Source organism: Malus domestica, chromosome 07, assembly GCF_042453785.1.
Source record: "Malus domestica chromosome 07, GDT2T_hap1".
Taxonomy (NCBI): domain Eukaryota; kingdom Viridiplantae; phylum Streptophyta; class Magnoliopsida; order Rosales; family Rosaceae; genus Malus; species Malus domestica.
This window is the reverse complement of record NC_091667.1, coordinates 148,985-221,073: the sequence shown is the minus strand read 5'-3', so window position 1 is coordinate 221,073 and position 72,089 is coordinate 148,985. Positions and strand designations below refer to the sequence as shown.

Below are 72,089 nucleotides of genomic sequence, written 5' to 3'. Positions count from 1 at the left end.
TAGTACCGCTTCAAGAACTTGACGTTTATAGGGCCAATCCTCAAACGATCTTTTTCCACGATCTTGTAAGCACCGTTTGTGTAGACTTCTTGTACTACGTAAGGTCCATTCCACTTTGAGGTGAATTTGCTTCCTGTCTTATGTGTTGTGATGATAGGCCTACACAATGCAAGGACAAGATCTCCCACTTGAAAAAAACGAGGGCAAACTTTCTTGTTGAAGGCATTGGAGAGTCGTGCTTGATAACACTCCAAGTGCTACTAAGCTTCGAGCCTTCTCTCGTCCAGTGCTTCCAACTCTTGAAGACTCAACTTTTCATTCTCTTCATCAATTAAGCCTTTTTGTATAGCCATCCTTAGTGAGGGAATTTGGCTTTTTAGTGGCAAAATAGCCTCTACGCCATACACGAGCGAATATGGCGTAACTTGAGTAGGCATACAATGCGTCGTCCTGTATGCCCAAAGCTCTTCACTTATTCTTTTGTGCCAATCTCTCTTTGTTGAGCCGATCACCTTTTTTAGTAGGTTGCACATCGTTTTGTTGAATGCTTCCACAAGACCGTTGGTCGGAGAATGATACATGAAATACTTATGCTGCTTGAACTTGTATTTTTTGCAGAGCTCGTCCACAAGTCGGTTGGAGAACTGTTTTTCGTTGTCAGTGATGACGTAGCGAGGCACACCATATTGATGTATGATATGTTATTTGATGAAACAGACGACAGTTTCCTTCTTGACTTACCTTAGGGGTACAGCTTCAACCTACTTCGAAAAGTAATCCGTTACGGCTAAGATGTAGGCTTATCTTGTAGATGACTTTGGTGTGATTTTTCCTACGACGTCCAATCTTCATGCATCAAATGGCCATTAAGCAACTGTAGGTTGTAATGGTTCATGCGGTTGATGTATGAAGTTGGCATGGAATTGGAAGGCTCGGTACCTTTTGGTGTATTCCATATAATCCTTCACCATGCTTGGCCAGTAGTAACCCATTCTTTTAAGCTGGAAATGTAGTTTTGGTCCAGACTGATGTGCTTCGCATGCATCTGAATGTCTTTCTTCCATGGCTTGATTGGCTACTTTCTCACCTAGGTATCTTAGAAGTACTCATTCAAAAGAGCGTCAGTAGAGTGTTCCCTTGTACTAGAGGAAGTGAGGTGCTCGTCGACATATTTCAGAGTGTGTCTAGGATCGTCTGAAAGCTTTTTATGCTCTAAGTAGTCGATCAGCGGCTGTCTCCATCCTTCGGTGTCGACTGGAAGTACTGAGACGATGTTTGTGTCATCTAGTAGCATTTTAGTAACGAGTGGGATCACCCATATTTGGCAAATTGGCACGTCCGTAGCTTCATCTTCTTTTAGTGCAATACTTGAGGCTAGGTTAGCGAGAGCATCCACCATTTGATTTTCTTTTCTTGGCACAAGTTCTAGCGTCACGGCCTCAAACTTTTGTAGTAGTTGAGTTGCTAGTCGAAGGTATAGGATGAAATCATCTTTCCTTACTTCATATTTAGTTTAGAGTTGATTAATTATGAGTTTGGAGTCACCATACACTTCTAGTGTTATGATTTCCATGTTGATCGCCATTTGGAGTCCAATGATCAGCGCTTCGTACTCAGCGACATTGTTGGAGCACAACTCACTTAGTTGGAAAGAATAGGGTATGAATGCTACTTCTACCCCCGCTCCGTTCGTTCATTTGGATATGTCGAAGAACATTGTCCATGTAGGGAATATATCGATTTAGAACACCTCCTTATCAGGAAAGTCGTATGAGATTTTCCAATTGGCTGGGATTGGATGATCAGCAAGGAAATCTTCCAGTGCTTGTCCCTTGACGGCTTTAGCTAGGACCTAGATGATTTTGTATTGATTGAGAAGCAACGCCCATTTAGCTAGTCGTCCTGTCAAAATGGGTTTGGACATAACGTACTTGACTGGGTCGGCTTTAGCAACCAAGTGGATGGTGTAAGCATGCATGTAGTGTCTTAGCTTTTGGACGGTAAAGACTAGGGCAAGGCACATCTTCTCGATCGGTGAGTAGTTAAGTTTGGCACCAGTGAGAATTCTACTTAGGTAGTAGAGTGCTCTTTCCTTTTGGTCTTCATTTTCTTATGCCAAGAGTGCTCCAATGGAACTCTTTTGTGCGGCAATATATAGGAAAAACGGTTTTCCAAGCACGAGAGTTCCTAAGACATGTGGGCTTGCATGTACCTTTTTATGCTCTTAAAGGCATTGTAACATGCGTCATCCTATATGAACAGAGTGTCATTCTTCATGAGTCGACTGAAGGGTTGACAACATCCAACGAGGTTGGAGATGAAACGTCTGATGAAGGCTAGTCACCCTTGTAGATTTTTCAGCTTGTGCAAGTTCCTTGGCTCGGGCATGCTTTGAATGACCTTGATCTTTGATTGGTCCACTTCAATGCCAGGGTGCTTGACAATGAAACTGAGGAACTTTCCAAAAGTGACGCCAAATGCATACTTCAATGGGTTCATTTTGAGGTTGTAGTGTCATAGTTTATCGAACACCATTCGTAAATCCTTCAAGTGATCGGATCACTTCTTGGTCTTGACAACCATGTCGTCTATATAACACTCTACGTTTTTATGTAGCATGTCATTGAAGATCTTATGCATGACATTTTGATAGGTAGCTCTAGCGTTCTTTAAGCCAAAGGGTATTGCCTTGTAGTAGTAGATACCTTTTGGAGTGCGGAAGGTTATTAGTTTCTCATCTTCGGGAGCCATTCGGATTTGATTCTACCCAGATGAGCCATCCATGAATGATAATGCCTCGTGGCCAGTAGTCGCATCCACCATGATTTCGATGATTGGCAAGGGAAAGTCATCATTCGGGAAAACATTGTTGAGGTTTCGGAAGTCTACGCAAACATGTATTTGTCCAGATTTCTTAAGGGCAATAATGATGTTGGAGAACCATTTAAGGTATTACACCTCTCGAATGAAGCCTGCTTCGATTAACTTATCAATCTCAGCCTCAATTTGTGGGATTAGCTCGAATCAATAGCGTTTTTTAATTTTCTTTATTGGTCGTGTTTCGAGTTTGTCTGCAAGAAAGTGCATGACAATGGTAGGGTCAAGGCTGAGCATTTCTGGGTAGGTTCAAGCAAAGACGTCTTTGCACTCTATTAGCAATTGGTAGTACTCATTGATCTCGTTCGCACTTAGTAGCGCATTTACGTAGATAGGCTTTGGCTCCTCACTTGTGCCTAAGTTGAGCTCATTGAGATCATCCACCATGGCTTACCCTTATCATTGAGTTGTGGTGGTGCAGCAGTGACGTCTTTATTGGGGATTTCATTTTTTTTGTCTTTTTGGATCTTGATGTGGAAGACATCTTGGACCTCATCTTCAGTGCCTTCCTCTTGGGTTTGTTGGTGTGAAGATTTGCCAGTGTGGATGATGGTGCACCTCATTACCTTTAGTGGTCCTTTTATGTCAACTTCCAAGGTTGCTTGGCGCTTCATCCTTGAAGGAATCAAGCTTCGAACATCATCTTTTTCTGCTAGACCATCGAGCTTTTCTTCATCTGGCATTGTCTTCCTCTTTCTAGAAGGCTTCTTGGTTTCTTCAAGTCTTTCCAAAGCCGACCATCACAAATGAGAGCTAGCCATGTTGCTTTGTTTCTTAGGTTTTGACAACCTTTCGAAAACAGAGTTTTGGGGTGTTGGCGTGTTAAGCCGGTTGAAGACAGAAGTTTGGTCTTGATCACCAATACGATCAAGTGTCAAAATTCTGGGTTTTGAACGATTCAGCCTATCAAAGATTGACGTTCCAGGGGTGGGTTTAGGCTCCTCTTGATTTTGTTCAACGCTCACACTGATGTGTTGAGCGTTAACGTTTTTCGTTTTGCTTGAAATCTTCATAGGTGTATTTGGTGTGAAGCCAAGTCTAGCTTTATTGTTGTCAACTCCGTAACCATGCTCATTCAACTTCTTTTAAGTCTTAGTGAGGTCACGTTCTTTGTCGTTGACGGTGTTTGCATTATTCTTTCCAAGATTTGAAGAAGAGGCGAAATCTTACCCAGCCTTTAACATGAGTTTGTAGGCCTTTGAATCTAAACCTTCTTCAATCATCTTGGTTGAAAGAGAGCTCAGTTCTGCCCCATTTGGCAGAGGTTTTATGAAACTTTATGATGGTTTTGAAATTTTAGCATCACCTAGCTGTGTAAGAGGTAAAACCGCATTTATCTTGAGCAGCTTCACATCATCCTTGTGTAGTTGTGTGTCGGCTTTGCTTGTTTCAAATTTGAATGGGGGTGTGTTTGATCCTTTTGAGGGCGTCACACTCCCTTTGGTTATTGCGGGCTTATCAGGTTTGTCGTCTGTTGTTGCACAAAATCAGTGAGGACTTTGGTACAACAAAAAGTGTTAAGTTTGTGACCTTCGCTAGATTGCTCCGGTCACTAGTGTGGGTAAGTATGTAAATGGATAGAGACAAGGAAGCAAACACAAGATGTACGTGGTTCACCCAGATTGGCTACGTCCACGGAGTAGAAGAGTTCTCATTAATTGTGAAGGGTTTACATAAATCATAGGTTCAAGCTCTCTTTTAGTGAGTACTATTGAATGATTTAGTACAAATGACATTAGGAAATATTGTGAGAGAATGATCTCTATTTATAGAAGAGAGTTTCTATTTTCATTTTGACATTGACATGTGTCGTGTTGTGATTGGCTTCTGATGTTGACACGTGTCGCACTATGATTGGCTTCTGATATCGACACGTGTCATGCTATGATTGGCCTCCTGGTTTGAGGGAAACTCTTTTGGGTCCTTGACAGTATAACGTTGACCGGTGCTCAGTAGTTTAGGGATTGGTCAAATATGGTAGAAACAGTGCTTCCCTAAGTTCCCGAGTAAGGGAAGCTCCTCGGTTGGGGACTTGCAAGATCCAAGCCATTGAGTAATCATGAAACTTCTAAGTACCGAAGTGTGGCATCATTTTCACTTGCCTTATCTGTCTCATATGTAGATGTGGCATCTTCTCTGAAAGTACTTTTCCTCCATCCATGGGTGGTATCTTTAACCAATGAAGATGCACAAGGTAATGTATGAATTTCACTTGAAGCTTACTTGTAGTTTCGGGCTTGGTCAAGTGCGATACAAACCCTATAGTAGGAGTCCCTCAAGTTGCCGAGCTAGGAGATTTACCGAAGGATGTAATAGACAAGGTAAGCAATCAGACTTCCAAACAAGCAACCTGGATCGGAGGTTCGACTTCGGCTTTCGGTTGATTATTCTCCTTCTCCTTATGTCGTAAACAGTAACAAGGATAATGAGAAGCAAATGGAGAAGAGATGATATAAGATACTTTTGCTTTTGAAGAAGTAACTTTCCACAGGCTTATTCTTGAACTGAGCTGGATGATTTTCTGGTTTCCTCCAGAGTATAAGGCCGACTCAAGAATTTGAAAGTCAAAACAAGTCCATCAAATCTAGAGTACGTTTGACCCTAATGATATGGGATACTTTTGTTGTTGACAAGGTAGTGGATGTATCGGCACGTCTTCTGTTACACTTGTCTCCATATGCTTCTTTGTATCCTTCTCACTTGCCATATCTATTCCTTATGCAGATGTGGTATCTTCTATGGAAATATAAGATGTTGAAGATGAGTACTAGAGAGAAATGCCAGGTAAGTAATCAGGCAAGAGGTTCTAGGCAGTCAGTTCCTGACTGGAAGCTTGATTCTAAGTGCTGACTGATTACTCTCTTTCTCCTTGTCTTGCAAGTAAGAACAAGGCCAAAGGAAAAGACAGGGAAAAAGCATGATATGGGATACTCTTACTTTTAACCCTGATGATATGAGATACTCTTGCTCTGGTGTGGCTTGTTTGTAGAGGTATTATTGGGAGGACAAGAAGCTGAATATTTCGAGAAACTCTGCTAAGAGTGCCCTCTCGGATGTGAAGAAAAGCTGAGCATTTTTTTTATTTGTAGGTCTGCCTGGCTGTGGAGGATGGAGGTCGACATATATAGGAGTCTCCCTAACAACAAGTAGTAGTGATATTCCTTTACCCTTCTTGGTCATAGCAATGTAGTGGGAGCTGCAAGCTTGACGTGTTTTAAATTTGTCAGAGCATTTTAAACAAGTGGTATATGGTATCTGGAAAGCTGAAGTTGCGTGTGAAGATTGCAGACAAGCTTTTATGGGTCAAGCTTTTGTGGGTGAAGTTTTTGTGTTGAAGCTTTTGTGGGTGAAGCTTTTATGTTGAAGCTTTTGTAGGTGAAGCTTTGAAGTTGAAGCTTTGTAGGTGAAGCTTTGAGGTTGAAGCTTTGTTGGGCACCATGAATTGATTTTGCTTCACACTATCCTGATCAAGATAGTGTGAAGCTTTTGTGTTGAAGCTTTGTAGGTGAAGCTTTTGTGGGTCAAGCTTTGGAGTTGAAGCTTTTGTTGGGTACCATGAATTGATTTTGCTTCACACTATCTTGATCAAGATAGTGTGAAGCTTTTGAGAATTTGTAGTTGTCCTCCATTGATGAAGCTTTTGTTGGTAAAGCTTTTGTGTTGAAGCTTTGCAGGTAAAGCTTTGGAGTTGAAGCTTTTGTTGGGTACCATGAATTGAAGATAGTGTGAAGCTTTTGAGAATTTGTAGTAGTTCTCCATTGATGAAGCTTTTGTTGGTGAAGCTTTGGAGTTGAAGCTTTTGTTGAATTTCCTTTTTTTTTTCTAGAAATTTGAAAATGTGGGAGAGATAACATATACAAATTTTGCTTCCATATTGTTGAGCAAGAGATTGTGATGCAAGCCACACCTTGTAGTAGTCGAAGGTTTGGATGAACCATATAAATTGAATTTGCTTCGAACAGTCTTGAATTTGCTTCAAAGGTTTGAGAATTGTAGTTGCCCTCCATTGATGAAGCTTTTGTTGGCACCATAAATTGGTTTTGCTTCACACTGTCTAGATCAAGAGTGTGTGAAGCTTTTGAGAATTGTGGTTGCCCTCCATTGATGAAGCTCTTGTTGGCACCATAAATTGGTTTTGCTTCACACTATCTTGATTAAGAGTGTGTGAAGCTTTTGAGAATTGTGGTTGTCCTCCATTAATGAAGCTCTTGTTGGCACCATAAATTGATTTTGCTTCACACTATCTTGATCAAGAGTGTGTGAAGCTTTTTACGAGTTGTAGTGTTGGCATTGTTACGGAGGTGAAATGTTTGAAGCAGATGCACTAAAGTTGTTGTTGGCTTGCAATAAGACTTTGTTGGTGACTATAACTCTTGTTGGGCATAAGTGCTCCCCTAGTTGAGTTATCAAGCTTGAGGGTTTTTGATTATTTGTGAATGCTAGGAGTTCACATGTACAAGTTGTACCACTCGTCTTCTGGTAGGTGGAATGAATGGTGAGTTGTTTTCATCACTTGGTTGGTGGTACGAATGTGAGTTCCTTCATCACCTTTCATCACATTTCATCACCTGGTTGGTGGCACGAGGATGAGTTCCTTCTTCCCCTGGTTGGTGGCATGAATGACAAGTTGCCAAATGATATTAGAGTACGGGTTGTACATTTCATCACCTGATTAGTGGCATGAGGGAGAGTACATGTTGTACATTTCCTCACCTGGTTGGTGGTATGAAGATGAGTTCCTTCTTCACCTGGTTGGTGGCATGAGTGGCATGTTGCCAAATGATATTAGAGTACGGGTTGTACATTTCATCACCTGGTTGGTGGCATGATGATGAGTTCCTTCTTCACCTGGTTGGTGGCATGAGTGGCAAGTTGCCAAATGATATTAGAGTACGGGTTATACATTTCATCACCTGATTGGTGGCATGAAGGAGAGTACAGGTTGTACATTTCATCACCTGGTTGATGGCATGAATGGCACGTTGCCAAATGATATTAGAGTATAGGCTGTACATTTCATCACCTAGTTGGCGGCATGAAGATAAGTTCCTTCTTCACCTGGTTGGTGGCATGAGTGGTAAGTTGCCAAATGATATTATAATACTTGTTGTACATTTCATCACCTAGTTGGTGGCATAAAAGAGAGTATGGGTTGTACGTTTCATCACCTAGTTGGTGGCATGAAGATGAGTTCCTTTTTCACCTGGTTGGTGGCATGAAATAGAGTACGGGTTGTACATTTTCATCACCTGGTTGGTGGCATGAAGATGAACTGGTTTGACCCTGGAGTCATTGTAGTTGAAGATGCGCTGCTTGTAGGCGACATTCCTCAAGTGAGCCTGGTTTCTGTGTTCCTCGACTAGATCTAAGTTGAGGGTAAGCTGTTTGTCATTTTCGCTTTGCACGTAGTTCTGGACTCGGAACGTTGCTTACTCAATCTCAACTGGGACAACTGCCTCTGTACCAAAGGCAAGTGAGAATAGGGTTTCTCCTGTTGATGTCCGATACGAAGTACTGTATGACCAAAGAACTTGGGGTACAAATTCTGGCCAACAACCTTTAACCTTGTCCAAGCTGGTTTTCAAAGTTCGCTTGATTATTTTGTTGATTGCTTCAACTTGTCCATTAGATTGGAGATGAGCTGGAGAGGCAAAATATAAGCTGATGTTGAACTTAGAGTAGAACATCCTGAACTTATTGTTGTCGAACTGTCGCTCGTTGTTAGTGACTATCGCATTGGGAATGCCAAATCTACAAAGGATGTTCTTCCATACAAAGTCTTCTATTTTTGCCTCAGTAATGGTTGCCAAGGTTCTACTTCGGCCCACTTTGTGAAGTAGTCAACTGCAATGATTGCACAAACACCACTCAATGCACTCATTACTGCAACACCACTCCATTTTACCCCCTATGTTTTGCATCATTACTTCATTTTCACCCTTGAATCATTACACACACCACCAATTCCCCTACATTGCCGTGCACTTCCTCTATAAAAGGAAGTGTGTGTGGCAGCCATATAGCTTAGTTTTTACTTGATCATTCATCCCCATTTCAATACAACCTTCATCCAAACACATCCATTCATCTTAACATCCATTCCTCCATACAACCAAACCATCAAACACTCACCAACACCTTGTGTCGTAGCAAAGGAAGGGAGGAAAAGTGCTTGGACGTGCTTACTGTCCAACTTGGATCGTTGGAGCGTTTAAGTGTTTTCTTTCTTTTGTTTTCAATGTCTAAATTTGTTTATCTTTGCTTTGTGAGTATGAGGAACTAAACCCTCTTAACTATGGGGGAATTCGAAACCATGTTCATGCTTGCTATGATTTGATTACTTTCTGTTGTGATTCATAAGTTGTGAATTCAATTTACTTATCCATTTGAATTAAAACTGATTTGTGTATGTTGGTTGAGAGTGCACGCTTAATTTTCATGCATAAATCTGATGCTAGAATATAAGGGAGTTTCACCTAATCGTTATGAACTTATATTCACAAGTAGTGAAGGTTGCTCGTCACAACCGTGTTAAGTAAATTCTTGGCATAAGTTTCATGCAATTCATAGTTACAAGTGTTTCGTCAATGCTTATGATTTTCATAGAACTTAATGATTCTTGCTTGCACCTCTATTATGCAATTCATGTAGGGAACTTGTGGGGAATGCTTTGGGTTGTTGTATGCAATCATCCAATTCAATGAAATTAGGAAAATCTGAGGGTTAATTAGTGCAATTCACAGTTAATCTGGGGCTTTGAGAATTTGTAGTTTATTAAAAAGCAATTGGAAATCGTTTTGTTTGCAAGTGTGTCATGTGTGGAGAAGAACCTCCTAGCTAGCCTTCCATCCATTCAATTTACTCAAATTCGTACAGATTTCATTAATTCTTTAATTTATTTGTTTTGTTTCCAAATTCGTCAAAACCAAAACCCCATTTACCTTGTTGAGTCATAGTAGTTAGAAACTGATTTTGTTTGTGTTTTTAAGTGTTTCGAACCAAGTTAAAACCAAAATTCGTCCAAAAGTGTGTTTAGAGTCCAAATCTGCCCAGTTTGTGTTTTTAGGCAGATTTGAGCGTTTTTAGCTTGTTTTGAGTCTTTTGAGTTTGGTTTGAGTTCTTTGAGTCTAGTTTAGTGTTTTTAACTTTGTTTTTATGTTTTTAAGTCAGTTTAGAGGTTATTAGCAAGCCCTCATAATCCCCGGTCTAGAACGATCCCTACTGATAGGAGCATATTTATGCGACTTAGTTAACATGTTTTCTTGCACTTAGTTAGTTATTGCTTATAAGAGTGTTTTAAGCCATTTTCGTATGTTTATAGGTCCTAATAACAAAGTTGGCAAGAAAAGTGCATTTTGGTGCATTTTGGAGTAATTTTGGGCTGAAATGGATTGCATGCACATGGAGACATGAGGATGGACGTTTTTGGAAGATTGGAATTCAGCATGTGTGTGTGCAAGTGTGTTAACCTACAACTAACAAACAGCATAGCTGCCATGTGATGGAGAAAATGTGTTGATTGTGGCTGATATGATGAAGATGTGTGTGTGCAAATGCAAAGGTAAACATGGACAACACACACACATGCAAACCCACGGCAAGGTGAGGGTCTTTTTGTGCCAATGTGACAGCACAAACACATGCAAAGGGATGAGACATCAAATAGCTCACACACATGCAAGGATAACATACACACACATGCAAACTGCATGTACAGGTTGGAGGGCAGAAAATGTGTTTGTTTTGTGGTTGAAATGATGAAGAACATGTGTGTGCAAGTGTAACAGCTAGTACAATGTGGAAATGATGATTACATGGCAGCACATACACATGGGAAAGCAAAGAATACACATTACATGGAAACACACGACACATGGGCAGAAAATAGGTGGATTTGTGGCTGAAATGATGAAGAACATGTGTGTAAATGTAAAGGAGAAACATGGCAGAAAATGTGTTTGTTTTGTGATTGAAATGATGGAGGTCATGTGTGTGCAAATGTAAAGGGAAACATGGACAACACACACCTATACAAACTGCACATGCAAGGAATTGAAGTGGTCCTCTCCTTAGCCTATAAATACATCCACCATTCCCCTTCCTAAAGGACCATCTTGATCCATCAAAAGAGCTTCATTCACAAACACAAGACCCTTGCCGTGAGCTCCATTCCATTTAATCCATACATTCAAACATATCTCCATACACTTCCATTTTCCATGCCGTGAGATCCATTCCATCCATACATCCATAAATCCCACATTTCACAAACACAAATACATTTTCCTTCCCTTGGCCAAGACATTCACCAATCCTAAATACATTCCTAACCTTTCCATATATCCATACACATCCTAGACACTTGTGTTGCAACAAGGTGGTGAAAACAAAGGTCCTTAGCGTTTCAAGCTTGGAACTTTGGAGCGTTTTAGGTGTACTTCGTTCTTGCTTTCAATGTCTACTTTGCTATTTTCTAATTTTGTTGCAATTATGAGTGGCTAAACCCCTATTTAGTTAGGGGGAAGTTTGTAGCCATGAACATGCTTGAGATATGAATTGATTTCTTCCAATTGTGATTTGATAAGTTGTGATTGCAATTCAATTATCTATTTTATTCATAACTGATTCTTGTATGTTTATTAAAGATGCATACTTAGTTTTCATGCATGAATTAGATGCTAGAATATAAATGAGTTTCACCTAATCGTTACAAGTTTATATTCATGAGTAGTGAAGGTTGTTTATCATAATCACGTTAATTGAATTCTTGGCAATTGTATCATGCATTCATAGTTATAATTGCCTCATCAACATTTATGATTTTCATTGAACGTAATGATCTCTGATTGTATCTCTATTATGCATTCATATAGGGGACTTTTAGAGAATGATTTGGGTTGTTGCATGCATTCATCCAACTCAATGAGTAAAGGAAAATCTGAGGGTTAATTTGTGCATCACGGTTAATCTGGGGTGTTGAGCATCATAGTTTATTGAAAAGTAATTGGAAATCAATTCATGTACAAGTGTGTCATGTGCGAAGAACGGACCTCTAACTAATCCATCCATCATCTCATTTCTTAAAGTCGCTTTACAATCTGTCTAATTTTATAAGTTGTTTGTTTGTTTCAAATTCGTCAAAACCAAAATCCCCCCTTTACTTTGTTGTTTCAAAGTGTTAAATTTCTATTTCGTTAGTGTTTTTGAGTGTTTTGATTCAAACCAAAACACTAAATTCATCCAAAGTTGTGTTAGAGTCAAATCTGCCCAGTAAGTGTTTTTAGGCAATTTTGAGTGTTTTTAAGTTGTTTTGCTTCTTTAGAATCTGTTTTGAGTCCTTTGAGTCTATTCAAACGTTTTTAACTTTGTTTTTATGTTTTAGAGTTAGTTTAGAGGTTTTAGCAAACCCTCATAATCCCCGGTTTAGAACGATCCCTACTTGCATTTTTACTACAATTTGACAACAAGAGGGTTTAATTTAAGTGCTTAACTTTCATCGCATCACCTACTTACAGTCTTTACTACAATTGATACAAGAGGGTTTAATTTGTGTGTTAAGTTAATTTTCGCATCAGGCACCATGTCTTCATCCATGTAGAACTTGGCGTCCACGAAGTGTGATTCGGCTTCGGTGAAAGGATTGTTGTCGCCTTGTATCACATTTACTCATTCTCAAATTTAAGCATTGATGAATGGTGGACGGCACTACTCCATTCTTGTGGATCCAAGGTTTTTCTAAAAGCACGCTGTAGGAAGTTCTTGCATCAATCACGTGGAATAACATGCTTGATTTGAGTTTGCCAATGGTTATCTCCACTCGGATCATGCCAATCGCTCTTTGTCCTCCTTGGTTAAAACCTTGGATTAGAAGGCTGTTTCGGGATAATTCATCCACCTTGATGCCAATTATGGTCATTGTTGACTTTGACATGATGTTTATGGCCGACCCATCATTCACAAGCATGCAGTTGATTTTGTTATCTCTCACGTACCTAGAGACGAAGAGATGATGGTTATGAGGCTTTGATTTTAGCAACAAGTCTTCGTCAGTGGAGTTGATTGTGTCATGGGCGACACAACATGTGGCATATTCATGTGGCCGAAGCTTCAAGCCTTCGTCCTTGCTTTCTTGCACCTCGTGGTCGTCTGGACTTGCCAAGATCGCTTTCGCATCTCTTTGGGCAATCGTAGTGTTTCCTCAATGCTAAAGTGTGCCAGTAGGCTTTCTTTAGGCGTAAGGGTATTCTCTTCATCGATGGCGATAACTTTACCTTTTAAGGGCTTTTCTATCTCTACTTCAACCATGTGACATGCCTTTTTCATTGTTGGTAGGTGCATTTTGGGTACTTGCCCCTAGTGATGGTTGTGCAGAAGGTATGGTGTAGCTTGAGCATGGACGGGAGTGTCAGGCATCACTTGGAGAGGCACGAGATTGAAGGATCCAAACGTAATCATAGTAGTATGTGCTGCAGCTGTGTCTTCAATGTTAAGCTTAATCTGCCTTTAAGCTCGATCTGCCTTTCTTGTGCTAGCTTCATGATGAGCTCTTTGAGGACGAAGCATTTACCGACATGATGACTTAAGATACGATGGTATTTACAGTTCTTACGATCGTTAACGCGATTCATCTATTCAGGACACTTGCATTCAGGTAACTCAATCACCTTTTTTTCCAACAAGTCGTCTAGCATTGCAGCCAGGTCAGAGTCAGGAAAAGGGTACTTCTTTTGCTTTAGTTCCCTCAAGGTGTTTTTGTACCTGTCTTGGGTACGATAAGGCTCACCTTTCTTCATCTCATTCGTTTTATTTTTTGAGAAGATATTGACGAATGTAGCTGAGGTTTAATGGGTGCGGATGAGGTCTTGATGGGGGGTAATATGAATGTCAAAAGCTTCCTTGGCGGTTTTTTTCCCAATCTTGTCTATTTTTAGGACGAACACCTTATAATTTTTTAAGTCGGTGATCGGCTTCCTTTTCCCATGATTGGCAATACTCACCTCCATATCATGGGATCAAGTTGCCAATTCTTCAAATGTTCTCGGTTTTATGCCTTGGAGGATGTAATGTAACACCCATTGCATGCCTTAAACACACATCTCAATGGCGAAGGTTTCAGAAAGCCGATCTTTGCAATCCAGACTTAATGAACGGCACTTATTGGTGCAGTCGACGATAGGTTCATCCTTCCATTGTTTTATACTCGTTAGCTCCAACATACTTACGGTAAGGTGAATATTGTAGAAGCGGTTGAGAAATTCCCTTTCAAGCTGGTCCCAGCTATTGATAGACTCGGGCTCGAGATCGGTGTACCAGTAAAAAACATTACCTTTTAGTGAGCGCACGAACTACTTATTGAGGTAGTCTCCCTCTGTTCTAGCATTGTTGCAGGTTTCAATGAAATGGGAAATATGTTGTTTAGGATTGCCCTTTCCATCGAATTACATGAATTTGGGTGGCTGATAACCCCTTGCATCATTAAGGCATCAATCCTTTTAGAGTATGGCTTTGAGTACAACACAGAATCATGAGAGCTTCCTTCATATTGCACCTAGATCGTGTTTATGATCATCTCTTGCAGTTGTTGGATAGAGAGAGATCCCATGAATGTCGCAGCTCGGTCCACCTTTAGCTTCTCCTCAGCTTTATTCATCAAAGGCTCCTCATTTTCATCAGTTTCCTTCTTTGGTAGATCAACCTTTGGGTCAACTTTTTCATCTTGCCGCGCCTCCAGATGGTTGACGGGTGTAGCAATCTGCAAGTCCTTTTCCTCCATAGTGCTTGTTAGCCTTGTGATTGCTTCGCTCTGCCAGTTAATCTTTGATTGAAGTCGCACCAGTAGTCATGACTTGCATGGCTACGGGATACGAGTTGCTGCTTGAGTCAACATCGGAAGTCAATGACTCGGAGTACCTTATCGGGCTTTCTTCCCTTGGTGCCCTTAGTGAGGCCAGGGTGATCACAGACTTATGCCTTGGGTGCTCTTGCTTCTCCGGCAGAGTTGATGTAGGGGTGGAAGGCACAACAAAGAGAGCTATTGCATTGCTTCTGGTTGTGACGGCCAAAGTTCCACCACTTGCTGTAAGGATACTCTTGTTCTTTGCATTCGTTGCGGGAATAGCTTGATCATTTCTTGATGCCATGTGTGTTTCTTGTGGATTTGAAGACAGAGATGAAAGGCAGAGTAGTCCCACTGGGCGTGCCAAATTTGTAAATACGAAGATTTTGAGACAAATGACACAAGAACAAGTCTACAAAGAATATGTTGTACAAATGAATTTGTAGGGTTACAATCTTTTTACAACTTGATCCTATGATTCGATCTCCGAGGCATGTAATTGTGTAGTGTTGTGGATCCAAAGGTCACGGTGACTTGATCTTGGACGAACGAGGGCCGCAAGGTTTTGGCTCTTGGCAATGGAGGAATCGACACGTGTATGGGTGATTGGTGGTTCTTATGATCTAGGGGTTGTTAATCCAAGGGTCACAATGACTTGATCTTGGATGAACGAGGGCTGCAAGGTTTTTTGGCTTTTGGTAATGAAGGAAACTAGAGAAGCCAAAAATGATTTGCTTCTTTCTTGTTGCTTTGCTTTGAATGTGTAATTTTGGGATGTTTGATACCTTGATGGAGAAGCATGTTTATAGGCTTTGAGAATGAATAACCACCACAATTTTTTTTCTTCCCACCCATTTGTGGCCTAACGTATAGCCTAATTTTCCCACTTAATACAATTTTAAACTTGAAGTGGCCTAACTTATGGCCTAATTTTCCCACTTAATACAATTTTAAACTTGAAGTGTTCTTGCCTTGTCATTGCCCAAATGAGAAAAACTTGTTTTGATCCATAATGGATGGAAGTGTGTTTGCCTTGTCACTGCCCAAATGAGAAAAACTTGTTTTGATCCGTAATGGATTGAAGTGTGCTTGCCTTGTCATTGCCCAAAATGAGAAAAAAAACTTGTTTTGATCCATAAAGGATTGAAGAGTACTTGCCTTGTCATTGCCCAAAATGAGAGAAAAACTTGTTTAATCCTCCAAGGGTATTTCTTATGATACCCTTCATGCACCCCTTTTCAATATGAGGTGATTCGTCCAATTTGGTTGAGTTACACGCCATGTGTACAATTTGTACGACATATGGCATATACCATGGATGCCCTGGGACGTCGAAACTTTAATGCATTGGTGAACATTTATTTCACCGAAATTTTGATATCTACAAATGCATGGCTTTTATAGCTAATACAATACATCATAATTTATTTAGCTAATTAAGAACAACTTTGTAACTGAAACATGTAGAGAAATAACTGACTCTAGTAATCTCAATCATCACTACTCTAGGACTTTTATCTTTTATTAATCCATATTCGTGACTCTTGACGCAATAGCTGAAATTCGATTTAGTTCTCCAACACTAGTAAGGCCTCTTTGTCCATTACGGGGTGCGTTTGTTTGGCTTCACTAACCTTCACTGGACTAGACGGGACTACTCATCAGTTCAGTCATGTGTTTGTTACACAGTAGGACTACGTTTAATGGGAATGAAGGGGACTCGCGTTCACTAACTCTCTCACTAAAGGTTCATAGCGAGACCCCCTAAATACCATGGGGACTGCGAAGACCCTCGCCGCGTTATTCTTTGTGTCGCGTCCTTCCCTGCTTTCTTCTTCTCGTCGCGTCCTACACTCACCAAACTCCAGCAAGATCACACTACCGGTCCAAACCACCACCAATCTCCCTCTCCCTCTCCCTCTCCTTGTTTTTTCTTTTTTTTACTTTACTTGTTCTGTTCTTTGAAGTCTCAGAACATTTGATGGATTATGTGAATTTGTTGCGTTTGGTTTTTGAAGGGAGGCTGGATTTGTGAGTTTTCTAGGATGCCAATAGTTCTAATCAAATTGAACGATTTCAGATTTCTTTGGAATTTGGGTTAAGCATTTGTTATTGGAAGTTCTGCAATTTCCAAGGTGTAGAGGAGCAACAACAATTTGCGAAGAAGATGCCATTTTTTTTTTCCATATTGAGATTTTTAATAGAAAAGAAATTAAAATACAATAATAATAATTATTATTATTGTTAGTCCAGCTTCTTAGTTCGACATTGCACCAAAAGTTTCACTAAGTTAGTCCAACTTAGTCTAGTCTAAGCCAGCTCAGCTTAGTCCCTAAAACTAGTCCAATCCGAAATAGTCCGGTGCAACAAATACACTCTACAAGTAAATGGGAACTATGTAACCTAGTACAACACAAACCATAATATTGAACCTATAAATTGGGACGTGCAAAACTAATTATGTAACCTAAAAACCAAACCAAACTGTAGAGATATCCATTTCGATTCTAGTATGAGTGATAAACAGGACTTATTGATGCATAAAATCGGATGCACTTTTGGAACATAAAATGTTAAGTTTGTGACCTTTGCAAGGTTGTTCCGTTCACCTAGTGAGGATAATATGTAAAGAGATAGAGATATGGAAGCAAACAAAAAATGTACGTGGTTCACCCTAAGTTGGGCTACGTACACGGGGTAGAAGAATTCTCATTAATAGTGAAGAGTTTACATAGTGCATAGGTTCAAGCGTTATCATCATTAGCGAGTTCTAATGACGAGTTTAAATACAATAATGACATTAAGGATTAATTGTAGGATAATGGTTTTTTTTTTTTTAAGTTGAAGAGGGTCGCTCACTTCCGTTTGCAGTCGATGTGAGACTATAAGAGTTTTATTCTAATGTTGACACATGTCTTGTTATGATTAGTCTCTTGATTGGAAAGGAACTCTTGTACCTCAGCAAGGGTGCTCCAGCATGAATCCTTCAGTGGGTTCTTGAAGATACGAAGTTAACCGGTGCTTAGTAGTTTTGAGATTGATGAAGTATGGTACAAACGAGATCAAATTCGAACTGTAAACATTAGGAGTGGAAGAATTGCTCTAATCTGCAGACTTGCAATGGCTTTTGAATAAAGCTAAGAAACAAGGTCTTATTGGGATGCTGGGCAGCATCAACTGCAAACATTAGGAGTGGAAGAATTGTTCTACTGCATAGGCCAGGGCTTTTAGTGGTTATAAAAAGACTCCCACTATTGTTCTAGACGTTGTAGCCTTGTTTGGATCTCCTACAGTCGCACAACGACATCATCGTCCTCGAGCATCTTCAATGGTGGCTTTATATATACTTTGTGCGGCTACTATATATATACATATACAGGCCCTTTATGAGAAGGGATCCCAATTTTTTGAAAAAAAAATTGAGGATTAATTATGGGGCCCACTCTACATAGAATTTCAACGATCCGAACAGTCTATTTTGTAAGTCACGATTCATAGATTATTCTTGCAAAAATTCAATTCAATTCGAAACCATTTACCTATTTAATTATTAAGATCAAATTTGATTGTTTCTTTATATACCAAAGTATTCGTTCATTTCTTTAAACCCAATTCGATGTGTTAAATATTTTTGATTTGGCTAATATTTGTAAGGATGATTTATGAGATACAACTTGAAAAATAGATGGTTCGGATCGTTAAAGTTTGATATGGTGTGGACCCCACAAGTAATCTTCATTTGAAGAAAAAAAAAAATGGGGATCATTTCCCTTAAAGGCTTCCTATACATATATATATGAAGCCCTAGTGAAAAATTTCATCGCCAATACCGGAAAATGTGTGAAATCTCGTTCCTAGATTTCACTATTATAATCTACGTATTTGTGTTATTGAGATTTTATATTATTTTTCGAGAAATTATATTAATTTTTTTGGATTTAGATTTTAATTAAATTAGTTACGAAGTTTGAAGTTTGGAAATCAATTATCTAAAATTCGTTGACCTCTGGAGGTCACAAGTAACGTTTTCGAATAGATCTTGAAATTATGAACGCATAGGCGAAAACCGTTTCCGAGTCCAGACTATAACGGTATAGATATGGACATTTGAAGTTGTGTTACTAAACTATAGATTTTAAATTTATTTTAAACTCCCACCTTGTGGGAAGGAGGCCAATCAAAATTTATGTTAGTTAAGGTAACCAATTAGAAAGTGGAACAAGGAGGGAAAGGAGAGAGGTGAGGAAACATCCAGACAACCTTGACCTGATTTCAAATCCCAACCCGGTACTATCTCTTCCGTTCAACGTCGGATTAAGGTGATATTGGTGTCTATGGAAAGCTCTCGGCGAACCCAACATCTTTGTAGTATTATAGTTCTCAATTTCTAACCTAATTTTACAAACCGAAGCCACAAAGTCCACGGTTTTCCGGCGATTTTCTCATTTTTCCATTGAATCCGACAATAATTACCGTCGATCACCACCACCAATAGACTCCCCTCAACCCTTGGAGCAAGGCCCAAGCATTGGATGAGGCATTAGAGTTCGTTTTTGGCGATGAATTGAGGAACACCCATTTCTAGGTTTTCAGCAGGTTCGAGGGTAATTGGAGCTTTTGCCGGCCAAATTGGACTTGGCCACAAGTATGAAACTTGCTCCACTCACTGAGATCTATTTGCCCTGAATTCATAATTGATAAATGTATGAAGTGGTTTGATTGTTTGAACTTAGTTTCATTATGATACATCACTTGATCAAAATTTGAATCGACGATCTGACCGTTGGATCGTCACCAAAATTTAATGCGTTATAGAACATCATATTTGAGGATAATTGGAACTGACAGATCAGGAATCCGACATACAGATCTTCCCAAATTAGATTTCTAAGTTAGTAAAATTAATTATTAACCGCCATCTAATTCTATAAATTGGCGAAGATCCAACTGTCAGATCACGATGAGATTTTAGTATGTTGTTCTTTGAGCATAATGTGGACCTTAAGAAGTTACGGATCTAGATTATGATGAGCAAATCTTTTGGATTAAATTACTAGGGTGTGGACCCCACCGTTGATTTTTGGTCAACAGGTCTTGAACCATTTGAATTACTAAAATTAGTATTACTAAAAAATCAATGAAGCTTTGCGGACTTGTCTCAGTGAGTGACTTTAATATATGTGATATGGTGATTACCCGATTCTTTATATTAATATCCTTTGTGGATATGACATGGTTTTGTAAATGTGTTTTCTGTTAAAATGTGATTCTTTTATAATTTGTCATCGATCTGTTTTTATTAAATGTGATTTGATTCATGGATTGGTAATATTTGTGAAAAAAATGATTCGAATTGCATATTGAAATGTTTTGTAAATTCAAGGCTAGTAGGGGACTATGACCTGCTTGGTAAATCCACATTTGAGGGTCACTAATGGTTCTGCTTGGTTAATCCACATTGGAGGACCATATTATATATGGTTCGTGTTTGGTTAATCAACGTTGGATTATCCTTGCCTAATAGTTTTGTAGGTCTGACCCTGCTTGGTTAATCTGCGTTGAGGGGTCACTACCTACTTGGTTATCTTGACCCTGCTTAGTTAATCCGCATCGAGGGACCATACTATATATGGATCGTGTTTGGTTAATCCGCGTTGGGCGATCCTTATGGCCATGTATGCTTAGGAGTGATCATGCTTGGTTAATCCGCATTGGGTGATCACTGCTTAGGAGGGATTCTACTTGGTTAATCCACATTATGGGGGTTACTACTTACTTGGTTACTTTCTTAGGGGTGACTCTGCTTGGTTAATCCACTTTGGGGCGCCACTTCCTGTTTGGTTACTTATGTAGGTTTTGACCGAACTGCGTCCATCTAGCCCTAGTTTTTAATATATATATGAACGATGGTTTTTTATAATCTTGTGATTTGAATTAGAAAAACCGTTGGATGTCTGGGTGACTCCTTCGAAGTTTTCAGCGACTTAACTATGATTTCGTAAAAATATGATTTTATATTTGAGGTTTATAAACGATGATCAATGGTCTTTCTTTTATTGTATATCACATACTTATATTATTGTCACTCACCCGAGCTTCGTGGTTTATCCGAGTTTTGGTTGGCCAGTGCACCATTCCCCTGATGTAGGCACTGATTATACATGTGATAAAATTGGGTAGACTACAAGAAACGCTAGATATTTTGGATTCCGTTGACTGGTCCAGAATCCTTGCTCTTGTTCATTTCCATAAGGTTAGTCTAGAATCCTAGATTCGAGTGAATGGGAATTACCCACAATTGACCTTATGAATACAAATTAGAATTACCATGTTATTAGTCATAATCCAAGTAGGGAATTATATAGAGTTCCTTGGTATTGATATGTTATCGCATTGTTTGATTAACATAATTAAATGCTAAGATCGTGCATCTTTGATTCATGAATTGATTAATTGACGGGATTGTGAAATGATGCTGGATATGAGTGTTGTTATTATGATTATTTTAGTTGATCAATGTTTCTAGAGAATAATATTGTGCATTGTTAATTCTTTAAGATGTTATACGCTATGAATTGTGATTTTATGTGGGGAACATGATGATTTATGTGATGGATGAAGTGGAAATGTTAATCGTCATGTGGGATTGTTATGTTGGATATCATTGTTATTGTTATGATTAGACTTGTTAATAAATATGGCTAGAGAATATGATTGTGTTTCGTCATTTGTTCTTTGAAATATTTCATGATATGCATTGTGGTATATTGTTGGGACATAACGATTTATGTGATGAATATTCGAGTGTAGTGAAATAATGAACTACGAATGGCTTGATCCCTATTTAGGGTATGTAGGCAGTCTAACGAGGATGTTAGATGCAGCCATAAAGTCTACAAAGAATTATTGCTCAGTTGGATCTTAAGTTGTGTTTTGCCATTTCCTAGAGGCGGGGTATGTTAGAAATACGGGTATTTGGTGACGTCACATGTCGATTTTGGACGTATGTCGGGATCGGGGCGTGACAAAATGGGCGTAGATCCACCACTTGGGTGGGCAATGTCTTTCCTTGGGTAGCAAAAAATTAGGTTTCATCCAGCCCTATAAAGCAGTGGGTACGACAAAAGTAATATGCCATGTCAAATTGGTTCATTTTCCCCCCACTTGCGAATACACTTATACTCTCATTTTATTTTTATTTTTTCATATTTTTTGTTTGTATGTTTAATGGTTAAACATAAAATGATATAAGATGTTCTACTAAAAGGGCTTACTTTTATCAATTTCAAAATAAAAACACACAACATATTGAAATGACATTGGTAGCTTAGAGAGCTAAACCGAAAACATAAACAAACACAATACCTAAATTGCAAGGGTATTACAATTTAGTAATTTGAAAGCATAAGCAAGCAAATGGACCGAAGTTGTAAAGTCATTACAATTTAGTTAGTTAACTGCTACAAACACAAGATTTAGCCTCTTTGTGCATGTTCATACTACATGTGTTATCAAATTATTACGAAGGGCGAAATGGGCATTTGCATCATCCACTACACTTCGGTTACGTAGATATTGATGCAGTGTTACAAGATCTCGGTGTGCGTCACTCATGTTGGGTTTTTGAGCATATTATTGGGATTAATTCAATTCAACTAATCACACGCAACAAAAAATAACATGCAATGTGTTATCCCAGTTATATATAAGGTTCGTTGTAATTGGTAAAGCAACAAACAAAGAAAGAGAAGAGATTAACTTACTTGAATCTCTAGCCACGTGCATGCCGCGTGATTGGATCACTCACTATTCAATCTTCCTTTTCATGCTTACAATCTTCCTCTTCATGGTTGATCACGTGAAGCTTCGCTAGTGTTGAGCCTCTAAAAGTATCCACATTGATACATTAGCAACCGATGATGGAGTTTTTTTTTTTTTTTTTTTTTTTGGAGAAAGAGTGGTCGATTTAAATGTGCTAGCAAATGTCTCACTTGGATCAATATAAAATGGACGGCATTAAGGTGTTTTAGGATTTTCCTCTCTTTTATCTAATAGACATAACTGAACAACTTTTGCATTGTTTGTATTGAGAAAAACACAAAGAGTATATAGATACTCTTTGCCGCACCCCTTTACATAGTTTATCTGAATAAATGACGACAAGAAAATAAAACCAAGAATAAACTAAGAACGTACAAAGAAAAAACGACGTTATACACCATGTTGAATCATCAAATAAAAAAATAAAAGAAAAACTAATGAAAATGACTTCAAAACTTTAAATTTTAACCAAAAATTAAATAACAATGATAAGGACAAAAAAATAATAAAAAAGAAAAAAAAATCAGCCAATGCACGCCATTACACCTTTGCAGTCACCATCTTGCTCTTTGGATATTAGGAAGCTAAGGCCATCTCCAACCGATCCGGCCAGAGGGTCAAGGGGCCGAAAATAGCCCGAAATGACATGAAAACCTTCTCCAACCGAGGGTTAGGCCAAATGGCTCGTGGGCCCTATCGAGCTAAAAAAGCATAAAAGGGCCAACCGGCTGGCCCATCCCAGCCAGCCCAGGCCGGTCCAGCAATTTGAATCCAACGGCTACTTGCTGACGTCAGCTAACTGTTATATTTGATTTTTTTTTAAATTTAAAATTCTAATTTTTTCCCTATAACTACATAAGTCATTAAACAACATTAAATAACATTAAGTAACATTAAACATATTAAATAACATTAAAAACAATATTAAAACTTAAATGTCTACTACATGCTTCTTTTGAGATTCCTTATCGATAAGAAATCTGCAAAGTCACTCGGATATCGACACGTGGCACTCGAAACTTGAGATGTAAAATTATTGAGATTCCTTATTGAGGTAGTTTAATTTAAGTAACCATATTAATTCAACTAAACTTATCGATAAGAAATCTGCAAAGTCACTCAAATATCGACACGTGTCACTCGAAATCCAAGATGTAAAATTATTGAGATTCTTTATCGACAATAAATTTGCAAAGACACTCAGATACCGACACGTGACACTCGAAATCCGAGATGTAAAATTATTAAGATTCCTTATCGAGGTAGTTTAATTTAAGTAACCATATTAATTCAACTAAACTTATCGATAAGAAATCTGCAAAGTCACTCAAATATCGACACGTGTCACTCGAAATCCGAGACGTAAAATTATTGAGATTCTTTATCAACAATAAATTTGCAAAGACACTCAAATATTGACACGTGACATTCGAAATCCGAGATGTAAAATTATTAAGATTCCTTATCAATGTAGTTTAATTATTGAAGTAGTTTAATTTAAGTAACCATATTAATTCAACTAAAATTATAAATTATATTTTACCCTATAACCCTTTGGCCCCCTTTCTTGGAGATGATTTTTTGTCACAAGTCTATATTTGGCCTATGATCCTTTGGTCCCTCAGTTGGAGATGATATGAAATATAGCCTGATAGTGTTCATTAAAATATTAATTTCTTGGAGGGCTATAAAGCTAAAACGAGTCCTTGGCCCTCTTTTTGTTGGAGATGACATTAATGAACAGTGTCAGACCATATTTCATACCATCTCCAATCGAATGGACCAAAGGGTCATAGACCAAACATAGCCATGTGACAAAAAATCATCTTCAACTGAGGAGCCAAAAGATCATAGGTCAAACATAATTTATTATTTTAATTAAATTAATATAGTTAATTAAATTAAACTACCATATTAAAAAAAATAAACATATGGAAGATTATTGAAAGAGGTGGCTATTTGAAAATTATTAAAAAAAAATTAGAGGAAAGATTATTGGAAGTGAATATAATGTGAAGAATTGAAATAGAATGAGGTAAAAAAAAAATTAGAGTGGGCAAAGTTGAACTTGATTCCGTAAGAACTTCCTATTTACGACCGGATAGAACCCGAACTTGATGACTAGCCCAACCCAGTTTGTGAAAGAGTGGATCAGGATTTAGATTGACGTTCCGACCCGGCAACCCGCATCCTTGAACCAACCCTTGACCTTTATAGCAACTTCTGTTCATCCCTGAGTTGTCAAACAAATCGCTGGTGGAAGATTTTAGCTCTTCTTTTCAATCGTCATCTCCTGAGGAACTGGTACACCCCAAATCTTCTTGTCCGTCTCTCTTTTCCTTTTCTCAAACCATTGTTTCGATTTTCATCTTTAATAAATATAATTATTTATGCATGTTCGTATTTTTTTTTTAATTTAAGCTGTATTTATGCTCCAATTTAAGGGTTTCTCTTGAATGTCCCAAATTTCTGTGCTTTTCTTGTAAATTTAGAATTCTATGCTTTTCTGTATTTAAATTGAAGCATAGATAAGATTTGTGATGCCATAAAAAACGCCTAATTTTGTAAACTACAGTGTGATTTCAATTGGATGGTTTGTTAAGATTGGCTGGCTCGATTTTTCGATTGAATTTTCCGCTTATTTGAGCTTTAGTTCATGAAACAGTTCAGATTGGCTGCATCGGGCTGGCTGGCTGGCTGGCTGGCTGGAGATGGCCAGCCCGCTGGCCTGATTTTGGTGGTTTTGGCCCAGTGGGGCCCACAAGCCCTTTGGCGTAGCCCTCGGTTGGAGACGGTTTTCATGTAATTTTGAGCTAATGTATGCATGCAAGTATGTATGTTTTTAATCTTACGTATTGATTTGGGGTTGAGAAATTGATTGACTGGTCGGCAATTCCATCCTTCGTTGTTTCCTTAATCTCGATTGATCAATTGCTGGTTTGCATGATTAATTGCAAATTAATTATACTTGTTTGCTTCCTCTGTGTCTTTTTCTTGGGCTATATGCATGGATTCTTTGACATTCTCGCCTACAATTGAATACTTCAATTTGAGGATTGAAAAATTCTGCCTTAGTTCTTGAATAATATTATTGCACATAACTTGCCGTAAACACGCTTCTTTATTTATTCATTTTGGTTTTCTTTGGAACTTGCTGCTTCTTTTACCGCTGGACTGAGATGGATCCTTAAAACTCAGGTTGCTTGTGTGAGCAAGTTTAGCATTATATGATGCTTCATGACTAGCTGATGAAGGGTTTTTGTGAGACGGCTGTTGCATCGAAATATTCTTCTAAAAGTTCAACAGATTCAACAGATAGAGGTTCATCGTCTGCTTGTTCAGATTCAGGATCTAGGGACAGTAAGCACAATAAGGCATCCCTGTGGTCAAACTTCTTTGCGTCCGCTTTCTCAATCTTCGAAACACATAGTGAGTCATCAATTACTGAAAAGAAGGAAAGTCACTCTAGAAACAATGGATGGACAGAAGCTGTGAGGAAAGCTGTGACTAGTGGATCTATGAGGAGAATTCACGAGCGTGTACTTGGATCCAGCAGGACTGGAATTTCTTCTGCTAGTGACATATGGCTTCTTGGTGTGTGCTATAAGGTCTCACAAGATGATTCCTCCGGAGATGCACCTATTAATAATGGATTAGGAGCATTTGAACAGGATTTCTCATCAAGAATTTTGATGACATATCGTAAAGGTTTGGCTTGCAAACACCATTTTTAACTTTAGCACGTATGAGTTTGTGGATAAAAATCAACATGTACATATTTATTTCTAGGATTTGAGGCTATTGGAGATTCAAAGTACACTAGTGATGTAAATTGGGGTTGCATGCTCCGGAGTAGTCAGATGCTTGTATCCCAGGTATGGTACAGTGTTTTATCCATTTTGGGCTCTTGCATTCTTACGTGGTTAATAACTGGTACATGTGTGAATGTTATTGTTAAGGTTTCTTGATCATGGCTTCGGTATTTGCAATTGGATAACTTTTTGGTGTCTTCATAGATGCTTTACTTATAGGGAGATTGTGCTTTGATTTTCTGGGTGCCTTTATTTTTTATTTTGTGGACATCTTGTCCAGTTTTTTTTGTAATTTTGTTGTCATATGCAATAATATTTTGTTTCTTCATCTTCTTGAAAAAAAAAAAGAAAAAAAAAAATAGTCAATGACTAGAGTATATTTTTACAGGCGTTGCTTTTCCATAGATTGGGAAGATCTTGGAGAAGGCCCTTGCACAAGGTAAGTTGGGTGAGGTAGGATTGTTTTTTCTGTGATATAGTTTTGCCTTAAAATGTTTGCAGTTCACATCTTACCCCTTTACATATATTTTCTTAAATCACATTCAGGAATCTGATTAGTCATACATGTTTTTCTTACCTCTGTTATGCAGCCTTTAGATGAAGCATATATTGAGATCTTGTATCATTTCGGTGATTCCGAAACATCAACTTTCTCCATCCACAATCTTCTTCAGGCTGGAAAGGCTTATGACCTCGCTGCCGGATCATGGGTTGGCCCATATGCCATGTGCCGCACTTGGGAGACTCTAGTACGATGTAGGAGAGAAGCAACTGATCTTGATGATCAGCCACTTCCAATGGCTGTTTATATTGTTTCTGGGGACGAAGATGGGGAGCGAGGTGGAGCCCCAGTAGTCTGCATTGAAGATGCTTCTAGACACTGTTTGGAATTCTCAAGAGGCCAAGTTGATTGGACGCCTATTCTTTTATTGGTTCCTTTGGTTCTTGGACTTGAAAAAGTCAACCCCAGGTGCTTCTTTTATTTATAGTATACGGATGATTATGATTGGTATATGCTGAGTTGCTGACATGGGAAATATTTGGTCGTTTTATTTGTTGTCTAGCAATTTGAGTTAGTGTTATTTAGCTTTTGTTGTTTCCTTTTTCTTACATTGTTAGATTAAGAATTTAGGAAGTCCTTTCCCAAAACTGTAAGCTTATATGTCTCACCGAACCATAAAGTTAACTTGGAGCCTAGATGACATAAAGAATGATAAAATTAGTGAAATTCATAACTCCAAACATCTAAATTTTAGACCATTTATGTCACTTAAATGGGATCATTAAGTGATTATCAGGTGCTGCTTTAGGATAGTTCGGAGTTGTATTACAAAGTAAGATGTTTATGATGGATTTTATTTTTCCTTCTTTTTCTAAGGGTTGTACCATTTTGGTGGTGGACCTTTGGTTCACTAATTTTTGTTTTGTGATTATAAGCTCTTTAATAAAATATTGTTTCTGATATTATAATCAGGTACATTCCATCGTTGCGGGCAACATTCACCTTTCCCCAAAGTCTTGGCATCATGGGTGGAAAACCTGGTGTGTCAACTTACATTATTGGTGTGCAGGATGAAAAAGCACTTTACCTTGATCCCCATGAAGTTCAGCCGGTATGGAATTTCTTTTTAAATACTTCTCATTCAGATATCTTTGTATGTTTTCAACCAAAATAAAAGCCAATAATCTGAAAATCTGCATTGTTCAACAAGCAAATTGTGTTTCAAATGGCAAAGAAGTTGTATGGCTTAAAGGTCGTACCCAGTGCACAAGGCTCCCGCTTTACGCAGGGTCTGGGAGAGGTGAATGTCGGCTAGCCTTACCCCCATTTATGGAGAGGCTGCTCCCAAGTCTCGAACCCGAGACCTACCGCTCATGGGCGAAGGCACTTGCCATCGCACCAAGTGCGACCTCTAGGTTAAGATAGACTAGTGTGAAACAAATACTCTTTGATGAATTATGAATATATCTCATACTAAGGACATATAGGTTAAGATAGACTAGTGTCTAGTCATAATTTGGGTGACATCCAGACTAGTGGCTAGTCATAATTTGGGTGATATCCAGACTAGTGGCTAGTCATAATTTGGGTGACATCCAGTTGTCTCCCATTCCAAATGCGCTTATGGTTGTCCTTTTCTTTGATTGTGGATTTTCTAGAACTAACTGTGGAGAGTAATGCTGCTAAACTCTATGGCAATTGCATCAGCTTGGAAAATCCGTATTATTGATTTAATTTGTGTAGGTGACTAGAGCTCCTCATGAGGTGTGGACTTATGAATCCTTTGTTGTATTCCACTCAATCGAGGACTATCGCCTCACTCAAGTTTGCAAATTCATGTCCGTCTGCCCACACAATACTTTTGGGTTTCCTCTTCTGCCAGTATTCTCTATTTTAATAAAGTCACTCGTGTACTAAGCATTTTTATGTTGTTGTACATGTCTAAATCAAGCAAACCACCTTAGTGTGCGTGGTTGAAGATCATGTTCTCTATTATCTGGCATAATATCTGATGCAGTAGCAACACCTTGGTTAAGAAAGCCCAAGTCCAAACACAAGTCTGTTTTCCCAAATTGTTCTATGTTTCTCATTGTAATTCTGTTTCCTAAACTTTTTACTATCTGAAGGCCAGCATCAACATGGCAATATGTTGTCTTACGTCAGATTGGTAAATAGAGCTTATTCATCCTCTGTTCTTTCAAATTTCTTTTATTTCTTCAAGTACATTAATATCTAAGCAAGACATTCATCTACGGTTGAGGGTTTGTCTAAAGGTTGTGTGGGCAATGAGAAGGCGCTCAAGGAGTTGATTGGGAAACAGCGTAAACGTATTGTTGCTTCGGTTAGGGAAGATGTGAATGGGCAAAATGCAAACGTGGATTCTCGTTCGTCAGTGTCTAGACAAGAACCTAGGGAATTTGCGGTAGAGAATGGTTTATGTGGGAAGCAGGTTAAATAGGAACCAAGATGAATTGCAGAATAATTCAAGCTTTGAAACTCTGCATGCATTCTGTCCACATCTTAGAAAATTGAAAATAGTATAAAAATCAGCATGAATCAAGTTAATTTCAATTCTTCATTATGTTCCCAAAATAAAATTTATAAGATGTTTTAGTGACTGATCACACTTTTCCAATTTGGGGTTTTTCCCAAATTCAACTTAAGTCTTGAGTCTACCATGTATATAGGTTGTTTTAGTGACTGGAGAGATTAGGGTGGTGTTCAAATTTGAATGCGAGTCTTAAATCGGCATGAAACAAGTTAATTCCAATGTCAATATTATATTCCTAAAGCAGACTCGTATAGTTTAGGATTTTGTTCAAATTCTAGTGCAGGTCCTTAAGTTCCAGGTGTGAAAGCTTTGGGAGACTGTCAGATTTTGGGCTACTACAGGCATCAGTAATGGCTGTCTACATGATGTGTCCTTTCTTGGGGACTTTTCTGATTGGAAAGCTGTAATAGTCTAATTTTTATAAGTTGATCTTGTAGCTGTTATTTATCCTACTGGATTTATAAGCCATTTCATGCCTCATATTAGCGGTCTCTTAATCCAGATGCCATTTCTGTCTTCTATGAGTTTTTATCTTCTAGTATTATTGGATTTTCCCTTCAAGCGATTCCTAGTAAGAAACAACTCTACTATCCAAATTGTTCCTTTGTTTTTCTCTTGTTGTATAGTGAAGTTTCTGTCCAATAAACTCAGTCTATCTAGAGTTTGTTCCACCGGTATAGAGTCTGGCAAACAAGCTTTTGCTTGATTTGCCTCCTAACATCATGCCTATCTAGAATTCTATTTTTACCTTTGAAAGTCCCTGTTTTCCAGGTCTCCAAAAATTTTCTACTTTCCTGGACTAGTCTCTTTACCTGCAAGATGTCTGTTAAATTCTATGTCTACTCAACACAATTGGTGCCACTATGGTGCTTCCGGGAACATCTTAGATAACCACTCCCTCTTTTTCACTACACTTGGATGTGATGCAGCGCATCACTAGTAGGAAATGTTCCACTCATCTCATAGATACAGTTCGTCTATAATCCAGTGTATGAAATTTCAAATTTACCCTTTTGACATTAAATGAGTTGAATAATAAACTGTAAAGTGATGGAAATATAATAGGTAAAATGTACTTATTGGTTTCAAGTTCCCCCACTTTTCTCGCCCACTACTATCTGCAATGGCTTCATCTAACACATGTTGGCCCCACATTTATCTGGGATTTGGACTGGCTGTGGTATATGGTACCACATGAAGCATATGGAGTGATAATTATTAATTACATTGGAATGTTCTTGTTACAGGGGTTCTTATTTGTTCTTATTTAGGTTGGATACTTGTGATAATGTTTTGAATTATTACATTAGCTGACCTATTGTTCATGGAAGACTGGTTTTTTGTCGTTGGTTATGCCAGGTAATCAATATAAGAAGGGATGATATGGAGGCTGATACTTTATCTTACCACTGCAAGTAAGATTCTTTCAGACTAATTGTCTTCATTGAAATGGGTGTTTAATACTAACTACTGGTAATTTGCAGTGTTATACGGCACATTCCCCTTGATTTGATTGATCCATCCTTGGCGATTGGATTTTATTGTCGTGACAGAGGTTTGCTGATCACTCTGCTGAATTCGTATTTTTGCAAACCTTGGTTTATGTACTTGTGGTTAAGTTGATTTACTTTGTATTGTTTCATGGCTGGCAGATGATTTTAATGATTTTTGTTTTCGAGCCTCCAAGCTGGCAGATGAATCAAATGGTGCTCCACTGTTTACTGTGACTCAGACACATAGTGTTCCCAGGCCGGTTAACCACAGTGATGCGTTGGGTGATAGTGGTGCAGTAGAAAACGATGATTCATTTTCTGTTCTGCCCATGAGCGATGCAGATGGAAGTGCACAAGAAGATGACTGGCAACTCCTATGATGACTATTTACTGGGTATGAAATGAATATGGGTGTTCGACAACGTTGTGCATTGTGGGTGATTTTGGACTGTCGTGGTTGTGTCCGAGCACTTATGGTTGGCATTTGGATTGCGTGCTTTATTCCTGGAGTTGGGGTGAATTGGACATTTGTGAAGAAAAAAAAAAATTATGATTCTGTTATAAATAGACATAAGTTAGAGAAATAACCTTTGATAAGGACAGGAACGAAGCGAGTGCGAAATATCACTGTTTTTGTTTTGTAACTTTAAGACAAAGGATTGCAGATAAAAGAGGAGAGGAGGGAAACTAATATTATTGCTTTCAGGGATTTTCTCTTTTCTATTGTTGTACCTTGATCACCTACGAAGTGCTTTATTTATAGAGCCTCATCCGTAGGTTTATGGTGAATGAAAATTACACCCGTGACCAGTCCAACCCAACAATGTCTGATTAGTTTACAAAAAGTAGATGATTGCTATACAACAAACAAAAACAACACTATTAGGCATGTGAGAAAGTTACTGTTGGCATGTGGGCGTACATTCTCATTGTTTACAAAACTCCCTCTTGGATGCCCACAAATTAACATCAGTTGCCTCATTAAAACCTTGCTTGAAAAAATTCAGTGGAAAAAAAACCATAGCGAAGGAAAAGGAGTACAATTTTACCTAGATTGTTGATATAGTGTTAAGCATACTTATGTTGCTTCGTTAAAACTTTGATAGGAAAAACCCAGTGGAAAAAATCCTAGTCGAAGGAAAAAGAGTATAATAGGCATGTATCATGGATGCTCCCCTTGAATTGTTTCTCCCCCTAATTACGCATCCTTCAAATTTAGCTCATTGGTAAGCCGACATAATCTGATACCCTGCACTAGCTTCTGAAATGTGCACTTTGGTAGAAATTTGGTGAATAGGTTTGCCATATTTTCATTGAAACGAATTTGTCTGACTTTAATAACTTTAGCATTCTGAAGCTCATGTGCACTAAAAATTTTTGGAGATATGTGTTTAATCTTATCACCCTTGATGAATCCTTCATTCCTTCATTTGGGCAACACAGGTTGCATTAAGGTAGACCACATGAATTCCATATATGATGGATCATTGATCTTAACCAAGAACATTCATGACTTGCTTCATGTAAAGCAAGTATTTCCGAGTGATTGGAAGATGTAGCAACTAATGTTTGATTTGTTGAGCGCCACGAAATTGCTGTCTCTCCATTAGTGAACACACATCCAATTTGTGAGAGGGCTTTGTGTGGATTAGAGAGAAAACCAGCATCTGCATATCTAACAAGAATCTGGTCATTTGTGGATTTCTCTAAGTAGAAGAGGCCCATGTCTTTTGTCCCACGAAGGTATTGTAAAACATATTTGACTCCCTTCCAATGACGAATTGTTGGAGCAGAGCTATACCTTGCTAACAAGTTGACTGAAAAAAAACTGTATCTGGTCTAATACATTGTGCTAAATACAATAAAGCACCTATTGCACTCAAATATGGTACTTCTAGACCAATGACCATTTCATTATCTTCTTTTTGACGGAATTAATCTTTCTTAATGTCCAAAGAACGAACGATCATTGGCGTGTTGAGTGGATAAGCTTTGTCCATGCCAAATCGTTTCAGGACTTTTTCAATGTAAAATGATTGATGGACCAAAATTTCATTAGTACAATGCTCGATCTGGAGGCCAAGACAATATTTTGTTTTCCCAAGCTCTTTCATTTCAAATTCGTTTTTCAGATATTCAGCAGTTTTATTGAGCTCTTCAGGGGTTCCAACTAGGTTCATATCATCGACATAAACTGCCAGTATAGCAAATCCAGAATTTGATTTCTTAATAAACACACAAGGGTAGATGACATTGTTGGTATATCCTTTTTTGATCAAATACTCACTAAGACGATTATACCACATTCATCCAGATTGCTTCAGCCCATATAATGATTGCCTTAATTTGATTGAGAACATACATCATGGTTTGTTAGTTGTTTCAGGCAACTTAAGTCTTTATGGGACTTTCATATATATGTTAGTATTTAATTCTCCATATAGATACGTGGTGAAGACATCCATAAGATGCATGTCAAGTTTTTCTAAAACCACCAAACTTATTAAGTAACGAAACGTAATTGCGTCCATTACAGGAGAGTATGTCTCCTCATAATCAATTCCAGGTCTTTGTGAAAAACCTTGTGCAACAAGTCGTGCTTTATATCTTGCAATCTCGTTTTTCTCATTGCGTTTTCTTGTGAATACCCATTTGTAACCCACAGGTTTGGACTATCGGTCCAAAAACACTTTGCCTTTCCAAGAAATTTAATTCTGCCTGGATTGCATCTTTCCACTTAGGCCAATCTTGTCTCTGTTTACATTCATCAACAGAGCAAGGCTCAATATCATCGCTTAATATGATTTCATTGGCTAATGTGAATGTGAACATATCGTCGATGTTATTTCATTTCAATCCCACAATTCGTTTGTACATGCATAATTTATGGAGAGTTCTTTGCTTTCATGTACTTCTGTCTCTTCAGGGACATGTGTCTCATCAATGACATTTTCCTTTTTTGAAAGTTCAGAATCATGAATTGTGGATTTGTCATTCATTTTCTTTTCCTGAATGATTTCATTTGGATTCAGCTGTGCCCTTATTTTTCTCTTTCAAATGGCTGAATCTTTTGAACCTGGGGTCTTCCACGCTTCAGGCGTACACTGGTTGAATTATTCGTTGCCACTTTATTTTGTCCAGCAGGGACATCAAATCTTGCAAGTGCATTTGCAGCTGGTATATGTGATTTTGTCACTTTCGTAGCATCATTAAATGCATCTGGCATTTGATTAGCAATACTTTGAAGATGAACGATCTTTTTCACTTCATTTTCACATTAAGTGCTTCATGGTTCAAAATGAGATAAGGTAGGTCCAACCCATGTCAGCTCTTGCCGTTCTTCTGGAACGGTATTTTTTCCCTATAACCATGGGAATACTGTCTCATCAAAGTGACAATCCGCAAAACGAGCTGTAAACATATCACTTGTCAAGGGTTCCAAATATATAATGATAGATGGTAAATCAAAACCCACATAAATTGTCAGTCTGCGCTGAGGTCCCATTTTAGTGCGTTATGGCGATGCAACATGCATATAAACAGCACAACCAAAAACTCGTAAATGTGAAATATTTGGATAATGCCCAAACACGAGTTGTATTGATGAGTATTGGTGGTTGGCTATGGGTCTTAATCGAATCAATGATGCAGCATGTAAGATGGCATGTCCCCACGCAGAGATTGACAATTTTGTTTTCATGAGTAGAGTGCGAGCTATTAATTTAAGCCGTTTGATAAAGGCTTCTGCTAAACCATTTTGATTATGGACATGAGGAACAAGGTGTTCAACATCAATGCCCAGTGTCATGCAGTAATAATCAAAGGTTTGAGATGTAAATTCACCAGCGTTATCAAGTTGGATTGACTTAATGGGGTAATATGGGAAATATGCTCGTAATTTAATTATCTGAGTAAGAAGTCTCGCAAAAGGTACATTTCGAGTATACAAGAGGCAAACATGTGACCATCTGATAGATGCATCAACCAAAACCATAAAATATCGAAATGGTCCATAAAGTGGTTGAATAGGCCCACAAATATCCCCTTGAATTCTTAGCAAAAATGATGGGGATTCAACATCAATCTTTAGTTGTGATGGTCTAATTACCAACTTCCCTTGAGAACAAGCCTTGCAAAGGTTATCATTTGAGATAGCAATGTGTCTGCTCAATAATGGATGTGCATTAGAGTTGGTAATGATTCTACGCATCATGGTAGATCCTGGATGACCCAGACGGTCATGCCAAAGCATATAAACTTTTGAATCAATGAACTTCTGGTTCATGACAGTATGTGCTTCAATTGTCTTTATGTATGTATAGTACAATCCACTAGATAAACCACACAACTTCTCCAATATACGCTTATAGGTATCATTGGAGGTAATGCATAGATATTCCACATTTTCTGCACTTTTCGTTTCAATGTGGTATCCATTTAAACGTATGTCTTTAAAACTCAACAAATTTCGAGTAGATCGAGTACCGTACAACGCATTTTGTATGGAAAATATTGTTCCATTTGGTAACATGATATGGGCTTTCTTGAGCCTTCAATTACATTTGATTGGCTTAATATTGTTGTTCCCTTTACTTTTGTAAGCATCAAGCTTGAGAAATATTTTCGATCTCGAAGTATTGTATGTGTGGTTGCGCTGTTTACAAGACAAATATCTCCGCCATTGCTCTTGTTTTGAGAATAACCATAATTTTTATCCATGCTCACTGAGTAAGGAAATCTCAGTTAACAAAATAGTTTATTCATAATAAAGGAAATTGAAATGCCACTTTTATTGAATTGAAATGCAAGTTTTAAACTACAAATTCAGATAAGAGTACATCAAACAGAAGTGATTCAATCAGACCGATACACTTCATTCCCTTTTTCCACAATAAAGTCTGAAACATCCAGCTGGGTGGTGTTCAATTGCCTTGATAAATCGAACACTTGATCAGGTATGTCCATCGATTTAGCCTGGTCGATAAAATTGGTTTTGATACGCTTCTCCTTGAGAGAGGCTTAATACAAATCCACTAGATGTTTTAGGGTATGACTAGTACGTGCCCAGTGCCCATTGCCACCACATCTATGGCAAACTCCTTTAGGATTTCTAGGAGTGTTATTCATATGAGCTTTGTCTTTTTGGCAATTTGCATTCTTGAAGCTCAGGCTTGAATTATGCCTTAGAACCTGGTTGTGAAACTGGACACCATAGTTTTTTCCTTTCCTATTCCATCGGCCTCGCTTGTGGCCATGTCCTCGTTTGTAATTATTGCCACGAGAGGATGTGGTGTTCACTTCAGGGGAAGCAACATTCACTTATGGGAATGGTGTCGATCCATTAGGTCGGGACTGATGGTTCTTCATCATGAGCTCATTATTTTGTTTAGCCACAAGAAGTACATGTATCAGTTGGTTGTACTCAGTAAAGCCTTGCTCTTTATACTGCTGCTGCAAGAGCACGTTGGAGGTATGAAAAGTGCTGAAAGTCTTTTCCAACATATCTTCCTCAATGATGGTTTCCCTACAGAGCTTTATCTGGGAGCTAATTCTGAACATTGCAGAATTGTACTCAGCCACTGTCTTGAAATCATGCATCCTTAGGTGAATCCACTCATAAAAAGCCCTTGGAAGAATCACCATTTTCTGGTGATTGTATCTATTTCTCAGTTCCTTCCAGAGGGCTAATGATCCTCAACAGTTAGGTACTTACTCTTCAATCCTTCATCAAGGTGGCGACGGATAAAGATCATGGCTTTTGCCCGATCTTGAGATGATGCATTATTCTCCTCCTTGATGGTTTCTCCAAGATCCCCTGCCTCAAAATGGATCTTGGCATGCAAGGGTAGTTCTTCCTGGTAATGTACAGGGAAACAAAATCAAGGTTTGCCAAGTTCGCCATTTTCTTTTCTGAAAGAAAAAGGAGATGTGTAAAAACTTGCAACAACATGTATTCTGGAGGAATGTAATGTTAGAACTTCTGGTTCTTACAAAATTTTCATTTTGATCTTCAGGCCAAAATGATAAGCATTCGAAACTTCAGGCTCAAGATTTACATGATTAATGAGGAGGGCGATTGTGCCGCACCACTCTCATTGAAAAAATATAGCATAAGATGGGCGATTCTGCACCACTCAAGCAGCAGGAAAATTTAAATATGCAAAGCAGAGTGAGCGATCATACTGCACCACTTAAAATTGCAGTAAAATTAAATCTGCAGTCCAAGATGGGCAATGATTCTGCACCATCTATGATCGCAACAAAGATAAATAAACATTAGGTTAGTAATTAGGAACTACACCAAACAAGAAATCAAAAATATAAGTAATTGTTATATTGACAACTAGAAGCAAACATGGTGCTAGCAGTTCTTCGCAAGGGTACACCAGGCAGGTGAGGCAGAGGAAGAAGAAGAACAATAAAATCCTTGGAGGAAGCATTTTTCGGCTAATGGAAATGAGAACTGTTTAGGGTTAGAGAGTCGTGCTGATAACGCGTTATAAATAGATAAAAGTGAAATAACCTTTACTAAGGACAGGAACGAAGCGAGTGCGAAATATCACACTGTTTTTGTTTTGTAACTATAACACAAAGGATTGCAGATAAAAGAGGAGAAGAGGGACATTGATATTATTGCTTTCAATGATTTTCTCTTTTCAGTTGCTATACCTTGATCACCTGCGAAGTGCTCTATTTATAGAGCCATATCCGTAGGTTTACAGTGAATGAAAATTACACCTGTGACCAATCCAACAACGTCCGTGATTAGTTTACAGAAAGTGGATGGTTGTTATACAACAAACAAAAACAACACTATTAGGCATGTGAGAAAGTTATTGTTGGCATGTGGGCATACATTCCCATTGTTTACAACAGATTCTTATTACTTTAAACTATTATCAATCCCATCTTGGAAATTTGGAAAGATGGCCAAAGTTTTTAGCTAGCCTTTTTATTTAGAGTAAATTGTAACAATGGTCTCTTAACTTTAACTCAATTGGAGCAATGGTCTCTCAACTAAAAATTCATTACCATTGGTCTCTCAACTCATCAAAATGTGCAACTATGATCCCCCAATTAAAAATTCATTGTCATTGGTCCCTCAACTTTAATCTAACTAGAGAAACAGTCTGTCAACTTTAACTTAATTGGAGCAATGATTCCTCAATTTTAACCTAATTATAGCAATGATCTTTCCAACATAACTCATTTTGACAAAATTCTAACGAAGTTGGGCTACGTGCACGGGGTAGAGGAATTCTCATTAATAGTGAAGAGTTTACACAATGCATAGGTTCAAGCATTATCATCATTAGCAAGTTCTAATGATGAGTTTAAATACAATAATGACATTAGGGATTAATTGTAGGAGAATGGTTTTTTTTTTATAGTTGAGGAGAGTCGCTCACTTCCGTTTGCGTCGATGTGAGACTCTAAGAGCTTTATTCTAATGTTGACACGTGTCCTGTTGTGATTGGTCTCTTGATTGGAGAGGAACTCTTATACTTCAATAGGGGTGCCCCAGCACGAATCCTTCAGTGGGTCCTTGAAGATACGAAATTAACTGGTACTCGGTAGTTTTGGGATTGATGAAGTATGGTACAAACGAGACCAAAATTGAATTGTGCCCACCCCTATGAAGAAATACCATTGCTCTAATCTGCAGACTTGCAATGGCTTTTGAATAAAGCTAAGAAACAGGGTCTTATTGGGATACTAGGCGGCATCAACTGCAAGCACTAGGAGTTGAAGAATTGTTCTACTGCATAGGCGAGGGCTTTTAGTGGTTATAAAAAGACTCCCACTATTGTTTTAGAAGTTGTAGCCTCGTTTAGAACTCCTACGGTCGCACAACGACATCACCATCCTCGAGCATCTTCAATGGTGGCTTTATATATACTATGAGAGGCTACTATATATATATATACACATATACAAGCCCTTTATGCAAATGGATCCCCATTTTTTTTTTTTTTAAATGGGGATTAGTTGTGGGGCTTACTCCACATTGAATTTCAACAATCCGAACCATCTATTTTGCAAGTCTCGATTCATAGATCATCCTTACAAAAATTTAATTCAATCCAAAACCATTTACCTATTTAATTATCAAGATCAAATTTCATTATTTCTTTATATAACAAATTATTCGTTCATTTTTTTAAACCCAATTAGATGTGTTAAATATTTCCGATTTGACTAACATTTTGCAAGGATGATCTATGAGGTACAACTTGAAAAATAGACGGTTTTGATCGTTAAAGTTCAATGTGGTGTGGACCCCACAACTAATCCTCATTTTTATAAAAAAAAAAAAAAATGGGGATCCCTTGCCTTAAAAGCTTCCTATACATACATTTCATCCCCAATACCGGAAAATGAGGCTAGATCCATCACTTGGGTGTGTATTAGCAAAAAATTAGGTTACATCCAGCCCTAAAAAGCAGTGGGTACGAGAAAAGTAATAGCCCATGTCAAATTGGTTCATTCTCCCCCTACTTGTGAATACACTTATACTCTCATTTTATTTTTATTTTTTCATATTTTTTGTTTGTATGTTTAATGGTTAAACATAAAATGATATAAGATGTTCTACTAAAGGGCTTACTTTTATCAATTTCAAATTAAAAACACACTACATATTGAAATGACATTGGTAGCTTAGAGAGCTAAACCGAAAACATAAACAAACAACATACCTAAATTGCAAGGGTATTACAATTTAGTGATTTGAAAGCCTAAACAAGCAAATGGACCTAAATTGTAAAGTCATTACAATTTAGTTAGTTAGATGCTGCAAACACAAGACTTAGCCTCTTTGTGCATGTTCATACTACATGTGTTATCAAATTATTACGAAGGGCGAAATGGGCATTTGCATCATCCACTACACTTCGATTACGTAGATATTGATGCAGTGTTACAAGATCTTGGCATGCGTAACTCATGTTGGGTTATTTAGCATATTTTTGGGATTAATTCAATTCAAATAATCACACGCAGCAGAAAATAACATGCAATATGTTATTCCAGTTATATATTTGGTTCGTTGTAATTGATAAAGTAACAAACAAAGAAAGAGAAGATATTAACTTGAATCTCTAGCCACGTGCATGCCGCGTAATTGGATTACTCACTATTCAATCTTCCTTTTCATGCTTGCAATAACTACATAAGCCATTAAACAACATTAAACAATATAAGCCGTTAAACAACATTAAATAACATTAAGTAACATTAAACCTATTAAACAACATTAAATAACATTAAACTTAAACAACATAACTTAAATGTTTACTACATGCTTCTTTTGAGATTCCTTATCGACAAGAAATCTGCAAAGTCACTCAGATATCAACACGTGACACTTGAAATCCGAGACGTAAAATTATTGAGATTCCTTATCGACAAGAAATCAAATATCGAATCTGAGACGTAAAATTATTGAGATTCCTTATTGACAATAAATATGCAAAGTTGCTCAGATATCGACACATAACACTTGAAATCTGAAACGTAAAATTGTTGAATTCCTTATCGAGGTAGTTTAATTTAAGTAACCATATTAATTCAATTAAAATAATAAATTATATTTGACCCTATAACCCTTTGGCCCTCTCGGTTGGAGATGGTTTTTTGTCACAGTGCTATGTTTGGCTTATGGTCATTTGACCCTTCAGTTGGAGATAGTAAGAAATATGGTCTACATTGTTCATTACAATATTAATTTCTTGGAGGACTATATGATTAAAATGAGCCCTCTTGCCCTCATTCGATATGAGGTGGCCTAAAATCCCAAGTCATAAAGCAATAATAAAAACGTCCATCTTGATTAAAAAAAATGAAATAAAAAGGTCTCTCTCCTCTCTAGTTATTGTTTATGTTTTTTCTTCTTTTGGGTTTTTGTTTTAATGGCATATGAGAAATGGGTTGTGGGTAAAAAACATAAAATCTTGAAATTTATGGAATATACAGTCTCAAGAAGAAGAAAAGGTCTTTTGAAGGTGAGAGTGCCGAGAAAATTCATGAAGAGGAGATAGAAAAATGATAGTTAAACTTCGGAGAGATGTCATATTCAGCTTAAAAATAGTCAGTGCATGATAAACTGTGTTTAGTTTTAAGAATAGTGTTCGTGTTCAATTTCAGAAATAGTATAGTACTCGTGTTCAATTTCAGAAATAATGTAGTTCTTGTATTTAGTTCAGAAACAATAAATGTTAATAGTATTCAATTTAAAGAATAATATGATACAGTTCAATTTCAGAAATAATGTAGTACCATTTAGTATAAAAAATAGTATAATATCGTTCAATTTCAAAAATATTATGTGTGATGGACATACGAGTTCCCGCGAGTCAATTTTTTTCTTTTCACTTTTTCTATTTTATATTTTAGACTTTTGGTAGTCATTTTCATTAACTAAAATTATAAAATTATAAGACGATTTTTTTGTTAAAATAAAGTCCAAGCACTTCTCATTAAAGTTCTCAATAATAAATGCGCCGCCCTCATAGCAGAATACGCGTAAAACGCTTACCACTTGTGGAAATCTTTAAAGTACACGTTTTAATCTAAATAGCTCCAATCCGCTTATTAACCGAGCAGCAAAAGCCCCAACGCCTATCTCACTTGAAATTTCTTTAAAGTACCTGAAAATGCTCAAGTGTGATGTGTGAGTGTTGAGGTTTTCCTGTAACAATTTCTCAACTAAAACCAACAGAAACTGAAATTTTTACACAACCGTTGCATCTTTCACAAAGCCATCATTCGGGAGCAATTATTACTCAGAGTGATACAGCACTCAATTTCTCAAGACGAAGCTGCTTTCTTGCAGAAATTCTCAAGCGATTCCATCGTAACACTTTTTGGCCTTTCAAGAGGCAAACCAAGAGCTCGGTCCCATATCAACTGAACCAAACCAAGAGAACATATTAATACAAAGAAAATTTAACAATTAGTAATAAGAGAGAGAGAGAGAGAGAGAGAGAGAACCTGGGAACCAATCCCTATACTCCTCGATACACCGAAAAGAACAGTAAAATACCTGCCACGGTTGAATTTCAAGTACATTATCATCTCAAAACATGTACCGCTTCGGAATATTATGGACCATCACCAGGTACAACGTAAGGAATAATAACATGAAATATGATACCTTGCCTCGGTCAAACCAAAATGGTTCAACAGAACTCCACTGTGTGCATCTACATTGGGCCATGGGTTTTTAACCTATAAAGATGATAAAATCCCAGATAAAATCAGCATCAGATTGGTCCCAAGGTTAATAGGAGAAGACAGATATAAGGACTGTAAAAATCCTCAATTTCTCACTAGGCTTTAAAGTGAAAGATCCTGGTTCGAGCAGAAAAATTTTTGCACTTCCATCAGTAAATATAAAGGATTACAGTAATATTCTCAGAGGCAAAGATATAACATAATTTACATTCATAAAATAAAGTTATTAAATTACCTTGCCTAGTTCAGTAAGTACGGGAGGCACAACTTCATAAAGCTTCGAGACCTGTTTAAGTTAATGATTAAGTTAGCTCATAAAGGATGCATGCAATTACTACCATGATTTGCAGTGTGCATAAAAAGGGCACACCGTGCGATCAGGGTTACACCTACCAGCTGAAACAGCGGATCATCAGGCATGTGCTTCAATGCAAACTCCCTTTGACATGTGTATCGTGGGTCTGTTTTACGCAAGACTCCGTGTCCAAAACCAGGAACAACCTACAATACGAGAAAAAGAGGAGAGAGGTGACAATTACAGACAAGAATATTTCAAATAGTGAAGATTCAAGAAAAGTGAAAGTCCATTTTGCTTAAGGAACAAAAAAAAAAAAAAAAAAAAAAAAAAAGCTAATCAGGTCTAACGAGGTAACTTCCTTTGCAAGTTTAAAACTTCTACAAAGTCACGGGTAGAATAGTCGACCACCAAGGGCTGGCCCTAGCTCAGGGCAGCCAGGGCAACATCACGGGGCCCCAAAAAATCAAGGGCACAAAAAAATTTAATTTCTAACAAGCCATTTTCAAAGAGAAAGTAATCACCCAGTATGTGTGGGATAGAGAGGGGGAAGCTAACCAAATGTGGGATTCTATGGCTAGTTGGCAAAAGAGGTATTAGGAGAGTCCAAGAGCTTTGCCCCACACCAAAAGGAATCTTGGTGGTGGAATGAGGAGGTACAAACAAAGGTGAAGGCTAAGAAGGAATGTTGTAAAGCCTTATACAAGGATAAGACCGATGAAAATGGTGAAAGGTATAGAAAAGCGAAGCAAGAGGCGAAGAAAGCTGTGAGAGAAGCTAAGTTAGCGGCTTATGACGATATGTATAAGCGACTAGATACCAAAGAAGGAGAGTTGGATATCTATAAACTAGCTAGAGCAAGGGAAAAGAAGACAAGGGACCTAAACCAAGTGAGGTGCATCAAGGATGAGGATGGAAATGTTCTTGCTACAGAGAACGCGGTTAAAGACAGATGGAAAGGTTATTTTCATAATCTTTTCAATGAAGGACATGAAAGGAGTGCTTCTTTAGGGGAGTTGAGTAACTCAGAAGAGTGTAGAAACTACTCTTTTTATCGTAGAATCCGGAAGGAAGAAGTGGTTGTAGCTTTGAAGAAGATGAAGCATAGAAAAGCAGTAGGCCCAGACGATATACCAATCAAAGTGTGGAAAGTTTTGGGAGAGACAGGTATAACATGGCTCACTGACCTTTTTAATAGGATTTTGAAAACGAAGAAGATGCCAAATGAGTGGCGAATGAGCACTTTGGTGCCTATCTACAAGAATAAGGGCGATGTACAAAATTGCATGAACTATAGGGGTATTAAGCTAATGAGTCATACAATGAAGCTTTGGGAGAGAGTTATTGAGCATAGATTGAGGCAAGAGACACGGGTTTCGGACAACCAATTCGGGTTCATGCCAGGGCGCTCAACCATGGAGGCAATCTATCTCTTACGAAGATTGATGGAAAGATATAGAGATGGGAAAAAGGATTTACACATGGTCTTTATAGATTTGGAAAAAGCGTATGATAGGGTCCCAAGAGACATTCTTTGGAGGATTTTAGAGAAGAAAGGAGTACGAGTAGCATATATCCAAGCTATACAAGATATGTATGAAGGAGCAAAGACTGCCGTAAGAACTCAAGAAGGACAAACCGAAAGCTTTCCCATAAATGTAGGATTACATCAAGGCTCATCCTTAAGTCCTTACCTTTTTGCGTTGGTAATGGATGAGTTAACAGGACATATTCAAGATGATATTCCTTGATGTATGCTTTTCGCAGACGATATAGTGTTGATAGATGAAACTCAGGAAGGGGTAAATGCAAAGCTTAACCTTTGGAGAGAAGTGTTGGAATCTAAAGGTCTTCGCCTAAGCCGATCAAAGACAGAATATATGGAGTGCAAGTTCAGTGCAAATGGAGGCCAAAACGAGTTAGGGGTGAGGATCGGAGATCAAGAAATACCAAAGAGCGACCGTTTTCGTTACCTAGGATCTATCTTGCAAAAGAACGGAGAATTAGATGGAGATCTCAACCATAGAATACAAGTTGGATGGATGAAGTGGAAGAGTGCATCCGGCGTGTTGTGTGACCGCCATATGCCACTGAAGCTCAAGGGAAAATTTTATAGGACGGCAATAAGGTTGGCGATGCTGTATGGCACAGAATGTTGGGTGGTGAAGCATCAACACGTACACAAAATGGGTGTAGCGGAGATGAGGATGCTTCGTTGGATGTGTGGGCACACGAGAAAGGATAAGATTAGGAATGAGGATATCCGGGGTAAAGTAGGAGTAGCCGAAATTGAAGGAAAGATGAGAGAAAATCGGTTACGGTGGTTTGGACATGTGCAAAGAAGACCTACTGACGCTCCGATTAGAAGATGCGACTATGGGACAGAGGTTCAAGGCCGAAGGGGTAGAGGAAGACCTAGGAAAACTTTGGAAGAGACCCTAAGAAAAGACTTAGAGTACTTGGATCTAACGGAGGACATGACACAGGACAGAACACAATGGCGTTGTAAGATTCATATAGCCGATCCCACTCAGTGACTTGGATTTTCCAAGTCTCCAACCGAGAAGTTTTCCTCACTTGGGAAATTAAGGGAACACTACCTCAACCTACATGCTCCACTCACAAAGCTTCAACATACAAGCTTCAACAAAAGAAAATTCAAAGAACTTAGCGAAGAAGGCTTTGGTGTATTTAACACAATACGTTGAAATGAAGGAAAGCTTATTTATTGATATCCACGATAAGTTACAAATATGTACATATACTGGAGTTAAAATAAACAAACAAGAGGGAGCCTTCACAAAGGTTGCTTAGGAGAAGTCTCAGCAGTCGGTAGAGCCCCAAAAAGAGAAGGCACCGGAGGGGGATCATTCGGAGCCTCAGTACTGGACAGAACCCTAGAAGGAGGAGGCATTAGAGGTTGATCATTTGGAGCTTCATTACGCGGTACAGCCCCAGAAGACGAAGGCAATAAATGCCTTTGGAACAAACCCACAAATCTCTGATGATCAAGTAAAACCTGACCATCAGATTCCTTCATCTGGTCAAGCTTCCTCTTCATGTTTGTAGCATAGTCATGTGTGAGCCGGTGCAACTATTTATTCTCATGCTTGAGCCCTCTAATCTCCTGTTTGAGACTCATCACTTCAGCTGCCAATGATTCAACTTGGCGGGTTCGAGCAAATAGGCGTTAGACCATATTAGACACAGAACCTGCACACTGAACATTGAGAGCCAGAGAATCCTTAACAGCCAACTCATCAGACCGTTTGGAAAGTAGTCTGTTATCTTTGGGAGTGAGAAGGTTCCTGGCCACTACCGCAGCAGTCATATAATTCTTCATTACGGAATCCCCAACGGTAAGAGGACCAGTAGGGGAGACGAAGGATGGGCGCCATATGTTGTCTGGAGAAGGCGGGGCTGCCTCTTCAACAAGGTTCAAGTCAAAACGACGGTCGGAGGGGCCAGACATTTTCAAAGGTGTTGAAAAGAGAAGAGGTCGGACAAATCAAGATCTTAGAAGTGCAAGAATGGAGCTTCTACTGGTGGATATTCAAGTGTGCTTTGGAACTTAATGTCAGCCCCTATAAAAATCTGCACTCGACGAAGCTTCAGAAATCGAAAAGGCGCCTACTCAGAAATCGAAGAGGCGTTTGCTTTCTCAAAAGCTGGGATGCTCAGAGACCAAGAGGATCGATCTTAGAAATCGAAGAGGCGTTTGCTTTCTCAAAAGCTGGGCTGCTCAAAGACCACGAAGGCCGATCTCAGAAATCGAAGAGGCTTGCTTTCTCAAAAGCTGGGCTGCTAAGAGACCACGAGGGCTGATCTCAGAAATCGAAGAGGCACCTACTTTTCCAGCCTTGTCAGCACCTGTCACACGCACACTCAGCTTTGCGGAAATTATGGGCATTCTGTCGAAGATTTCTGGCGAAGTAGAAAGCACATGAATCGTATTGTTCAATCACCCACTTCCCACACGCAACAGTAACTCATGGGTACCACAGATAACTTTGCCAAAGTTCTCTGACAAAGTTGAGACACGTGAAGCTTGCAGCTCCCGCTACATCGCTCTGACCAAGAAGGGTAAAAGAATTGCAAAGAAACAACACTAACAAAGTTTAGACACATAAATTTTGAAGGTCTAGCTACCATATTATTACCCACAAGGGTAAAGGAACAGTACCACTGCTGGATAATTGGAAAGTCCGGGTGTGTCAACCTCTGTGCTTTGTGGCAAGGTAGACTAGCAAACATGCCCAACCTTTACTCACATTCGAGAAAACACTCCCAACAAGATTGCTTGCTCCAAAATCGAAGAGGCACCGCCCTCCGAATCTCGAGAGCCAGACTCCCAACATGATTACTTTCTCAAAAATCGAAGAGAGGGTAAAGGAACAGTACCATTGCTGGATAATTGGAAAGTCCCTGTGTGTCAACCTTTGTGCTTCGTGGCAAGGTAGACTAGCAAACATGCCCAACCTTTACTCACATTCGAGAAAACACTCCCAACAAGATTGCTTGCTCCAAAATCGAAGAGGCACCGCCCTCCGAATCTCGAGAGCCAGACTCCCAACATGATTACTTTCTCAAAAATCGAAGAGAGGGTAAAGGAACAGTACCACTGCTGGATAATTGGAAAGTCCCTGTGTGTCAACCTCTGTGCTTCGTGGCAAGGTAGACTAGCAAACATGCCCAACCTTTACTCACATTCGAGAAAACACTCCCAACAAGATTGCTTGCTCCAAAATCGAAGAGGCACCGCCCTCCGAATCTCGAGAGCCAGACTCCCAACATGATTACTTTCTCAAAAATCGAAGAGACACCGCGCTCTGAATCTCGAGAGCCAGACCCCCAGCAGGATTGCTTTCTCAAAAATCGAAGAGGCATCGTTCTCCGAATCTCGAGAGCTAGATCCCCGACAGGATTGCTTGTTCGAAAACCGAAGAGGCACCACTTTCCCAACTTCAAGAGCTGGATCTCCTTGGATAAAGCTTGTCTGTAATCTTCACACGCAACATCAGCTTTCCAGATACCACAGACCACTTTTTCAAAGTGCTCTGACAGAGTTAAAACATGTGAAGCTGGCAGCTCCCACTACTATGCTATGACCAAGCAGGGTAAAGGAATAGCATTATTACTTGATGTTAGGGAGACTCCTATATATGTCGACCTCCATCCCTAACGGACAGGCAGACCTGCAAAAATGCTCAACCCTTTCTCTTATCTGAGAGGGCACTCCCAACAAAGTCTTTCGAAATATTCAGCTTTCTTTCCCCCCGATAATACCTCTGTAAACAAGCTATACTAGAGCAAGAATATCTCATATCATCAGGGTTAAAAGCAAGAGTATCCCATATCATGCTTTTTCCCTGTCTTTTCCTTTGGCCTTGTTCTTACCTGCAAGACAAGGAGAAAGAGATCAATCCGTCAGCACTTGGAATCAAGCTTCCAGCCAGGAACTGACTGCCTGGAACCCCTTACCTGATTACTTACCTGGCATTGCTCTCGAGTACTCATCTTCAACATTGCTTCCAGGGAAGATACCGCATCTGCCTGAGGAACAGATAGGGTAAGTGAGAAGGATACAAGGAAGCATGTGGAGACAAGCGTAACAGCACACGTGCCAATACATCCACTACTCTGTCAAAAGCAAAAGTATCCCATATCAGCAGGGTCGAACCTACTCTAGATTTGATGGACTTGTTTTGACCCTCAAATTCTTCAGTCGGCCTTATACTCTTGGAGGAAACCAGAAAACCCTCCAGCCTGGTTCAAGAATAAGCCTGTGGAAAGTTACTTCTTCAAAAGCAAAAGTATCCCATATCATCTCTTCTCATTTTTCTTCTCTTTATCCTTCATGCTGCCTGCAAGATAGGGAGAATGTGAACAATCAGCCGGAGCTCTGATTGCTTACCTTGTCTGTCACCTCTTTCAGCAGATCCCCTAGCCCGGCGACTTGGGGGACTCCTACTACATGGTTTGTATCGCGCTTAACCAAGCCTGAAACTACAAGTAAGCTTCAAGTGAAATTGATACATTACCTTGTGCATCTCCACCAGTTACAGATACCACCCCTGGATGGAGGAAGAGTACTTCCAGAGAAGATGTCACATCTACCTATGAGACAGATAAGGCAAGTCAAGACGATACCACACTCCGGTACTTAGAAGTTTCATGGTTACGAGATCATTCTCCTACAATATTTCCTAATGTCATTTGTACTAAATCATTCACTTGTACTCACTAAAGGAGAGCTTGAACCTATGTACTTGTGTAAACCCTTCACAATTAATGAGAACTCCTCTATTCCGTGGACGTAGCCAATCTGGGTGAACCACGTACATCTTGTGTTTGCTTTCCTATCTCTATCCATTTATATACTTATCCACACTAATAACCGGAGCAATCTAGCGAAGATCACAAAAAGTGACCGTTTTCGCTACCTAGGATCTATCTTGCAAGAGAACGGAGAATTAGATGGAGATCTCAACCATAGAATACAAGCTGGATGGATGAAGTGTAAGAGTGCATCCGGCGTGTTGTGTGACCGTCGTAGGCCACTGAAGCTCAAGGGAAAATTTTATAGGACGGCAATAAGGCCAGCGATGTTGTATGGCACAGAATGTTGGGCGGTGAAGCATCAACACGTACACAAAATGGGTGTAGCGGAGATGAGGATGTTTCGTGGGATGTGTGGGATGTATGGGCACACGATAAAGGATAAGATTGGGAATGAGGATATCCGAGGTAAAGTAGGAGTCGCCAAAATTGAAGGAAATATGAGAGAAAATCGGTTCCGGTGGTTTGGACATGTGCAAAGAAGGCCTACTGACGCTCCGGTTCGAAAATGTGACTACGGGACAGAGGTTTAGGGCCGAAGGGGTAGAGGAAGATCTAGGAAAACTTTGGAAGAGACCCTAAGAAAAGACTTGAGTACTTGGATTTAACGGAGGACATGACACAAAACCGAGCGCAATGGCGTTCTAGGATTCATATAGCCGACCCCACTTAGTGGGAAAAGGCTTTGTTGTTGTTGTTGTTGTTGTGTATTGTTATAATGTTATGTCCAGTAAGCATATAAAAATATAAAACTGGAGTATTTGTCATAATTTGTTATTTGCAGCAGTGTTTCACTGATTTCTTGCAATGGAAAGGAACACGGGTTAGAATCTCAAAACTGGCCCCTTTTTTTTTTATGAATTATTTCATCTTTGGTTTAAATAAGTAGCTATATTTCTATACGTGCCTTTGACAAAAGTGGTTTTTACAAATTCCTTTTCAATTAATTACCACCCTTTGGCAAATAATAATAATAATAATAATAATAATAATAGCCACCCAGGTTCAGATCAAACTGAGGGCCTTTTTCTTTTTAGCAATGATGTTCTGTTTCAATATAATGTTAAGGTTTAGTGTTACTTTTATTTCTTACCCAAGAACAAATGAGTTATATTTTTAAATAACATATATGTGGTATTTGGTTTTTCAATAATTTTTTTGGTTCATTCATTGTTTATAACATTATATATAAAACATTAAAAATTAGAGATAGAAAAATATGACAATTCTTATGAGGCCCCAAGAGACAGTAAATCAGAAAATTATTCTCATAACTATAAGTTTTATACAAAAACACCTGTCATACTTTAATTGACTTTTGCTTGTGAAATATTTGTGTACCCTTATCTAATTACAAACTAACGTGTAATGTTATAGCTTAGATGTGAAATCTATTTTTTCTTCACTTATAAGTAGGAGGTCTTAGGTTTGATTCTTTTAAATGATAAGTTAGATACCAAATTATGGCTAAACCATCTTGTTGCTTAGCATAATCCCTCACACCCTGCTATCATTTTATCAAAGAAAAGTTACATCGGCATGCACAAATATGAACACTAAAACAATTGAATTTTGTTTCTTATGTGGAGTTATACTAGGGCACTTTTTCTGGTATTGCCCCAGGCCTCAAAAATCTCAAGACCGGCACTGATTACTACATATTTTATTTATCTGTTGACAGTTCTAAGTTCAGTATGTGAGTTCTGACAAAGATTGAATGGTTTGGCCAATTTTCTGGCAGAAAAATGTCCATGAGCAAAGATGCACATTGCTAATTAGTTACTAGATCCATACAAAAATAATAATAAATTCGTGAGCAAAGGATCAACCGTGCATGTTTACTACAAGAAGAGAATAAACTGAACATGGGCCATATTTAAATAGACTATTTAGGTAAAAGTCAATGCCATTACCTTCCCACTTTTTAATGTTTTCCAGACATAATCTTTCAACTGCTTTGTAGTTACATTCTCTCCAACTTCATCAACCACAGACTTTATCCAAAGCAATACTTCCTGCAATAAAACAGTGCGGTATGAGGAAAAGAGAATGCATCATTTCAACATGCACCCTTTCTATACATCAATAACTTTTTTAGATATACAAAATATAGTTCAAGCTTTTATTAGAATAAACAGATGGAAAAAACCAAACAAGAGAAAAAATATTACCTGATTAGCCAAACCATGGAGTGGGCCAGCCAAGCCGTTTAAAGCAGCTGCAAATGAAAGATACGGATCTGAAAGTGCACTAGCAACCTGTATTCACAATGTAACATTAAAGAACATATACATCAACATCCAAATTGGAATAGATATCAAGTTATCGATCAAATCATCACATGATTTACATTTTTCAAGACGAAATGATGTTAACAGGAGTCCTCATTACCAAAGTATAAGAAAATAACAAGGGAAAAAAGAACAAAAATTGGGTAGCTTACTAAGTGGCCGGTGTGAGCACTGACATTCCCACCTTCATGATCACTACAATGCATTATTACTTAAAAAATGTCATATAACTTGAAACCAAAAGAATATATCATTCACTGTCCTTGAAAGAGAAGTTTATACAAACCTATGGATGGTGACATAAAGCCTCATGAGCTCATGCACTATGGGATCGTCAAAACCCAGCATGCGTGAAAAATTTGCACCATAATCCAGAGTATCATTAACAGGTCTTACTTTTCCATCCTTGAAAATTCTTCAAACCACGAGGAAGAAGAGAAATAATGCCATTGCTCATCAGTCAGTTGACAATATCGTACATAAGAAACAACTTTTTACACAAAAGTTTCACAGGTTTAGATTAAATGCTGTTCTAAAACATGCACAAGGGGTGCAATTGGATTGGAAATTCTAATCCAAACTGAAAATTTCTGTTCCGAGTCCGAACATTTCCGATTCTGAAAATTTCTGAAAGATTTGGATGGCAATTGGAATGTACCCATCCAAACTGAAATTCCGACATTTCTTAAACTTGGTACTATAAAAAAAACCATGCGTATTCTTATTTTATCATGTTTATTGTTATATATATATTATACACTCACCTATTGTATATTAAAAATGAAGAGTATAATCATACGTACTATTTTTTCTTGTCCATTATGATTTTATGTCATACACTCACCTAACATCCTACAAGCACATATTCGGAAAATAAATATTGAAGTGTAGATACATAAAAGTTTGAAAATTTTCAAAGTCTTGCAAACTGTAGGAGATCCGGATTATGTTCCAAAAATTCCGAGATAAAACCGATTCTGAAACTTCTGACAAATTCCAATAATCCCAAATTGGAACTAATAGTTGATTCCCAAATTTTTCTGGATTAGCATTGGATTGCTGGCTTCCGATCTGATCACAATGTTAAAACTTTTTTTTCTTTCTAGAAAGAACACAAGGTCAAACATTCAAACATATAACTATGAGAAAGATGTAATATGCTTTACCAACCTTCGATAAATATAGGCAGCTACTACTGGCACTTGTGCAATCAAGCTAAGTGAATCCTCAAAAGTTGGCTCCCAGTACCTAAAAATAACTTATATTAACAGGTCTAAAAAGTAATGGAAGACAGGGGTTGAAAAGAAAAATAAAAGCAAACTTACTTTGATTTATGTATCCCCTTTTCATATGCCTTCTGGAATTCACTGTCTACCTGAAAGCAGTATTAAACAATGGGAAATTTAGTTGCATATGCTAGAGATACTCAGCAAATCGGGTAAATGAGTACTGCCAGCCTTTTAATGAAATACTTAATTGTTTCATTCACGTGGAGAACATTTCGTTCTTTTACAAAGAAATACTGTCACTAAACCCAAAAGAAACACTGAAGCCGATTGAATGCTCCAACAAAGAACAGTCATTCAGAAAAATTAGCCTCCTTAGCTCTAGATCAACAATCACGAAGATGAAAGACAACATGCGGTATTCACCACAGAAGTAGCATGTATCATACTTTTGTGATAAATCCTAATTGATAACTGTAATGCAAAACTGACCATACCCAAGCAATGACTTCATCTAATTACTTGTTCGTATGTAACTCAAACTTATTGTGATAGATAAAAAATTGCATAGTAAACTCAGGAATATGAAGTTTTATCTCAGAAAGTAATTATGAAAAATTTACAACAGAAATGAAATCTCGCATTAAACATATTCAGAAAAAGTTGAATACAAAAAGGAATGCTAGAAGCATATGAGATTATGAAGAGAAAACCTGGGGACTTGGCACTAAGTTCTCTTACATATAAGTAGTAGTTCTCCATATCAATCTTACATAATGCACAGCAATTTCTCCTCTATTTATACAAACACTAAAACAAAACATCCAGGAATTGATGCTGATAATCATAACACTTCACAGTTGAATGTGTGAAATCAAGTAATCAAGACTCAAGAGGATATTAATGAGAAATACATGCGTACATTATAATAATCGATGATGTATTACAATTGCAAAATATCAAGTTATTCGCTTATGCAAATACACCCTTGGCTAAGGGAAAAGCCTAAAAGAAATGCCCCAGCTTCCATTTCACAGTTACCTAGAAGCGTGAGGGTTCTGCTGAAGACAATTTGGCTAACCAAGAACCAAAACTAAATGTATGAACACAGAATACTAAATCTGATTTTGACCAACCATGATTATGGCAAAAGGGCAAACGGAGAATAACTGAAATATGAGTATAATGCAACCCTAAGTAGCCCATATACCAACCTGGAGGGCCATGACACCAGTGGTGAACTGGGTCATTGGATGTGCTGTTATAGGCAGAGCATCAATGGCCTTATACACATAAGCTGCAACGGAGAATTACAGAGATCTGATGAGTAATCTTATATTAATGATCATAAGAGTGTAAAAATTGAGTGACTGCGCACAGAAGCACTTCATTCAAACCTTATGCACATAAGAGCCTTTCTAGATACAAGTATTAAGTGAAACTGTGAAACAAACATCTTCTGTAGGTAGGCTTCTCACATATATGACCACTTCAGAAGTAGCCAATTGAAGTCATCATAAGTATTTGGTTTTTCTTATGAAGACATATAATATAATCCAAACAGAATTATGTGGTTCATCAAATTATGGGTAGCAAAATAGACAAATATAAGCTACCGAACCTGGAACTACAGCACGAGTCCTCAATTCCTTGGATAATGCATCTACTTGCTCTTTGCTAGGTACCTATGACACATACAAATGGCAAAAGCTGTGTTCAATGTTAGGCAATACCAAAAAAACACACCCAAAGTAAAAAAGAAAACAAAGTCAGATAAATAAATACAAATACTCATTGGTACATGTTATACGCAAGCAATGTTTTGTCCAAATTTGAACTGTGACATTAATGATGACATTCAGCTGAGGCTAAGTATTTCAGGAGGTATATAGGGAGTTACAGATATCTTGTATGGAATCATGGATACATATTACAGTAAAATGAAACTTGTATTTTTTCAAGAGTGCACCTTTAAAATATCTTGTGATGGAATACGCCTAAAAAACCATACCTTTCCTGTCAAAAGCAGCCACAGAAGACCCTCAGGCAAAGGTTCTCCACCTGGCTTTGCAGCAGGTAATACTTTCTGGCATTCTGGAATTGACAAACCCCTGAAGCGAATTCCCTGCATAAAGAAGTTAAGACAACCTAGTAACATCATATTTTCAATTAGCTGTTAGAATTATCACATAAATTTATCCACATTGATTCATAAAATTTCAAGCTGTGTAATTCAAATGTACACCTCATCTGGATCAAGTAAGGAGGTTTCCCACAGCAACCCTGTCATTCCTCTCATTCCACCAATCACCTACGCCGTTTTAAATCGAATCCAAACACAGTTACAAACTATGATCATAAGTAAGTTCAAAATTAAAAGTTTACTCTATTTAAAAAGAAAAATAACAAAGATCAGATGAAGGCTCACTACTTGGCTTTTAATAATACAAGCATTAAGTTCTTCGACTGATAACAAAGGGAAACATTTTACAGTTTCTATATGAAAGAAAAGGAAGAAAGAAAGATACTTTACCATATCAACCGTGATATTGCCCAGTTGAACTTTTCCATAATCTGCCTTCAGTTTTTTCAGACGTTCCTGTAACCAAGAAAGAAACATGCGGCTGTGATAATATACAAAATACACTTACTAACATATCAAATATTCACATATAAGTAAAATCTCAGAATTGCTCAAAGTATGAAAAACTGTACATGACATAAGACCTCAACCTTCCACCAATCTAATGCCTATGGAAAAATGAAAAGAAGGAAGAGCTTTAGCTAGCTCTTAAGCACACACTACTTGAAGCAGATGGAAATAACTGATTCTCACCCACACATTACACCAGTCCTCTAAATAAACAAAGAATGCAGCAACTCAACACTCGACATCAAGAATACAATCGAGTGATATTAGCGTACAAGTAAACCAAAAACAAGAAAACACAGCTATTGGGAAAGTGAATGCTGTCAGTCAGGACTAGGACTAGACTAGGGTAACAAACCTGTTGTTCTGGAATCAATTCCGCCAACTGAGAACGAAGGTCCTGCACGGCATTGACAACACAGACACAATGAATGTCATTACAAAACTGAGATTTATTACTTGCAGCATTTGTGATTCACTACTTTGCTTGCACATACTTGGGAATTAATTGACATAAAATGAAAACGATAATATCAGAATGATAATTTAGAGGCTCCAACGTGCATGTGGTAAATAAAATTAAATGGATTCTAAAAATACTAATTGATTTGTATGCAGAATATCGACTCGTTTTGTACAAGGAAGAAGAAGAACTCACGAGATCTGTGGAGGTCTGCGTTTGAATCCATCTGACGGAATCCCTGAGACTCGACCGTTGCCCCTGCAACCATCACAATCATAAACACATTTGGTTCCAAAAAAGGAAAAATACAAATTACAATGAATAACAGAATAATATAAAGCCAATTTCAATCTGAAACAGGTAAAAGTAAAAGGAACTCACGAGACGAGAACGGAGCTTGGAAAGCGCGGTGACGCTCCTGAAGAATACCATCGATGACTGCAGCGATTGATCACCTCTCTTTCTCTCTCTCGCTGTACTCTGCACCGAACCAACTCAATTACAGGAAGGTACATACGGACGGAGGAGTCAAAACTCTCAAAAGTCAGAGAAATAGGCCGCGAACAACTCGTAGTGTAGTGCCAAAAGTAACATGAGACCAACCACCAAATCAGACGGAGTACAAGAGGCCAAGCCGCGGTCACTCGTTTACCTTTTAAACACCTCTCATTTTATTTTGTTTTTATTTTTCGCATATGTATATTTTAGTTATTTTAACATTGAACTTGCTGGTCATTTACCACAATTGTAAAAAAGAATTGAGCTTTTGGATGGCGTGTGAGTCATTGGACTTTACTCTACTAGCAATAAACAAACATACATTTGCACCTTATGCCAATTTGATTCCCTTCAATTCACTTTTTAACGTACTTTAATAGTATTTTTTTTTATTTATAAATTGTATGTTTTATGTTTGATTGTTGTAAATGACAAATGTTACATTAAGTTTTTTTTTTAAAGGAGGACAACTTATGGCAAGCCACGATTATTCATCTTTTCCGAGGGTAAAAAAGACTCACAAAAGCATTTCAGCTTGTCATAGCTACAGTCAAGCAAACTCACAAACTTTGAGCATCGAACCTCCCAATTTTTTGTATTTTAGGAGCCAAAATATGCGCACTTACCACTACGAAACTGATATGGTTGACCAATGTTACATTAAATTAAATAAATATTCATTACGTGACTTAGCGAAAATACGCTCGACCTAATATTGATATATCGTTGAATTAAAAAAATCTAATATTTAAGAGAACTAATGGAAAAGAGGTGGAGCATTTTACTTGTAGACACGTTGGAGGGCCGCCAGCGCATATAAATTTTCATTTTCGAGTGCTTAGCTAGCTTCGACATCACCACTCCACCAGTTGGGTATCTGATGCCTTCTGCTGTCGATTTGAGACCGTTCAAGCGCATCAGCCACCATTTGCTCTTCTTTTATTGTTTTACATTTTTATTGTTTTATTAATCAAAAATTTTTTTTTAAACAAGCGATATTATCTATACTAAGAAGGTAGAGAAGTGAGCTAAGCTTCACAATTAACTAGCAATAACGTGGTTCAAATTCACATTTAGCGAAAATCAAATCTAAGACCTCTTACTTACAAGTGAAGATGAATATCACTAGACCGTAATACTAAATGGCTTAACAAAATATATTTTAAAAAATAATAACTAGTCTTGCTCTCCTAAGGTCCCCATTTTGAGGACCTGTGATGATCAATTGCATGTTAGCCACAAGATTGTATTAGTTTAGATCCAAATGTTTAAAATAATCATTAGAAAACTCATTTTATTATTAAGACTATAACAGAACACTTACTATCACATTATGTTGTTTTTTTATGATTTTTTTAAATCATAATGATAGAAAGATAATTTGAGTATTATGAAAGCTTCACCCTTTTTACATTCTCCATGTAGATATAGATGAATGCTCAAATTCAGTACAAAATCTAATTTGAGTAAGGCATGTCCAGTGTCTAGTAACATTTTACATAATAATTTTCTAAATTATTTTGCATAACGAAATGACAAATAGAATTGCAGATATATTATTTAAAAGTTGAGAAATTAGAGGGAATTGGAGAGATTTTGCAGTTTATTTTAAGCATTCACAAATCTCACCTCTCCTCATGAGATTTCGAGGGAATTGAATCAAAATTTTACATGGAATCTCTACAAATTAGTTAAACTTCACAAAAATCCATAGATTTATAAATCTATTAAAATCTCTCAAATTCCCAATTGAATACACCCCCTTAAAGTTATATTGTCAACTTATGATGTTACAGGTTTATCCCCTTAGAATAAATTAGTATAGAAGATTGAGACCTATAGCCAACCACAAATACTCCTCAGTACAACTCATGTTTGGGCATCAGCTAAACAGTTTCACATTTACGAGTTTTTGGTTGTGTTGTTTATGTGCATATTGCACTGTCACAACACACTAAAATGGGACCTCAGTGCAAATTGAGAATTTATGTGGGTTTTGATTCACCATCTATCATTAGATATTTGGAACCCATGACAAGTTATATGTTTAGAGCTCGTTTTGCGGATTGTCATTGTGATGAGATAGTCTTCCCTTCGTTTAGGGGAGAAAAAATCGTTCTAGAAGAACGACAAGAGTTGATATGGGTTGTACCCACCTTATCTCATTTTGATCCACGAAACACTTAATGTGAAAATGATCGTTCATCTTCAAAGTATTGCTAATCAAATGCTAGATGCATTTAATGATGCTACGAAAGTGACAAAATCACATATACCAGCTGCAAATGCGCTTGCAAAAAAAAATTGATGTCCTTGTTGGACAAAATAAAGTGGCAGCGAATGATTCATCTGGTGCACGCCTAAAGCACGGTAAACCCCTAGGTTCAAAAGATTCAGCCCTTCGAAAGGGAAAGATGAGGGCACAACTGAATCCAAATGAAATCATTAAGGTAAAAAAATTGAATGACAAATCCACAATTCATGATTCTGTACTTCCAGAAAAAGAAAATGTCTTTGATGAGACACATGTCCCTAAAAAGACAGAAGTACATGAAAGCAAAGAAATCTTCATAAATTATGCATGTACTAATGAATTGTGGGATTGAAATGAAATAATCATCGATGACATGTTCGCATTCGCAGTAGCCACTGAAATCATATTAAGCGATGATATTGAGCCCCACTTTGTTGATGAATGCAAACAGAGACAAGATTAGCCTAAATGGAAAGATGCAATCCAAGCAGAATTTCGAAGTGTTTTTGGACCGGTAGTCCAAACATCGCCTGGTGTAAACCCCGTGGGTTACAAATGGGTATTCACAAGAAAGCGCAATGAGAATAACGAGATTGCAAGATATAAAGCACGACTCATTGCACAAGGTTTTTCACAAAGACCTTGAATTGATTATAAGGAGACATACTCTCCTGTAATGGACGCAATTACGTTCCGTTACTTAATAAGTTTGGTGATTTTAGAAAAACTTGGCATGCGACGTATGGATGTCATCATCGCGTATCTATATGGAGAATTAGATACTAACATATATATGAAGGTCTGAGAAGGACTTAAGTTACTTGAAATGAGTAACAAACCACGAGGTAGGCTCTCAATCAAATTAAGACGATCATTATATGGGTTAAAACAATATGGACGAATGAGGTATTGTCTCAGCGAGTATTTGATCAAAGAAGGATATACCAACAATGTCATTTGCCCTTGTGTGTTTATTAAGAAATCAAATTTTGGATTTGTTATAGTGGTAGTATATGTTAATGATATGAACTTAGTTGGAACCCCTAAAAAGCTCAATAAAACTGTTGAATATCTGATAAACGAATTTGAAATGAAAGACCTTGGGAAAACAAAATATTGTCTCGCCCTACGGATCCAGCATTGCACTAATGGAATTTTGGTCCATCAATCAGCTTACATTGAAAAAATCCTGAAGCGATTTATCATGGATAAGGCTTATCCACTCAGAACACCAATGGTCGTTCGTTCTTTGGACATTAAGAAAGATCTATTTCGTCCAAAAGAAGATGATGAAATGGTCCCTGGTCCAAAATTACCATATTTGAGTGCAATATGTACTTTATTATATTTAACACAACGTACTAGACCAGATATAGTTTTTTTAGTCAACTTGTTAGCAAGGTATAGCTCTACTCCAACAATTCGTCATTGGAAGGGAGTTAAAGATGTTTTACGATACCTTCATGAGACAACAGACATAGGCCTCTGCTACTCAGAGAAATCCATAAATGACCAGATCATTATTGGATATGCAGATGCTGGTTTTCTCTCTGATCATAAAACTCGCTCACAAACTGGATATGTGTTCACTAATGGAGATACAACAATCTCATGGCACTTAACAAAGCAAACATTAGTTACTACATCTTCCAATCACTTGAAAATACTTGCTTACATGAAGCAAGTCATGAATGTTCCTGGTTAAGATCAATGATCCATCATATTCGAAATTCATGTGGTCTACATTCAAAGACAGACATTCCAACTATCATTCATGAAGATAATGCAGCATGTGTTGCCCAAATAAATGATGGATTCATCAAGGGCGATAAGACTAAGGGCTGGTTTGGTATTATTGTGTCAAAGCTGCTTCTGCTGTGTTGTGAGAATAAACAGCTGTGAAATAAAGCAGCAGAGTGTTTGGTAAACTTTTTTGTAAAAGTGTTTTTGAAAAAAAAAAAAGCAGTATTATAGTGTTTGGTAAACTTTTATGTAAAACAGATGTGAAAAAAGCCGATTTTTCAAAGCTGGGTTTTGCAACTTCTTGTTTTTGGCTTTTTTCACCCAAAACTGTGAAGAAAAAAAAACTGAAGCTGAATGTTGACCAAACACAAAAACAGCTCCCAGCTTTTTTTGATACCATCTTTTTTTCAGAATAACCTCAATACTAAATCAGGCCTAAACACATATCTCCAAAGTTTTTTAGTGCACATGAGCTTTAGAAGGCTAAAGTTATTGAAGTCAGACAAATACGTTCTAATGAAAATTTGCCAAACCTATTTACCAAATCTCTACCAAAATGCACATTTCATAAGCTAGTGCATAGTATCGGATTGCGTCGGCTTACCAATCAGTTAAATTTGAAGAATTTGGAATCATGGGAGATACGTATAAGGGGGAGCATCCATGATACATACATGTTGTACTCTTTTATCTTCGACTAGGATTTTTCCCACTGGGTTTTTCCTATCAGGTTTTAACGAGACAACATAAGCATACTTAACACTATATCAACAATTCAAGCAAAGTTGTACTCTTTTTCCTTCACTGCGGTTTTTTTTTCCACTAGGTTTTTCCGAACAAGGTAACTGATGTTAATATGTGGGCATCCAAGGGGGAGTGTTGTTAAAGTTGTGAGAGTGAATGCCCACATGTTTTTAGCAAAAGGTGAGGAAGACTTTGGAATAGTGACCATGTTGTTGTTGTATGAGTTTTTTCAATGAACACTCATTTCACTTTTGTAAGTTTTCACGGGAGTGACTATTTTAAGAGCACTCCGTGTATGATTACAACACACAACAAAGAAAAGAAGTGAAAAAATAATATCAGTATCCCTCATTTCCTCTCTTTACCTGCAATCCTTTTGTGTTATAGTTACGAAACGAAATAGTGTGATATTTTACACCCGCTTTGCTCATGTCCCTAGCAAAGACTATCTTTCTAACTTTTACCTATTTATAACATGTCGTATTCTTTTCCCATTTTGATGGCATATTCCTTTGACTACAATTCCAGGAAAATTATAAGATATAGTAAACAACCTCAGATTTCTATAGGCACTGGTTTCACTGGAAAAGGTTAAGAATTGGATATAGTAAGGATTTTACAAGTTAGGTCAGCGACACTGAAATTTTCTAACACTTTCGATCACATAAATTGTGGCAAGTGGATTACCTATGTAACGACCTTAGAATGACTTGAAATTTTAGAATCCATTACATTCTTCCATCTCACTAACTAAATAAATGGCGTCTTGCTGTAATTCTTATCTTCTCCTACAATTTGATAATATGATGCCGGTATAGACGAAAATTCCGTTATGGTCCAATTTGGGACCGGTAATTGTATGACGAAATATGACATGCCTATGGGAGTCTACAAAGTTTTCAAGTGATATGAAGTTTGGAATATTTATGGTGACTTTCTAAGTGAATTATGTCAGAATCAGTTTTTCACTGTCAAGTTTTAAGCATGACAAGAGGATCTGTTTTGAACAATGAAACGATAATGTAACGGTACAAAATTTGAAGTGTGTGAAGGCTGTATGTCTAGTTCACAACTGGAAAATCTCATCAAAAGGTTGAAACGATATTTTTAGAAAAATCTTTTGGTATAGGAATCCCACTATTTGATGTTTAAGAAACTGTTTTAGGTTTGTGTTTTAGGGCATGAAAAGGAATCTTAATGAAGGAATTTTGAGCTGAAAATTTTACCAATTAATAATCTATGCGTCTTCTATAAGTATGTTAAAGTTTGGATCCTTTGGATAAATATTGTATCTACTATATTTTTCAATGTAAATAGTGTTGTAAAAGGAGTTCTATTAAAGGAGTGTTGAACAAAAAAAATAACATATTAAAAAATAGAATTCATACGAATTGGATTAAGCTACAAGATAAAACAAAAATGTAATCCTGCCCAAAAAAATAAGGATGGGCTTTACATACAAATCAATATCCATAACTAAAATAAAATAAAAAGAAAATATGTATTTCCTCCTACAAAAGAGGGGAAGTAACATGCAAAGCAAGGCCTCCCTATTTTTCTGCAAAAGCAAGACGTGGAAGACTGGACAGTTAGTGGGAGAAGTTAAGAGAAAGTGGCAGAGGACATGGCCTCCATCTCCCCCACGTAAAAAACTGTAGAGCCCTCCTAGAATGTCTATAAATAGGCATCAGCTGCCACCAGAAAGAAAAGAAAAAAGAAAAAGAGAGAAGAGACTCTACAAAAATTAAGAGAGAGATCAAAGAGGTGAACTGCTGCGGAAATTTAGAGGGACAAAAGCTAACAGAGAAGAGGATACACTGAAAAAGAAAGCAACAAAGCATTTAAAGGTACAAATACATCCTTCTAAATTTTTCTTTGTTTGGTTTCTCTCGGTTTTGCAGGAAATAAAGAAGCAATTTGCTTCTCCAACATCTCCTAGGAAATCGGTGAAACTCGCGCTCTTCAAGAAATGGGCAAAGCAGAAGCAACCTCAACTCACCTTCATCATCTAGTTCTTGAAGAACAAACTCGACGCCACTAAGGCCAACCTTCAGGGAACAAAAGGCAGTTGACGTTGAAATGGAGGAGGTTTGGCATCACCTTCAAAGCCGAGGAACCCTTCTCTCTCTCGAGTCACCAATGCTGCAGCACTCTTGTTTCTGCATGAGCCTCACCCCAATAAACGATAATGGAAGACCCTTATTTCAGTTGACAGATCATGGTTGTCTTCGGAAAAAAGACTTGGTATTCTCTGGTAGAAAAGCACATCATGATGAAAAAGCAAGTCACGATGGAGAAAGGTCCCATTAGCAAAGTTGCAGTGTACTTTTCTCTGACATCCACAGTGAAGAAAAATAATATGTTTTGATAAGGCTTGAATTAGAGGCCAAAGCTCTCAAAAGCCTATTTCCATTAGGATCAAATTGATGATAAGCCGATGAATACAGCAAGGGAAGAAAATAAAAGCTCCTCCAAAACTTGTAATGCCATTCACATGAGCATTATGAACTTGGGCTCCATTAATTGAATACAGTGCATGAAATGAGCATGGCGAAATGGAAAAGGTTTCAAGACAAAGGAAAAGGAAGAAAGGGTGCTCATCATGGAGATTCTAAATCCCATAGAAAGCTATCCAAGAAACACTCAAGGCTTTTGCCAACTCCCTCCTCTGTCGAGGATTGTCTCTATCACAAACACAAGCAACAAGTAGCAACAAGACTATGGCTTCTATATCAGTCTCACTTGTAGCCGAAAACCAGCAAGGGTTAACGTAATATTCTCGTGGGCAAAATTAACATGGGAGCTACGTCTTATATAAGTTCCACCAAAAGTTTTTTTTTTGCTATGGATTCGAAAGAAAAGAAAAAATGAAAAGTCTGCAAAAAGAAAGCTACAACAAGAAATAAAAAAATGAAGGAAGTTGTCTTCTAAGTTGCTAGAAAATTTGACGCAAACACAAAGAAAAGATGAGATGGAGGCAAAATGATAGAAGCTACAAGTCAAAAGTAAAGGAAATAAATGAGTTTTCGTCAAGAAAAGCTTTGTGCAGTACTCAAGACGACGACTCTGTAGTAGCTTTGATGTTCTGGCTTCGTAGCTTTAATAGCTATTATTCCTTCTTATTCAACCGACTCCTATCTCTCAGAGAGAGATGAATCGCAGCAAAACCCAAGCAATCCAAGTCATTTAAGAGCTTTGCTTCTGAAAAATCGAAGAAGTCTTTTGCTTGAGATACGTGAAGAAGAAAGCAAGATGGGCAATTGCCTTTATTCCAATGTCAAGTATGTTTTTCGGCACAAAGAAGGAAAAGTATATACAATGAGTTTAAAAACTCCAAGGGAAGAAAAGTGCTCCAGATGCTTTTATGAAGCTAAATGTGGCTTGCTTTTCCTGACTCCACGTGAAGTCCTGCTTGGACTTAGAAATCCAAGTCTACAAGGAGAAGAAATGGGAAGCCTACAATATTCCTAAATTAATTGGGAATTGACGCCTACGTGAAAACCAAAAGGAAGAAAATAAGTCATTTCAAAGACTTTGCTTCAAAAAAGAAACAAGTGGCTGTATTTAATTCTTAATTAGACTTCTCAAAAGTCTGTTGGATTCCATGACACGCCCCGACCCTGATATTCCCCGAATACCAGGATAGACACGTGCTGGCTGACACCCGAGGGTGACGAAAGCCATTAATTGATACAAAAGCTAAGAATAAGAAATAAAGACGGGTTATGAATTTAAAATACCATGAATTACTAATTTAGGAACGTGTTCAAAGCATACAACTAAACCTAATCACTAAAAAGAATTGAGATAAAATTGAATGAATAAAGAAGTGGGTCCTACATCAAGAGGATCCGAAGATGCTGCTGCGGAAGTGCCTTCACGCCGGAATTAGGTGCCTTGATTCTAAGTCCTGAATGGGGGCGCAAAACAAAGGTGAGTGGACCAAGTTCATATATACAATAATAATAAAACAGTTATCAATATACTAACCCCCAAAGTTTATATAAATGAAAACTACTAGTATAATAAGTGATGGATTTAATAAAAATCCTAGCATGCCACAATATCTCAAAAGTCACATCGCGGAAACGCATCGTTGAAGTCAAAATAGTAAACGCATCATAAATCGTCTCGTAAGCGCGATGTGCTGCTAGAAAGATCACTGAATAAAAAAAACTCTTGGCCCAATGCCTGCACCTCAATCTCTGTGCCCGTAGCCAGAGATAACTCCCTCCCGGCCTAATGCCTGTCTTCGTGTCCCTCAGCCTTTCGCTAGGGATTATTTCTCTTGGCCTACATGCCAACACCAGATCCTCGCCCCAGGCGGCATAGTGTCTACTAGGTACGCACAAATATTTACGTCTCTCATAAATAACCACTTTATAGTATAAAGTCATCCATCGTCTATACTATAAAGAGGGGTTTCTAAAACATGTTCTAGCATCCTATCGTCATCCATCGGATAGTCTACCAGTTCATGGTTTTTATAGGAAATACGATATATATTAAAATATAGCTCAATATAAGCTAACAATTATTTCCTCACCAAAACACGAGACAAAATCAATAAATTCAGTAAACAGGATTGATATAAATCAATTCACAAAATTCATAGGCATGCTAATCATTTATGCAATTACTATAAAATCATGTAATTTTAGAAAGGGTCCACTCACAGTACTTAGTTGTCAAAAGCTACGCCACTAGCGAAGACGGAAACATCACAATAATTGCCCCTAAGCACATAAAGAGTCCAATAAATAAAACTATATAATAGCAATTGAATTTGGGAAAACGGACATTGGAAACGGATTCAGAACGTCGTTTTACCTTAAGAAGGGTCCCGAAAAGTCAACCCTAGAGTCAACGTTGACCGGGGGTCAACAGTCAAATTAGGTCTAACGGGTTTTAGGCTTGAACTCGGATTAGGGTTTAGGTTTAGGTTGAATAGGGTTAGGATCTATTGGGTTTTGGAATTATAAGGTTTTGGGTTAAAAGGATATTAGGGTGAAAATTGGGGATTGGGCTTTAGCCCAAACACACACACATGCACGGCATGCACATGCATGCATAGCATGCATATACACACACACGCACACACACTTAGGCCTCGTTTGGCAGCTCGGACTGTACTGACTATTTTTGTCGGATAGGATAAATAGTCATCGGATAGTACTGACTAAATTAGTCGGGCGTTTGGTGCAGTATCAGACTAATGACCGTATTATTTATACTGTGTATGGTAATTACTGGAAAAGAAAAGGAATAGAAAAAAAACCAGTTTGATGATTACTGGAAAAGAAAAAGAATAGAAAAAAAAGAAGTTGTCAAATGCAGAAAGAACCCAGTAGCCATTACACCAGCGTGGGTGGATGGTCAAGCAGCAGCGCAGAAAGAACCCAGCATAGACAGGCGGATTCAATTTACAGAAGCAAACCTCTAGATTCATTCATTAAAAAAATGAAACGCACTTAAAAAATCATCAATTCCATCCTTCCAGGGGAATCATGGCAGCCAAAAACCCAATTTTGAGCTTCTAATCCATTAAATTAAAAGAACCATATAAAATCTCGCCCAGATATGAGTTTCTAATCCATTGAAATAAAAACCCAGATGAAATCTTGCCCAGTTCTGAGTTTGATCACCACACATCAACAAACAATGAACAGTTCAGCCAAAAACTCAGATAATGTCTCCCGGCGTGATTTGAGTTCGATCTGCAACCTTTCCGTTCGAAATTTGCTTGATGCTGATCAGAGGTGGGGATGGAGAAAGAGCAAGAGAAAGAATACCTTGAGAAGCTAGTGATGTGCATAGCAGATGGCGAGATGGCGTGGAGAAAAGCCAATGTTTTTTTGTTCGCGTGAACCCGACTAAATAATCCCAAGTTTTTGGTCGGGATAAACAAGCGGGTGTAAGGGAGACAAAATAGGTGGGGCCAGATTAATAATCCGGTGCTTATTTAGTACGAAAGGTCACCAAACACCTGTTTCGTATTATATAATACTATTTGGTGTCTTATACGGTGTGCCAAACAAGGCCTTAAACACACACACACACGCCTAATACACACACACACACAAACCACAAAGGCCTTAAGGCCTCATTAAAGAATAGGGCTTTAAGCCCTTTAAAAGGAACCGGCCCAAGGCCAATATATATAAGGCCCGAGGCCTTCTGGGGTCTTTAAAATAAATAACTAAAATAAAAAGAAATGGGTTGGGGTCTAACGGGCTTAAGGCCCAAGGGGAAGGGAAAGGCCGGATGGCCTGGGTTTGTCGAAGGAGAAGGCCGGAAATTCGGCCGGAAAACTACCCGACTTTAAACGACCATAACTTTGTCAAAACTCAACGAAATCAAGCGAGACAAAAATGAAAGTTGTAGCCCTTGAAGAGACGAAGAGAATAGTACCTCACATGACGTCTAAATCGCCGTGGTTTGGCCGAAAAATTCCTCGAAAGCCTCGGAGGTCGCCGGAAACTGGGTAAGATTCAAATGAGTATAACTTCTTCAATACTTAATGAAATTGAGTGAAACAAAAAGGAAAGTTGTAGTAATCGACGAGACGAAGAGATTGATACCTTACACGCCGGCTAACTCACCGTGGTTTGGCAGGAAATGGCCTCGAAAGTCGCCGGAGGCTCCTGGAAATTTTGTCGTCCTTTCTACAACGGGAGAGAGAAAACTGCAGAGGTTTTGATGGTGATGTCCTCAGCAGATGGCCTGGCTGAGGGTGTTGCTTGGGGAAAAAGGGTTGCAGCAAGGGAGAGAGATGAGGTTCGAGAGAGAGACACGGGAGAGAGAGTTGTGGGAGAGGTGAGGGAAAAGAGAGAACTGAGAGAAGAAAGATCAGAAAACATAAAAATAAAACAAGTTGGGCCCCACGGGCTCACCAATTAAGGCTTTAAAACAATTTTTAAATAAAATAGGGTTGGGGTGTTTCAATCTACCACCCTTATAAAAATGTCGTCCTCGAAATTTAAAATAACATACTACACTGAAAAACTCGAAAATACGAAAAAGGATACACATATATACGTAACGAAGAAATCAAGTCAGAGCGGTTGCACGAAAGGAAAAATACCATCCTGTCGCAATCGGGTTGCAATGATTCCATCTTCCGTGCCTCCAGGCTCAAACTTTCTTTCCCCATCAGTGTAAAAATAGGAAACATACTTTAATAAAATGTAAAGTTGAAAACACAAAATAGCTTAAGGCCAGAAAACGTCAAAATAGATAAGTAATAACATATAGGTCAACTCGAATCAACTTAAAAACGAAAATAGAAATACTTTTCCAAAAACATTTGTAACGACAAAAACAAATAACTAGTAATGGAAATTAAAATACTTTTACTGAAAAACCAAAACTGAAAATGAGAGTGGGTCTCGCCTAAGCACATGAAACGTCACGCACTTCGAGAACAGATGTGTCTTTGGGTCGAGTCCCAAGAATACGAGTCCCAAGAATAACAATTCCAAATCTGCATCAGCTGCTGTAGACGAATCTTTTTGCCCACTTACTTAACGAACCCAACAAATAAGCTATCAATATACCGGTCGACCGCCCGTGATATCGATCACACATTTGTTGTCTCGATAAGCAAGCAGTAATTTCCTGAGGATGAATAATTTCACACGTCGTAAATTCGATCCTCCAAATACAAGCTCGCACGACTCCTCTAACAACCAATGTTACCTGTAGAAACTCTAGTACCATGTCGCAACAGTGCCATACCCAAATCAAATAAAATAAAAATTGTTGTCGTAAAACTCTATCCAGCACCAAGCATCATATCCTCCTCAGTTCTTCCCAATGTAACCAACCACTCCAGAATTTTGCCAATAAATAACCCATTTGAAAACTGTACCTTGGGATTCAAGAGAAGTGGCTACCAGGTTAGTAGTAGACCCAAAAGCTCGAACCAAGCAAGCAGAAAACGAGAAGTCATCTTCCTTAATACGCAGTATCTCTTGGGAACTGTCGTAGTGCTCAATCCACCTCTCCATTTTTGCTTAGTTGCAGATTTCTAGTCAAACAAAGTCAAAGTTGGTGGAAAGAAGAACGACTCGCAAATGGCCATCCTAACAACCAAAGAGAACACGCATATTTCGAGAGAAGTGTAAAGATTATCCAATTCTCGCTTTGACCGTCCTGTAGTGCCATTCCAGAATGCACCAAACAGATCTGTTAGAAATGTTTTAACAACCACGTACTCATAACAAAAAGGTTCGGAAGTGAAGCAGTGGAAATATGCGTTGAGACGAACACATATCGTTGGAAAATAACCGATGTGATGCCTATGAATTCTAGTAAGATGGTGATGCAATATGCTGACCTTCTGCACCAAAATCTTCACCAGTCTCTTACCAAAATACAACTTAAACCTCATACCCACGAGGAACTTTTTCTGGTAAGTCTGGTAAGCTTGTTAAAAGATTATGCTGCCAACATTCCTGTCTGAATCAACACGAACTGGGTGCCCACTTTCACCGAAATGATCGATCGTGAATTTCTCACTGATTAGGCGAGAAACCATGTCGAAAAGGCTAAAAGAATACTCAATAATTTGAGGATCAAAACAAGTCCATTAAAATCTAGAGTACAAGATATCGAGATTTGAACTAGAAACCATGCCGAGAACAAAGATTTTTTTTTTTCACCCTCCGTATAATGTTCCGGCATGATTCAGTTCACATTGAGAAACAAACAAGCGAAGGAAGGTAAAGATGCAGAAATAGAAGTCACTGTTTATGATTATTTTACAAATCATCACAGTATGGTCAACTGGTTCTTAGCCAAAAGGAAATAGGTCTAAGCTCAAGGATAGTTAAGAACTAATAATAAGATTTGATGAGGCCAAAGACAATTTGAAATTCACAACACTTTGTGAGAGCTGTTTCAAAGCTCAGCATTTAAACACAGAACCTTGGAATCAACAAAATGGCAAAGAAGAAAGATACGAAACAGCTTGCGTATGCATGCAGTGACACAATTGGCTACCTTAAAGTGATGCCTTTGAGCAAACCAAAGCTCAATGAGTCCAGAGAAGTTTAGAGTAAAGTTCAATCTTCGTACAATGATGAATATGGTAGAGTCTCAAGCCATTACACTGAAAATTACAAGGCTGAATAGCTAGGCTGCAAGCAAGAGACTAAGTTCACCTTCCCTGAAAAATACGCGGACAAGGAACTAGGGTTTTCCGTCGAGTACCAAACCCAGGTGAAGTTCAAGGAATCTGTTTATCCAAACAAGACTGGATATTCATCATCCAAGTCCAACTATAACAACAATAAGAATTGCAACTCCTTTCGGAAAATTGGTGAGAATAGCGTCTGCTGCCGAAAAGTTTCTCAAGATTTCGATGTAGAGCCGACTCCGCCCGTAATTCCTAGGGAACGCATGTTGCAGAGTGGCATTGCCATTTCGAATCTCCAGCTAGTCTTACCAAACTTCCGCTCACTGAGATTTCTAAAACACGTCGCTTCCAAGTAATACTGACTATCCTTCATTCCCAAGGGATGCATGTCGTAGAGTATCAATCCGATGTTTAAAGTCGTCCAACAATCCACTTCATCACTGTTGAGGCACAATCCCGACACGAATTCTTGTATTTCAACCAGAAGGTGACAATTCAAACAGAGAAAGGTTTGCACAACTGCACCGATTGGCACAAAATTCGGAAGTCGTGACATCCAAATGATGTCAAAACCGACACTTTAAGAGATTAGAAGAGAATCCTAAGTATGCTCTGAATATACCACGCTCTGATACCAATCTGACACGCCCCGACCTTGATATTTCCCGAATACTAGGATAGACGCGTGCTGGCCGACACCCGAGGGTGACGAAAGCCATTAATTGATACAAAAGCTAAGAATAAGAAATAAAGATGGGTTATGAATTTAAAATACCATGAATTACTAATTTAGGAACGTGTTCAGAGCATACAACTAAACCCAATCACTAAAAAGAATTGAGATAAAATTGAATGAATAAAGAAGTGGGTCCTACATCAAGAGGATCCGAAGATGCTGCTGCGGAAGTGCCTTCACGCCGGAATTAGGTGCCTTGATTCTAAGTCCTGAATGGGGGCGCAAAACAAAGGTGAGTGGACCAAGTTCATATATACAATAATAATAAAACAGTTATCAATATACTAATCCCCAAAGTTTATATAAATGAAAACTACTAGTATAATAAGTGATGGATTTAATAAAAATCCTAGTATGCCACAATATCTCAAAAGTCACATTGCGGAAACGCATCGCGGAAGTCAAAACAGTAAACGCATCATAAATCGTCTCGTAAGTGCAGTGTGCTGCTAGAAAGATCACTGAATAAATATAACTCCTGGCCCAATGCCTGCACCTCAGTCTCTGTGCCCGTAGCCAAAGATAACTCCCTCCCGGCCCAATGCCTATCTTCGTGTCCCTCAGCCTTTCGCTAGGGATTATTTCTCCCGGCCTACATGCCAACACCAGATCCTCGCCCCAGGCAGCATAGTGTCTACTAGGTACGCACAAATATTTACGTCTCTCATAAATAACCACTTCATAGTATAAAGTCATCCATTGTCTATACTATAAAGAGGGGTTTCTAAAACATGTTCTAGCATCCTATCGTCATCCATCGGATAGTCTACCAGTTCATGGTTTTTATAGGAAATACGATATATATTAAAATATAGCTCAATATAAGCTAACAATTATTTCCTCACCAAAACACGAGACGAAATCAATAAATTCAGTAAACAGGATTGATATAAATCAATTCACAAAATTCGTAGGCATGCTAATCATTTATGCAATTACTATAAAATCATGTAATTTTAGAAAGGGTCCACTCACAGTACTTAGTTGTTAAAAGCTACGCTACTAGCGAAGACGGAAACGTCACAATAATTGCCCCTAAGCACATAAAGAGTCCAATAAATAAAACTATATAATAGCAATTGAATTTGGGAAAACGGACATTGGAAACGGATTCAGAATGTCGTTTTACCCTAAGAAGGGTCCCGGATGAAAACCCGAAAAGTCAACCCTAGAGTCAACGTTGACCGGGGGTCAACAATCAAATTAGGTCTAATGGGTTTCAGGCTTGAACTCGGATTAGGGTTTAGGTTTAGGTTGAATAGGGTTAGGATCTATTGGGTTTTGGAATTCTAAGGTTTTGGGTTAAAAGGGTATTAGGGTGAAAATTGGGGATTTGGCTTTAGCCCAAACACACACACACACATGCACGGCATGCACATGCATGCATATACACACACATGCACACACACTTAAACACACACACACACGCCTAATACACACACACACACAAACCACAAAGGCCTTAAGGCCTCATTAAAGAACAGGGTTTTAAGCCCTTTAAAAGGAACCGGCCCAAGGCCAATATATATAAGACCCGAGGCCTTATGGGGTCTTTAAAATAAATAACTAAAATAAAAAGAAACA

General features: G+C 38.1%; 2 protein-coding genes and 1 long non-coding RNA gene across 7 annotated transcripts; 1 reads left to right on the top strand and 2 right to left on the bottom strand.

The window, feature by feature from the left end:
* The first annotated feature begins 24,599 nt into the window (after positions 1-24,599).
* On the top strand, positions 24,600-31,708 carry LOC103438347 (cysteine protease ATG4). 3 transcript variants are annotated; one of them, XM_029098891.2, is made up of 9 exons: positions 24,600-24,838; positions 25,733-26,242; positions 26,324-26,409; positions 26,735-26,785; positions 26,937-27,316; positions 27,821-27,959; positions 30,759-30,814; positions 30,884-30,954; positions 31,052-31,708. In XM_029098891.2, the coding sequence occupies exons 2-9, from the start codon at positions 25,783-25,785 to the stop codon at positions 31,270-31,272; spliced, it is 1,464 nt and encodes a 487-aa protein (XP_028954724.1). In that variant the 5' UTR covers positions 24,600-24,838; positions 25,733-25,782; the 3' UTR covers positions 31,273-31,708. The 3 variants fall into 3 exon arrangements, with proteins under 3 accessions (XP_028954724.1, XP_028954726.1, XP_028954725.1); XM_029098892.2 differs by having other exon boundaries at positions 24,728-24,857; XM_029098893.2 differs by lacking the exons at positions 30,759-30,814; positions 30,884-30,954; positions 31,052-31,708 and adding an exon at positions 28,592-29,042 and having other exon boundaries at positions 24,634-24,838.
* Positions 31,709-41,456: 9,748 nt separating this feature from the next.
* Positions 41,457-56,035, bottom strand: LOC103438350 (citrate synthase, mitochondrial-like). Of its 3 annotated transcripts, none has more exons than XR_003771465.2 (20): positions 55,773-55,982; positions 55,587-55,649; positions 55,287-55,328; positions 54,812-54,877; positions 54,524-54,589; positions 54,290-54,403; positions 53,900-53,963; positions 53,493-53,575; positions 52,378-52,427; positions 52,223-52,300; positions 51,339-51,467; positions 51,205-51,247; positions 50,933-51,019; positions 50,675-50,776; positions 42,521-42,628; positions 42,363-42,413; positions 42,048-42,121; positions 41,885-41,936; positions 41,629-41,800; positions 41,457-41,541 (listed from the first exon to the last, which is right to left on the bottom strand). XR_003771465.2 is itself a non-coding variant. In XM_029098896.2 (20 exons), the coding sequence occupies exons 2-20, from the start codon at positions 55,821-55,823 to the stop codon at positions 41,702-41,704; spliced, it is 1,422 nt and encodes a 473-aa protein (XP_028954729.1). In that variant the 5' UTR covers positions 55,824-55,871; positions 55,909-56,035; the 3' UTR covers positions 41,457-41,701. The 3 variants fall into 3 exon arrangements, 1 of the variants encoding a protein (XP_028954729.1); XR_003771466.2 differs by having other exon boundaries at positions 41,634-41,800; XM_029098896.2 differs by having other exon boundaries at positions 41,457-41,800; positions 55,773-55,871; positions 55,909-56,035.
* A 5,963-nt stretch (positions 56,036-61,998) lies between these two features.
* Positions 61,999-67,440, bottom strand: LOC139197865 (uncharacterized). The gene is made up of 3 exons (XR_011583240.1): positions 67,212-67,440; positions 67,042-67,110; positions 61,999-64,540 (listed from the first exon to the last, which is right to left on the bottom strand). It is a non-coding gene; the product is annotated as an uncharacterized lncRNA (long non-coding RNA).
* Between the last annotated feature and the right edge of the window lie 4,649 nt (positions 67,441-72,089).

Excerpts from the sequence above, each read along its gene's own strand:
- LOC103438347 (XM_029098891.2), top strand. The coding sequence starts at position 25,783 with ATGAAGGGTTTTTGTGAGACGGCTGTTGCATCGAAATATTCTTCTAAA. Across the intron at positions 27,317-27,820 it reads CTTGAAAAAGTCAACCCCAG|GTACATTCCATCGTTGCGGG; the intron begins GTGCTTCTTTTA and ends TATTATAATCAG. Across the intron at positions 30,955-31,051 it reads ATTTTATTGTCGTGACAGAG|ATGATTTTAATGATTTTTGT; the intron begins GTTTGCTGATCA and ends CATGGCTGGCAG.
- LOC103438350 (XM_029098896.2), bottom strand. The coding sequence starts at position 55,823 with ATGGTATTCTTCAGGAGCGTCACCGCGCTTTCCAAGCTCCGTTCTCGT. Across the intron at positions 52,428-53,492 it reads CTGGTGTCATGGCCCTCCAG|GTAGACAGTGAATTCCAGAA; the intron begins GTTGGTATATGG and ends TACTGCTTTCAG. Across the intron at positions 52,301-52,377 it reads AAGGGGATACATAAATCAAA|GTACTGGGAGCCAACTTTTG; the intron begins GTAAGTTTGCTT and ends AGTTATTTTTAG.